This window comes from Natrix helvetica (genome assembly GCF_964273705.1).
Source record: "Natrix helvetica genome assembly, chromosome: 5".
Lineage (NCBI taxonomy): Eukaryota > Metazoa > Chordata > Lepidosauria > Squamata > Natricidae > Natrix > Natrix helvetica.
In genome coordinates, this window is record NC_138551.1 from 83,822,232 (window position 1) to 83,894,320 (window position 72,089).

At 41.4% G+C, this 72,089-nt stretch overlaps 1 long non-coding RNA gene across 1 annotated transcript; it reads right to left on the minus strand.

Moving 5' to 3' along the window:
* Positions 1–20,819: 20,819 nt before the first annotated feature.
* Positions 20,820–33,902, minus strand: LOC309393552. Its single transcript, XR_014175608.1, has 4 exons — positions 33,705–33,902; positions 31,127–31,300; positions 23,117–23,252; positions 20,820–20,941 (listed from the first exon to the last, which is right to left on the minus strand). It is a non-coding gene; the product is annotated as an uncharacterized lncRNA (long non-coding RNA).
* Between the last annotated feature and the right edge of the window lie 38,187 nt (positions 33,903–72,089).

The window sequence follows — 72,089 nt, forward strand, 5'->3', positions numbered from 1 at the left end:
CAACCCTGTAAAGGTTTTTCTGATACCTGAATTAGGTTCCTCTAGCAGATGCCATTTCTTAGCTGCCTGGAATGCTTCCCATTCAATTAGTCATTTCCCAAGACAAAGCATCACACCTAAAATAGGCAATTTAACTATGGGAAGCTGCCAAAAACATGAAACTATAAAGATGGAGAGAACAGTTTGAGCCTAAAACTATCCCTGAGATAGTGAAACATAAAAGTGGAAACTCCTTCTACATTTCTCTCCACAGCCCTATGTTTAAAAGTATTGAGGGAGCTGCAATTCTTCCTGACTTGCAGATAATCATATGACTGCAGACACATTAGGCATGGGATGATGGACAATGCTGACAGTCCACTGAGAACATTGAATTGCCCCTATCATTAAAAATTGCATCTTCAGGCTTAGCTGCCTGTCAGCCAGGACTCCACTACAAAGATTGAATGCCTAAAGGAGGCAATAGCCCAGCTTCTTTCCAAGAGTTTTAGAAGATTTTGGAGAGTGGCATAAACAGAGCATCCAGGGTGGTCTGACTTTGTGCAAACCATTTGGTGCATTATGCATGTCATTTCTTCCCCGAAACCTGGGATGGCGTCTTCTCAGGGACAATGCTCAGGTGTGAAACCAGGGATGTCTGCAAGGGAGATAAAGGGAGCAAACGAGGACTCATCAATTATATGACATTATCATGCAAATGCCGTGATAGGTGTACTTGAGGCCATCATGTCATCAGAGTTGGTTATGGAGCATATTCCCTAGTCTTTGAACAATACATCTTTTTGTAATGTTATATTTCTATGATTGTGCAATCTAATTTTTTTTGCTTTGTGTGCAGGGCTAATGGTATGATTTCTTTTCTTGTTTTCTTGTTGACTTGCACAATTAACTCTGATTCAGAACCAGAAGAAAAATTCTTTAAATAAGCAGACTATCAGGTGCCAAAGACCAGGTCCGCATGAAAAAGTTCAGTTAAACTGATTTATTTAGTTCTTCTGAAGTCTGAAACTCTTCTTAAAAATACTCTAATAAGAATAATTCTGGTTTTAGATCTATTTGTTGTGTTAGCATCTCTTCTATCCACCCTTTTATCTTTGCCCAACATCTTTTTGCCAATGGACAGGTCCACCACATATGATCGTAGGATCCCTGTGTCTCTTTACATTTTCAGCACTCTTGTGACATATTTTGAGACATTGTCTGGACTACCATAAGGGTAACATATACAGATATACTGGAGCTGTATTTCAAACAGAATAACCCTCTCTTTGGGCTTTACCTAAAAATACCCATTTTTAGCCCTTTATATTTGGGTTAAACCACAAATCTAGTACATTGCGTATTTGTCTTGCATTATATAAATACAGCATATTTGTCAGGCTAACTTTAAACACAAAGTTAGAACTTGTTCAGAAAAGTGCTGAACTTTTAAAAGTAACATACATAACAGCTGACAGATTAAACTACAATGAGTTGGGAAACCAGAATCTCTCTGTTTTCTTTAAAACCTTAAATGCATTCCTCATCCCTCTCTTATGTCTGCCCAACATCAAGCTTAGCTGTAGATTCTTTCCTTTTTGAAACTCAGCTTCACATTCAGTTATATCTAAATAATAATACGTAGAGACCCAACCAAGAGTTTTTGTGATGACACAGCCAGAGAACTGGTATGAGTCCCTTTATTAACACCAACTGTGCCCCCAATGTCCCTTTCAACTCTCTGGCTTGGAGAAAAGCTCTTCCAGAAATCCGTAACAGCTTTTGGCTGAAAATACTGCAGTCCAAACATTGTAAACAGAAAACTTCCAAGTATAAATCCAACAAGGCAAGATAAGGTAATTAATCCGGCAGGGCAAGCAAGTTAAGGAGTTCCAGAAGTGAAGTAGTACGGCAGCAAATCAAACCAGTTGGAGGATGGCAGGAACTCAGATAAGCAGTTAACACCAGATGAACTCAGCATTTGTTCCTGACAACTGCCATTCCCATTTGCCTCTCCTTTAAACTCCATCCCCAGGTGCGCCTTGTGAAGGGAATCAGGGGCCTTTCCTCCCTTTTAAGCCACACAACCCATGTTGCTCTTTTCCCCATTCTTTCCTGCATGCCCCAGGATGAGGAGGGGGTGGGACTTGGTCTTCATCTGAACCCCCTCTCCCCTGCTATGCCCAGCCTGACCTTCCCCAGTTTCCTCCACAGCTAACGGAGCCACTCTCCTGCTCTCTGTCAACTGTTCCTCTTCCCCCTGGATTCAGACTCCAGTGGGGGCATGACATTTTGATTTCTGATATTCAACTTGGTTTTTTGCAGGCAATAACAGTGTCATGTACACTGAAGAACTACCTGATGCCAAACACAGAAGGCAGCTTTCTTTTACACCAATAAGACAATAATATCTTCCATCATACTTGAAGCCAACAAGCTACATTAAATGGGCTGTTACATCTGTTATGTAGTTCTTTCCTCTAGCCATCTTCCACAATGCCTATGAAGATTCTCAATCATCTAGTGGGACAATAGAATCATGGATTAATTAATCTTTCAGAAGGGATACTGGAACTTCTAGAGGAAGATGCTTCATTTGGGCCATGTAATCTCTTCTACCCTGGAAGATCTTGGTTTTAAAGATCCACTCTTAGCCATTTTTTAAATATATTTTGGCCCCAGGTGAATTGTATGAGTGTGAAAAATGAGTCTCCTCGCACTGACAGCAACCTAAAAGTTTTCTCCAGGCTATCTCCAAAGCTCTCCCTGTTAGAATTTTTAAAATGGTAAGAGAATATTCATTATCCCTTCTGTATAAACACTGTTCATAATTTCAAAATTGATGTTCCAGAGGTACTGTATATAATTTCCATCTTGCCTGAGCATTTCTGTAACTTCACTGAGACCTTTTGTCCCAATCTGGCTCCAATGAATAATATATACAGTATCTATGGTTTAGAGATGGTGGAAAGGGGGTCTGTTCTTTCTGATTCCAGCTTTTCTGTTTCTAGTAATATCCTTCTGTCTTTTGCCTCTGGAGGCAGTTGCCTAAAAGTCATTTAAAATATGTCCCCTAAAAAGCACTGGGAACTAATAAAGCAAGTGCAACCTTGCAGAGTAGAGATATTTTGCATTCCTAGGAAATGACAATCCTTCTCTGCTTCTTCAGTTGGAAAATTAAGCTGAGAACTACAAGCCTAGGAGTGGGGAAATTTAAATATTTATGCAACAGTGTAAGAAGGAACTGTCTTAAATATGCCTGCAATATTGGGAAGAGAAGAAAACAATAGTGAAAAGAAGAACAAAGCTTTAAACAAAGTTTTTTAAAAAAGGAAGTTTGGGAGGAGGAGGAGGAGGAGGAGGAGGAGGAGGAGGAGGAGGAGGAGGAGGAGGAGGAGGAATTATTATATATATTACAAAGGGAAGAAAAGAGAGAATGCAAATTATTTAAATTGCCCTGGGCATTTTTTGAAAAAAGGAAAACTAGCTTTTTCCAATTGTAACAGGGAATTTGAGACACATTTACTAGCGCTATCCAAGTCCTCAAAATGGAATAGCTCAAGTTTAATCCTAACAGATGTGGTGAGCTTCATTCCCCCGTCCTCTGAAAGTTATGTCTATAACTTATTTTAAAATCAAATTAACTTTTATTATTACAGCCAAAGGCCAGAGAAATAAAATTCTTAACCATAGCAAGGGAGGCTTCCAAGTGGAGAAAATGGCTGACTAATTCATCTGTGAGGAGCTGGAGCAAGGCTGAATGAAGAACCATAACCAAACAATGAGTGCAGACTGGCAGGGCTTCTCTGGATAAGGAGAAATGGAAGAGATTGTGCGTATGTGCTTTGGAAGGCACCTCGCTGCCTTCCAAGGCACAGGAAACTGTGCAGGTAACTTGAAAGTAAAAGTGCCAAAGGCAAGGAAGAGACATGGTGCTCATAGCTTCAGGGAACTGTAATGGACACCAAAAACTCCATATTTGCCTTATAAGTATGTAAAAGTTACAGAGATCTTCAGAGCAGCAAAGCAATTAGACTGCTCGGTAAGTATTCCTACAATCTATAGGGAAATGAATGGAAATGGAAATAAATAAACCCAAAAATTTAAAAATAATCTAGGGTAAAGAAAATAAAACTTGCTAAAAGTTTGGACTATGAAAATGTTAAATGGACAAAGAGTTTTTCCTGACAGTGAGTACAATTAATAAATGGAACAACTTGCCTCCAGAAGTTGTGAAATGTGAATGCTCCAACACTGGAAGTTTTTAAGAAGATGTTGGATAACCATTTGTCTGAAGTGGTGTAGGGTTTCCTGACTAAGCAGGACGTTGGATTAGAAGACCTTCAATGTCTCTTCCAACTCTGTTATTCTACTCTATTCAGTATGTGGCAAATGGGACTAATGCATTAGGAACATAGAGAAAGGAAAAAGAGGAGGAAATGAAGACAGGCTATCTTTTGGTTATTGCTTTCACCTGTTGGAAATGTTTCAAGAAATACACCTATGCATTCTATCAAGAAGATGACATGACATTAAGTTATACAGCAATACTTCAAAATCAACTTAATTCTGTTCAAACAATCATCTATTAGAAGATTGGTTACAAGAAAAAAGTACAAAATAGATTTATTTGATCAAGGGTAAAACACAAGTGGTCCTTGACTTCCAACTGGAATGGAGCACAAATTTCTGTCCTATGTCATAATGGTTGTAAGTAGAGGCACCTGCACAAATGACCTCATTTTATGACATTTTTTGCAATGGCCGTTAACCAAATGCAATGACCACAGTAAACACTGTGGTCATTAAGTGAACCCAATTCTCTGCAAACATCATAAATTGCAGTCACGTGACTAGGAGACACTGCAAATGGTCATAAATCTGGATTGGTTATTAAACACCCAAAATGCAATCACAGGACCACGAAGTAAGTGACAGCCTCAGAACTTTGAATCCAGGTTGTACATATCTTTTGGGAGGTTCATTTTAACTGCAAATGGTTGCCAAGCAACTGGTCATATGTCAAGGACTACCTGTAGTTCACAGTTTTATAAAAGATTGAAACCCCTTGGTAAACTTTTTGCTGAAAATGGTTTAAACAACGTGAGTGATTTTTGCTTTTTGCTAATTAAAAGGGGTTGAATATGGGAAGAGGGAAACATGAAATTTGAAAGGGAAGATGAGGGGAAATAAGATTGTTTGTAGCGGCTCTAAAAATAGCAAGGCATTTCTTTTTTCTAATATAGGTTTATTTTTTGTTTCCTTCACTCCTCTTTTTCTTATCTGGTTTGGTTCTGCAACCCAGAAAGACAGAAACAGACTTCAGAGGATAATTAGAACTGCAGAAAAGACAATTACTACCAACCTGCCTTCCTTTGAGGACCTGTACACTGCATGAGTCAAAAAGAGGGCTGTGAAAATATTTACAGACCCCTCGCATCCTGGACATAAATTGTTTCAACTCCTACCCTCAAAAAGACGCTATAGAGCACTGCACACCAAGACAACTAGACACAAGAACCGTTTTTTGCCCCAAACGCCATCACTCTGCTAAACAAATGATTCCTTCACCACTGTCAAACTGTTCACTAAGACTGCATTACTATTAGTCTTCTCATCGTTCCTATCACCCATCTCCTCCCACTTATGACTGCATGACTGTAACTTTGTTGTTTGTATCCCTACATTTATATTGATATTGTTTCCCGAGGGCATATTTGTACCCTATGAGTATCATTAAGTGTTGTACCTTATGATTCTAGACGAATGTATCTTGTCTTTTTATATACACTGAGAGCATATGCACAAAAGAAAAATTTCTTGTGTGTCCAATCGTACTTGGCCAATAAAGAATTCTATTATATTCTATCTTTTCTCTTAATTTTCTATTTTTCATGTTATCTTTATTCACGTAGAAAACCTTTAATAAAATGCACATGCATAAAGCCTAATAAACAATCATATAAAACAAAAAAATCAGATGTTAGAGAATACCCCAATACGACCAGGCATAAGCACATCAATTTTCACTGACACTCTCAAACCACTCCAAGTCTGACAAGATAAAAGTTAAATTGGAATCGGCTAATAATCAAATGGCCATTCGCGAAAGTGTCCTACGTATATGTTACCTTGTTTCTATGTATTTATTTAGCATGAATGCTTTTATGCTGCTCCGATCATATTGACTCTAATGACTCTAATCTCATGCCAGACTCTACATGCTATCACACACAATTTTGCACTATTATATGTGATGGAGTCATTTTGGTCTGATAGCAATAGAGAATCGGAAAATTGCTCGGACTAACCTGGAAATTGCAACAGAAAAGATGTGATATACTTTGTGCAATAATCTTTTTCAAAGGTACAGCGGAGTAAAATATGGCCAGCATTTTCTTTCATTCCTAGTCTACAGGGGCAGGTACAGTACATTCACTAGGTAGAGTATTTTAGAAACCCATCAAATCTTATTTCTCTAAGGTTCTCCTAGGTTTGGGGAGTAGAAGAGATGTAAAATAGTTGCAGACTATCCTGGGAGGAATGTAAACCATTTTCTACCTTCCTTTCCTTGTGAGCCTGTTACCTATTGATGAGCCATCATCCTGATTTGCATCCTTAATGAGGTTGTTTGGACCTGCTGATAACTCAAAAGAAAACTATTACAAAAAAAGTACAGAAATACGGATCGAAAATGAGTACAGAATGCATGTGACCAACCTGTGGGGAATAATTTATTCTTCAACCAGTTGTTGGCTATTGTCAGACCAAACGTTTGTTTTTATACCCTCTGAAGTTCAACCTTTAGTCTTAAGGCTGCATTTGAGTAATTGTGGAATTGCTTTACTAAATGTCGTTTACACCAATTCAAATAATTTGTCATTGGGGATTTATTTGAAAGACGGTAGTCCTGCATGCAGTGGTTACATTACAGAGTATTGGTCCTCGACAGAGAGAATTGTGTGTGTTGCCATCGCATGTTGAGGGCACTGGCGTTTATGAAAGATGCAATTGTTGTGGCCCACCAGCGGCCAGCAGAGCTGGAAAGGAACATGGGCCAGTCCTGGAGACCTGGGAAGGCTCGTACAAGGGCTCTGCATCGGAGGCAGAGATGAGGTCAAGGCCATCTGGCAGTTCTCAACTGTCTTTGGAGCTAGAGATCAATGAGGCAGAGGAAGAGCTGGAGCCTGTTTCCAGTGTGTGCATGCACAGAACTGCCAGAAGAAAAGAACAGCTAAAAAATCAGGGTTGACATGGGAGAAAAGCCACAGGTGGATGGTGAATGGCCCCTCCCATAGGAAATAAAAGAGGAACGAAAGGGGAGTGGGCTTTTGCAGGAAACAATTTGTTCGTTCATTCCTTAATTCATTTCAGGAGTGTGAAGATCTGTCTGTGAATCTCAAAGACTCTGTGCCAAGTCTTTCCTTGCACAGCACTGCATTTGGCAAATATTTACATGGCAGCTTTCCAAACTAGATAAGGTCTGTGGTCATAACTTCACCTTTGAAAGACTGTTTACCAGGCCTTTGCTGAATGTGAATGAGAGGAATTCACATACATTTAATAAAAGGGGTTTTGTCAGGACCAGGAATCTGCTTTGGGGAAACCTAGGACAGAATAGTAATATATTGTACCTGATCGTTTAAGAAGCAAGTTGAGTTTGTCCTCTCTTAGCTGGAAGGTATGATTTTATCTTCTGATCTGATTAAAACCAGCTCTGATCTATTATACGCATATAAAATGTGAAAAGCTTTGTTGCTTTCAATGAACTTTTTATATGTTTTTTAACTCCAGGGTTAGCAAAAAATGATGTTCACATAATGAGTATATATATATGTATTTGTGTTACAACCCCTGGTATGACTAAATATGGGAGGAAGGTCACTACTCCCTCTTTCTGTCCTTCGGCTCATCACAGAAGACCATGCAGGCTGAAAACCATATTTTTATTTTTAATGTTGTCTTTTTTTTTATATTTGTATTATATTTGTACTGATAAATAAATAAAGGGAAACTAGTATGGCTAGCTGATGAGAGCTAATTAGCTCGAAATAGATCTATCCTAGTCTCCCTTTATTTATTTATCAGTACAAATATAACACACACACACACACACACACACACACACACACACACACACACACACACACACACACACACATATATATATATATATATATATATATATATATATATATATATATATATATATATATATATATATGTTTTACATACATACATACATACATACATACATACATACATACATACATACATACAGTATGTGCTTTGGAAGGTGGCTTCCTGCAAGAAGCCTGCAGGTAACTTGAAAGTAAAAGTGCCAAAACCCAACGAAGAGAGAGGGTGTTCATAGCCTCAGCAGACAGCAGTGCTCATAGCCTCAGGGACCTGCAATGGACGCTAAACTCCACTTTCTTTTTTAAAAAAACAATTTTTATTTGTTTTTGAACAAGGACAAATAAACATTAAAAAAAAAAACATCTTCCATTACAAATTGTAGAAACTGTGTCAGTTGGTTACAGTATTTCCATGCATCTCTTCCATAGTCATCACCTGCTTTTCACATCAAATTGCATATTTTAAATTCATCTATATTCATGTATATCACAATTATTATATCTCAACCTTAATTTGACTATAATTGTTTTTAGGTCCTTTTATATATAATATTCAAAATCTAGAATAGGATTATATGATAACATTCCATTAAATAATCCTAAAATCATGAATCACAATACATAATTACAACATTTTCTAGATAAAGCTTTTAAACCTCCTCTCATGATCTCCTTATATTGTTTATATAAAATTTCACATTATCAAACTATTATATTTATATGTATTAGCATTATTAATCATTATTTAACTATAGCTATTGTCGCTTCATTTTATACATACTAGTAGTAAACTAAATTTAGCTTAATTTTTATTATACCTTTTCATTGCATCAACCTGTATCCCTCCAGCAATAGTACGGTCTTAAATCTCTTGCCATTTGTAGCATTAATGTTCTAGTTACTTTATTAATAAATCTTTTATAAACCTCCCTTGGCAACATGCTGTTCCTTCCGTATCTCAAAAAACCTTGAAACCCAACATCTGCTCTTTCCATCAGCTTATCTTTGGTTATCGCTAGTGCTTCAATCAAGATTTCTCTCCTTATCTCTATCAATTTTTCTCTCTTTTCTTCTTCTGTGCTTTGAAGTCCTAGGTAGAGTTCCAATCCATCCACCTCCCCTTTCCATATTCCACTCTTGCCATTGCCAACCACACTCACTTTATTGTCAGTATCCACAGTTTTCTTATCTCTTTGCTCATCTTTTGAACTCTGTCCTCCCTTTGGTAAACATCCTCAGTTTCTCCATCAGATTTTTCTGTTTTGTATTCCATATTCTCCAATCTCTTTTCAATTCTCTCTGTCACAAATAATAGATTTTGAATTTCAAACATAATCATTTCCAATGTTACAGTTTCTTTTTCCTGCTGAGCCATTCTTTCAATTTTACAGATACTGCCACTATAGGGTTCAAGCTATTTTAATAAACTTCAAACAGGTTCCTTTAGGTTCATTCATTTATTATCTTTCAAGTCAAAATGTTGTCTTCCCTCCAATAGCTAGTGATAGAACTTCCAAAACGCACCTGTATAAACAACTTGCGTTCTTTCTACTATCACTGTCAGTAAACAAGCTGAAAGAACCTTGAATCTCAAGTGATCCAAGAGAAAGAAGAAAAAACAATGTATCCAGCCTCCAGCCTTTAAGTGGCAGTGTAACTGCTTTTCCTCCTGTTGTTACAACCTTCTTTATAATCCTTCTTATTTTCTTCTTTATATTCCAAGCTTAAGAAAGAAAAAACAACCTTAAATGGAGATAAAAAACAATCTAATCAACCAAATCAAGCATTATTTAAAAAGAAGGAGAATTGTAATCCATAGATATAAGCAAAAGTGAAAAAAGAAGAAGAAATAATTAATCCATTCAGTTTAAAAAATAGGGAGCCCCTGCAAAAGTTCCATCCGTGAAAAAAAAAAGAAATTAGAAATTGGATAACACACTAAGTTCAATGTAGATCAATCTCACTGCCTACAGTCTTGTCTTCAATCTTAACTTTACTTAATTTTTTGTCTTGGGTAGTGTCTTCCTCTAATAATAAAATTTCCTCACCAATTCGACACACTTTCTCTTTCCGCTTTCTTCCCGTTCCGGAGCTGTCCCAACTTCAGCAGATTCATTAGCTGCATTTCTGTAGCTGGAAAAAAAAGCTATTCTTGGATCTTTCAGGGACTTTGCGGTGTCCCTGAGATCAGCAAGAGGTGCCATTCTCAATCACCATCTCTGCAGTATGGTTTAGATCCAAATGGACCATCCAGTGGCAGGAATTTGACCGCGATATCAGAACACCAAGATCGCACGTCGTGACGTTATACCATCGTGACGTCAGCTCTCTTCCCCCTAAACTCCACTTTCTAAACCACATTTGCATTATAAATATGGAAGAGATCTTTGGAGCAGCAAAACAATTAGATTGCTTGGTAAGTGTCCCTATAATCTATAGGGGCATGAATGGAAATGGAAATAAGTAAGCACAAGGATTTATAAATAATCTACCATAAAAAAGAAAAGTAAAGATGCGTATGCCAGTGGACCATATAATAATGCAGGCATTATATAATCCAGCATTTTTTTTAGTACAGGACCATGAGGTAAACTTCAGTAGTGATTCAGTGCCTTCCTAATTCACTGAACTATAAGAGGGAAGAGGAACTACAACACAAGCAAATTTTCAAAATCCAGTTGTTGCAGTACAGCCAATCTCAATAAAAGTAGTTTTAGCATCCCTGTGGAGTTCATTGGTCTGGCATGGTCTACCTAGTGGAGCTGACAATAACAATCTTTAAAATATAATAATAGTTCTTTACATCCTGGCTTTATATTGCTGGCATCTATAGGTGGGGCATGTTTAATGCAATGGAGATAAATCACCTTGATAATTAGTGATAAATGTTATGGAGATTAGAAAGGAGACTCTTTTGGATGGTCTTAACGTGGCAATTCAAACTATCCTCCAACCCATATATTCAAAAGTGTACAGTTCAGAAATTCAAAACTTTGCAAGCTTGGAAAAATATTGCTTTCCCAATAGAAAGAAAAAAGAAGTGCAGTAGAAATGACATCTCCTTCTCACAAAATAAACTCAGATTCTATGCAATGATGTGATACGCTGTCACAAAAGCTTACAGTATCTTCACAAACATGATTCATAAGGTCAGACTATCGTTATTCAAAAGCTGCAGGTATAACAATGCAAAGTAGCCAGTTCTCCATTCAGTCCTACACTGTGCATAATAACTTTGTTACAGTGATACAACATGCATGTCTGCCTACCTTCTTTGAAAGAAAATGAATACTGAAAGACAAGATTAATACATCAAGACATTTTTAGAAATAGCAAATGAAATCCAGCAGCTGTAAATATATACCAACGATATATGAAAAGAGCACAACATTGTATGGTAACTTAATCTTTTGACTAATTTAAATAGCCACATGGCACTTGTGTAAAAAGCTTTTGCTTTTCTCTTAAAACAAGACACTCATCTCTCCTTGTTTGCACGCATAAAAAATTCTGTTTCTCAGACACTCAACAAATTAGAAATTAAAATTAGGGGGGGAGGGGTTGTGTTGTTCTTACCGACAATCATATTAACATTACCCAGCAAATCCCATAAATGATGCAAATTTATCACTTCTTTTGCTCCACGAGATATAACTAGTTTTAGATTTTTAGTGACAGAAAAATAGGTTATACCTGAACATTAAGAAAAATTTCTTGATAGCAAGAGTAGCTCAGGAATGGAAGTCATCAAGCTTAAACAAGATAACTAGTATATGATGGAAAGCAGAGGTGGTATTCGGCAGGTTCTGACCAGTTCTGGAGAACCGGTAGCAGAAATTCTGAGTAGTTCGAACAACTGGTAAATACCACCTCTGACTGCCCCTGCCCCATCTATTCTCTGCCTCCCGAGTCCCAGTTGATTGGGAGGAAATGGGGATTTTGCAGTAACCTTCCCCTGGAGTGGGGAGGGAATGGAGATTTTACAGTATCCTCCCCCTGCCATGCCCACCAAGCCACACCCACCAAGCCACGTCATGCCCATCAAGCCACACCCACAGAACTGCTGGTAAAAAAATGTGAATCCCACTACTGGTGGAAAGACTCTAGCTTGAAAAGCCTAAATCAAGAGTCAGGTTGAAGAAGAAGCAGAAAGTCAAGGAGAGTTACAGTAGTAGGATCCAATCTGGGACACACATTCCAGTGAGACAGAAGTTCCCCTGAGGATGGGCTCTAGTACAAGTCTGAAAGCTCAGAAGATTAAACTTCTGGTCCTGGTGACCAACCCAGATTGGATCATGCAACGTTTTCCTGGAACAGGTACATTTGCTTTCATTCATTAGTGTTACACTAGCTCCATATCAATATCTTTGCTTCCTTTATAACAATGTTTATAGTGAGAGTAACCTCATTGTCCATCTTGAATGATATCATTGGTGACAGTCTACTATAGGATACCAACATCTCAACCTTATGATGCCCACACAGGATAAGTTTCCATCAACTATAAAGATACTAGATGGTCTTACAGTACTTCTTTCAACCCTAGATCAGAGGTGGTATTCAGCAGGTTCTGACCAGTTCCGGAGAACCAGTAGCAGAAATTTTGAGTATTTCAGAGAACTGGTAAATACCACCTCTGACCGGCCCTGCCGCCATCTATTCTCTGCCTTCCAAATCCTAGCTGATCGGGAGGAAATGGAGACTTTACAGAATTCTTCCCCTGAAATGGGAAGGGAATGGAGATTTTACAGTATCTTTCCCCTGGCACGCCCACCAAGCAATGCCAACAGAACCAGCAGTAAAAAAAAATGAATCCCACCACTGCCCTAGATTCAGTGATTATGCTCATAGTAAGATCCTTAACCTTAATTTCCCACTTTGTACGATGGTTTTTGATACAGAACGATGATGGAGTCTAAGATCTGGAATCAATATCCACAAATCTCTTGTACTTTCCTAAATGCATTTTTAATGGAGATCAGCTGTCTGAGTCATTCCTAAGACTCATATCTGTGCAATAATTGATCAGTGGCACAATAGTTCAATCATTAGATACTTTGGTTAGCTACATCTAACCAAGTGAAAATTGATAAGGACACAAAAAAGCATGAGCTGAAATTGTAGCACTTCAACCTCTTCTTTTATGTTGTAGCTTTTGCAGGCCTGTGCAATTTATGGGTCTTCAGAATGAAGATTTGAGTTTATGGAAAGTTATAAAACATTAAGCTTTCCTCTGTTATCTTATGCATGCTTACACAAATGCAGTATGTTCCAGTTCACTTAATGGGTTATGGGAAGGTGTTTTTTTTTTGTAAGCATGTATGTTGCCTCATACAATAATACATCTATTTTAAGAGAACATAATGCCCTTATCTGGTTGAGCAATGTCCTAGAGAGGGCTATCTAATGCCTGCAGTGAATTCTTTTCAGCACTTGTGTCAGGCCTGTAATTATATTCTTTTTTGGATCTTTGGCCTGCCACACTTTCTTATAATTTTCTATGCTGTTTCAATAGTGTAGTAGTTGGGAGGGGGGAATAGAAAGGAGTAGGATTGTAGAATGGATTGTTGACATTCTTTTGTAGAAGCCAAGGTCATCTTTTGTCTCAGCACCTCGACACCTGGCCGGAAGAAGATGGGTGTACATGCCAGCGTGGAAGATGATGATTGGAACTTGTGATGGATTTGTGGGTGTGGGGAGAGATCATGAACTTTCAACTGGTTGAACTTAGAGAATGTACTTCCAGAGTTGAAATTTTCCATAGCCGTGCTAAATTGCCTGCGGAATAAATTGGACCTTAAAGGATGTTTTGCCTTGGACAATGATTTATTTCTGCATGGTATTTAGAACCCTAACAACTTGTTTCATCTAAGGCAGGGGTGTCCAAACTTGGGAACTTTAAGACTTGTGGACTTCAACTCCCAGAATTCTGGGAGTTGAAGTCCACAAGTCTTATAGTTCCCAAGTTTGGACACCCCTGATCTAAGGCTAGCCATTCAATTCCATATCACAATAAAATATCACATCATTTATTTATGTGTTTGTTTGTTTGTCGATAATAAGTATGAACATAAACATGAACAAAGGAAGTAGATCAGTGGTGAAATTCAGTTTTTTTTACTACCAGTTCTGTGGGCATGGCTTGGTGGGCGCGGCAGGGGAAGGATACTGCAAAATCTCCATTCACACCCCATACCAGGGGGAAGGATATTACAAAATCTCCATTCCCACCCCACTCTTGGGCCAGCCAGAGGTCGTATTTGCCAGTTCTCCAAACTACTCAAAATTTTTGCTACCGGTTCTCCAGAACCTGTCAGAACAGAACCTGCTGAATTTCACCCCTGAAGTAGATGCAGATAAATGGGGACAGTAAGACAGGGACGGTAGGCACGGTGGTGTGTTTATGCACCCCCCTCTTTAAGGACCTCTTAGGAATGAGATGAGGTCCACGCTAGACAGTTTAAGGTTGAAGCTGTGAGGGTTTGAGGATGTAACAACCGAGTCAGGTAGAGCATTCCAGGCATTGACCACTCTGTTGCTGAAGTCGTATTTTCTGCAATCAAGTTTGGAGCGGTTTACCTTGAGTTTGTATTGATTGTTTGCCTGTTTATAAACACTGGCAATATATTTAGACATTATATTTAGACATTGACATATTGGCTTCTTTAATCTAGTATAGTATTGCCTAATAGTACTAACATTAAATTTAGTACTGATTCCTTAGTATCTCAGGTAGAGAATTTTTGTCTAACCCCTACATCTAGATGCTTTAAAAGCACCAATGATAGTCTCTAAAATTTTGATATTGAAAATGTATACCACCAAAAGTATATGTTTCATACCATATTTTATTTTAAATGCCAATTTCACGTCAGACAAAATCTTACAAAGGAGTGATGTGCTGTTTTTATGTCAGATAATACCGGAGCAGAAAGAGTTGTCTTAAAGTGACATATTAATGGAATAAATTAAAGGAAGTATAGAAATAATGGGTCTATCTGAAAAATAAATCAAGCATTTTCCAACTCTGAAGGTTGTCAGTAGCAGATTTTTTTAAAAAAAAAAAATACTGCAATCTTCAAATTGCCCCACAGGTCTCCAAGCACAAAGAGATCAGACCCTTAAAAATGCATTTAAGTTCATTCAAAGCTCTATAAAAAGCAGTTGTCTTCAAGTAAAACTCTAAGGTTGGATGGGTTTGCTGGCCATTTTTTAAATTAAATATTGATTTACTTGTTACAATTGTACTTGACATCTTTTTTCATGCTCCGATGAAAAGAAGAGTCATAAGGACAATAGTCTACTGTGGTTTTTTTCCCCCCAGTTCTGCATCGAACGAAAGTTCAGATAACTTTGTAATGGGGTCAATTGAACAAAGAATATGATTTCCCTTCCCCACTTCACCAGTATAGGACCACTGTCCTTATTAGCTATCTCCCAGACAAAGGTGGAAAATGGGAAACCTACATCTGTTGAATTTTTGAAGATCTGCATCTGGGAAAGCATGGGGATGTTGCCAAGAAAAACAATAACAAGCACTTTACAACCCTAGTGACAGTCTTGTATTATTGGGTCCAATGATTATAACATTCTTGTTATCAGTCCTTGTGCCTTAGTGATGAGTGATTACCGTTGTACCTACTGGAACCAATTTTATAGCATGCAGGCAAGTCAGTGCTGGAATAAAATAGAAAGAAAATTATACATGACATCTGTAAACCTGATGCATAAAGTACATCTTGATGTGCCAATTTTTATTTGTTGGTTGTTATGTTCGGCCTATAAACAACAAAGTGTTATAGATTGGAGTGATTGCTCCAACTAGGACTTGGCATAATACAAATGGTTTTAAGAATACTGCTAGTTCTCTTTGTCCATTTTCCGCAGAGGGGTTCAACTGCTTCAATCATCTAGTATCAATCATCGTAGCAAATGTCATCACAGATCATTACTTCTGATTGCATCCGTGTTTGGTTCCTATTTGCCTTCAGTGGTAAATATAAACCAACGTCCTACAGCAATTCATCATATGATGACTGCTATTGAGCTGTTTAAGTTAACTGACAACATCTTTTTCAGGTGAATAATGCAGAAAGATAGGTCATCCTTTATTAGGGCTGCCAAATCATAAACTTGCAAATATCACAACAACTGACAACAGTGGATGGAGGAGGTTGGTAGTTTTCAAAACTCTTTTGCCTTTGCATCCCTCTGCGGTCATCTGATGTAGCTTTGGGGAATCCCATCCTGTTTTGCAGCAAAGGGAGGATGGAGATTAACATAGAGCACCATTTGGGAGCCCACTGTAGAATTCTAATTGCAATCAGTTTTAACCAATAGGGCAGAGGTGTGAGGAATTCTGGGAACTGTAGTTAACAGCATAATAACAACTATAGGTTCTCCATGTTTGGAATAGAGGAAGTAAAAATAGCACTTAGCAATAGCAATAGCACTTAGACTATTATACCGCTTTACAGTGCTTTACCCCTCTGTAAGAGGTTTACAGAGTCAGCACCTTGTCCTCAATAATCTGGGTCTTCATTTTACTGACCTTGAAAGAATGAGTCAACCTTGAGCCTGATGAGATTTGAACTGCCAAATTGTAGGCAGCCAGCAGGCAGCCGAAGTAGCCTGCAATACTGCATTCTAACCACTGCCCCACTGTGGCTCAAAATCAAATACTTTGACTAATTCATTATGCTCTGTTTTCTTGGTCCCTAAAAGTCTTCAAAATGGTATGGATAGCTTATAATCAGTGACGTGCAGTCAGGTGAGGCAGGTGAGGCACAGCCTCACCACTCTCATCATGAAAAAAAAAGTAAAAGGAAAAAGCTGAGCTAGTTGCTGCCTCACCGTGGATGACTCTGCTTAACCTCACTGGTGCTCTCCCTCCCCAAGTGTAGTGACTTCCTCCCCAGGCCCCCATTCATTTCTCTCTCTCACACATACAGCTGGATAAAACTATATAAAAATCTAGCCCAGCTTCACTGATTACAAGTTTGAAAAGGCAACGTGGCTCCACCTGCAATCAACTCTGCTTAACCTCACTGGTGCTCTCCCTCCCCAAGTGTAGTGACTTCCTCCCCAGGCCCCCATTCATTTCTCTCTCACACACACACAGCTGGATAAAACTATATAAAAATCTAGCCCAGCTTCACTGATTACAAGTTTGAAAAGGCAAGTGGCTCCACCTGCAATCAACTCTGCTTAACCTCACTGGTGCTCTCCCTCCCCAAGTGTAGTGACTTCCTCCCCAGGCCCCCATTCATTTCTCTCTCTCACACACACAGCTGGATAAAACTATATAAAAATCTAGCCCAGCTTCACTGATTACAAGTATGAAAAGGCAAGTGGCTCCACCTGCAATCAAACTACACTTGGGGAGGGAGAGCACAAGCGAGCACTGAGGAGACCACAGGAGGAGGCAGGAAGCCAGGCAAAGAGCCATGCTGTAGTACACACACTTCCCCCCAGCCTCTTTCTTTTGGAAGGCTCAGCTCCCCTCTGGCTTCTCTGCCTCTCCTCTCACCCCAGCCTGCCAGCAGGAGGTGGTGGGTGGGCTTTATTGTGTTCCAGGCATTTCCCACCCAGACAGCAGGCTGCATTTGCAATGGTGGAGGTGTTTGGGAAAGGCAGCAGGGGAATGGGGGGGGGATGGCAGAGGAGCTGCTTTCAAGCCACTGGAAAAGATATCCAATCCAACTTTTGTGTGTGTGTGTGTGTTTGTTTGAGAGTGAGTGAGAGAGGGAAGGGGTAGGAGAGATAGTCCAATCCAACTTGTGTGTGTGTGTGTGTGTGTGTTTGAGAGAGGGGGAGGAAGGGAGAGAGGGAGGAAGGAGGGGAAGGAGAAGAAAAAGAAAAAGAAAGAAGGAGCAAAGGAGAAAAACAAATGCTGTCACTTTAAATTGGAACTGAGCATGCCTGGCTGTGGAATTCTGGGAGTTGAAGTCCACAAGTCTAAAAATATTTGAAACCCAGCACTGTGTCAGTGCCTCACCAGTCATAAACCTCACCGCACGTCACTGCTTATAATCTATCTTTCCTTAACAAATTTTCTCACACTGTATTCTTACAACCCTTTCTTGGCTATTTTTCTTCACATTTTAAAACTATCTTCTATAACAATGTGGATGTGCTTCTTCTGTTTTCCTATAATTAAAAAAAAGGTCTTTCTACTGTACTGATATTCTGATAATACAAAAGAAACATTCACAGGAAATGAAATTTTTCTTAGCCTTTTCCAAATGCCTTCCATTTTGCACATCCTGATGAAACATTGAAAAACGCTGCCATAAAATTTTATGGGTAGTTTTGGTCTCTATGTATTCTCCATCTTATCTTTGTGATTGTGGATATAGACTGACAAACTGAGATAAGCTGACCATAGTTACATCTGTGAATGGCAGGTGTCTCTCATGTTTGTTTGTTTGTTTGTTTGTCAACAAGTACAAGGAAACAAGTATGTAAACACATGAAAAAATGGCACAAATAAATGGATAAAAATAAGCAAAACATAGCCATAAACACATAGAAAGAGTACATATACATGGGGGTAGTAGGACAGGGACGGTAGGCAAGCTGGTGCGCTATGCACGCCCCACTAGGGACCTCTTAAGAAAGGCATAAGGTCCATGGTAGGCAGCTTAAGGTAAAAGGTATGGGGTTAGAGGAACTAACAACAGGATCAGGTAGGGTGTGCCACACATTTACTGCTCTATTGTTTTTCCTGCAATCAAGATTAGAACAGATTACAATTAGTTTGTATCTATTGATAGCCCTTGTGTTATTGCAGTTGAAGTAAAAGTAGTCATTAACAGTTAGACCGTTATGGCAGATTACCTTGTGCACTAAGCTCAGGTCGGAACATAGATGGTGTAACTCAAGGTTATCCAGGCCTAAAATTTCAAGCCTGGAGGAATGCGGAATTTTCTTACAAGCAGAGGAGTTGAGTACCCCTCTTGTAAAATATCTCTGGACCCTCTCTCATGTTTTAATGTGCGAAATGCAGTGGGGGTTCCAGGCAGGTGAGCAGTATTCAAGGATAAGTCTGGCAAAGATTTTGTATGCCCTAGTTAGCAGCATAGCATTATCAGAGAGAAAACTACGTAAAGGTTGACAACTCTGAAAGCCTTTTTGGCAATGTTGTAACAGTGAGCTCTGGGGCTTAAGTCTTTTGAAATGAGTACTCCTAGGTCAGTGGTGGGTGCCGGATCCCGGTGCAACCGGTATGGTGCAACGGGGCCGGGTGTCCACCACGTTAACGTATGTAGCGCGTGCATACACACAGGCAGAGCGCGCATGCATACCACCTGCGATGCTCCAGCTGCTTGGTGGAGCAATACGCAGGCACCTTACACTCTGTGCGCATGAGCGGAAGCCCCCAAAACCTCAAATACCAGTAAGGAGCGTGGGCTGGTGGGCCCTCCAGAGCACCGTACCGGAACGGTACCTGGTGCTCTTGGCAGGCACCGGTACACCCGTACCAGGACATACCAATCATAACACACCACTGTCCTAGATCTTGGACAGAGTTAATGTTATTAACTAAGCCTAGGAGGAAGGATTATGAAGAAGACAACCTCCTGAAGAGCAGTTACTTGGAGGACAGAGAAGAATCATTCTTTTGCCTAACAGTCAAGAATAGAAAACAAATGAACTGTTTGCATTATCAAGGAGTCAATCTGTGTTGAGACTAAGGGAAAGCAAAGGAGTTTTTCACTTTCCACAAGGAATCTTGAAAGTTATAGAAATTAAATTCTATAACACCCTGTCGGGAAACAAGAATCTATTGGGGTATTCAGGATGTTATGAAGTAAATGTGTAAAAAGTTAACATTCTGCCTCAAATTGACCTTAGCTCCTAGATATTACATAGAGATGTCCACATTATTTTTCTGTTTTTTAACTTTCTAAACCAGTCTACACTTCTGGGATGTTTTATTTATCTCCCATTTAAGTATGAATCAGAACTAACTCTCTTTAGCTTTTAAAAGATTGGTCAAAGTAAGTCGGTTGTGACATGCTAAGAATATATGTGCATTAATACCATAAACCTTCATTAACATTATTCCAAGAAAATATCCTCTGATAGTCAATAAAATCTCAAATGAGTACAGGTGCTTAACAGTAGTTTTAAAAAATCTATATTGCTTTTGCTCAGGTTCCTGAAATATTTTATATTGGTTCATTAAAAATACAAAACATCTACCCAGAATTCAACATAGGATTGTGGGTATTTTGGGTCCCAGTGTCAATGAGATGGGGGTAACATTGCCGCTTAGATTTTAATGCTCTCCATGGGTTACAGAAGTTCTCCAATATCAGCACTTGGTAAAAGTATAAGAAAGGACTTGGAGGCAGCACCTAGACTCATCCTCATTTTTAGAAATCATAAGTACCCTCTGTCAGTCTTCCAGATCATGTATTACTTTGTTGTGTCATTTTACAGGACCAGGAATAATAGTACAGTTCAGCTTTCTTTGCAGACAGAAATTAAAAGCTCTAATTTGCATTCTGCCTGAAAGTGACATGTTAGGTTTGTCTTTGGGACGATGTTCCTACTCTTATTCCCAATCCTCAAAGTTATAAAATATATTTATTAAAATCTGTCTAATACACCTTTCATGCCCAAGTTTGGGGGATTGTTTAAAAGGAGTTGCTTCTTTTCCTTCTCCTTCTCCTGCTCCTCCTCCTGCTGCTGTTGCTGCTACTGCTCCTTCTTCTACTCCTTCTCCTGCTCCTGCTCTTGCTGCTCCTCCTTCTACTCCTTCTCCTGCTCCTTCTCCAGCTCCTGCTGCTCCTCCTCCTGCTCCTTCCTAGATCAAACTTTAAATTGTGACAATAAAGCCACTTTCTCAGCTTTGTCATTGGCCAAAAATAAGTCATTATGAGTACATGTTCCTTCAGGTAGTAGCTGACATACAAGAATGTGGGCCAGGCTTTGTGTCTCTCCACATTCACATAGAACAGAGCTGTCAAACTCCCAGCCCATGGGCTGGATGTGTCACATGCTGGCTACGCCCCTGCCCAGTTTATCAAAGCAAGGAAATTCCCGATACGTCATATGACACCGCTGTGATGACGTGAGTTTGACACTTCTGACATAGAATGTTGTCTGCTAAGAGCTTTCACCTGAGAACATTGGTTTTAAATTTAGGCACTCCAACTCTCATTCTATTCAGCAACCTCCAAGTAGTATAAGGGAGGTCAAATCCTTTAGCCATATCCTCCTTTAAAGTTATCCCTTGATCGATGGTCTCCTTCCTCTATCTTTTAATTCAATTTTGAGTCACTATCCAAAAAGCAGTAGCCATAAAAATGAAAGATATTTAATTCCCACTGGTATTAATTAGGAACTTGAATTAGATAATTTAATGGGTCCTAAGGCTACATAACCTTCTCCAGGTTGTTGTGTGTATTTTAAAAAAATCAATTAATTTTTAGTGAAATAAGACTTGCTCAGACTTAAGTATTCATCACTTCATTTCTCATTACATGATGATTCACAGGTGAGACTGTGAAAGCAACTCTTGAAAATCATTCAAGACAATGCTTATACTGCCCATGGAAATCAATTGGTAGAATCCAGTTAGTCTTACCCAGCAGACACTTATGGAAGACAATAGAACGAGATTTCACCCATTCAAATCTTAACCTGAGGAATAAGTAAAGTGTCTGAGTTGTTGCGAAACAACCAAGACATAAACAAATATTCTATAGATAGCAATCCTTGCTGATCACACTGTAAAACCCAATATAAAAATGCAAGGCTACAAAACAATGTACTAAAGTGTAAAAAAAATCCAAAATTGCAAATCAATGACATACTAGTGAAAACAATAGCTGTCTGCATTTAGTGTAAACCAGAGGTAACCTGATAATTGTAATAGACAAGCAATTTCATAGATAAAAATTTAATGTAAAACAGAACTTCTTAAGAAACAATCTTTTCACTGGGGCCATATAGCTTGCAACATTTTTCTTAAACAGAATGCCAATATCTGGTTCTATTTTTCAGATTGTGTGTGTGTGTGTGTGTGTGTACACACCAGTGGTGGGTTGCAGGCAGTATGCCACGGTACCGGCGTACTGGAGCCTGCCCGGAGCACTGGGTACTGTTCCGATATGGTGCTCCGGAGGGTCCACCTGTCCGACCTCGCTCATTACTTGTCTTTAAAATCTTTGGCACTTACGGGCATGTGCACAGCACGTACAGCGCCTGTGCGATGCTCCACAGAGCAGCTGAAGCATTGCAGAGGCTTGGGGAGGTGTCGCTAGACAGTAAGGTGCATACGCGCGCTGTGTGCATGTCAGTTTTGCAAGGTCTTAGTTAAAACAATGTAATCCAGGAAGTGGTGGGATTCTATTTTTTTTATTACCAGTTCTGTGGGTGTGGCTTGGTGAGTGTGGCTTGACTTGGTGGGGGTGGCTTAGTGGGGGTGGCAGGGGAAGGATACTATAAAATCTTCCTTCCCTCCCGATCAGTTGGGACTCAGGAGGCAGAGAATAGAAGGGGGTGGGGCCAATCCGAGGTGGTATTTACCAGTTCTCTGAACTACTCAAAATTTTTGCTACCAGTTCTCCAGAATTTGTCAGAACCTGCTGAATACCACTTCTGAATCCAGGGTGTCAAACTGGCAGCCTGTGGGCCAAATATGTCACAGGCAGGCAATGCCCACTTCATCTTTGCAAAGGGAAAAAAATGTCTTGAAATGTCACATGACAGCAACATTATGCCATGAGTTTGAACCCATCTCTCTCTCCCGCGCTCTCTCCTCCTCCCCCCTTCTTCTCTCATAGACACATCTTTGTTTCCTCCACTTTCTCTGCACTCATCTTGCCAGGAAAAGTGTGTTCTTCCTTTGCCTAGGAGAGATATTTCAAGGGCTTTTTCACTTGCCCCCCTCTCCCAGCATAGAGACTCTTATGAAGGAGTGGTCAGACTCAGCCCTCTTTCCTTGGGCAGATGTAGCCTATCACCCGGGGGTGAAAACAACTTACCTTCACTACCATTTCACAAATGTGAGCTCACACATCACCTCCGTGCATGCACAGGACCTTCCGCACATGTGTAGAGCATCAAAAATAGGACATGATGGCATCCAGGCTGGAGGGTGGAACTTGCTACCAAGCACACCTGCAAAGGTAAGTAGAACAGCAAGAGGATGAATCTGCTCTCCCGTGCAATTTAGATTAGCTAGAAAGCAGGAAATCCGACAATTCTAGCTAATATAAATCGTGCATCACAGCTGATCGTCGGAAATAATGGTTCACTCGAACTGGTAGCATTTTTTTATTACCAGTTCAGGTGAACCAGTCGGAAATGGTAGCATTTCACTCCCTGCTTTCACCCCTGGCCAAGTATCAGCCCCTTTTCCTGCCTGGAAGCATGATACAATCTCACAAGCAGCATCTTTCATGGACAGCAATAGTAGACAGGAGTTACTGGAGAACAACATTGTTTGGCATAACAGATCTTGGGTTGCCGACTTCATGGGCTTTCCAACTGGGTTCCAGTATTGTAAGGAGCCCACTGGATTGGGAAGATGCTGACACTAGGCCACTGATCTTCCTCACGCACTTCCCAAAACCAAGCCGACACAACTACATGCCTTAGAGGTCTTGCTGCCTATCATCTTCAGCACTGAGGACTACAAAAGATTCATTGGAGTGCCACATGTGGGCTCTAGATTTGGGACCTTTACTGTAGACATTATGGAAGAATATTTCACTAGTTGTCAGGGTTCCAAGTAATAAATCCATAGCAAGCAAGACTCCAAGGCAGGTAGATTCCTCAAAGGATACTTGTATTGGAAATATCATATTGGTGAAAACCGACTCTGAAAACTCCCACAGTCTTCAACTAATTAAAAGAAAAATATTTTCTACTTTCTCAAAACTATCAGTCACATGGCCCAATCACTGTGTGGTTTGGCAACCAGGTAGCACCACTTTACCTTCCTCCGACCAGGTGTGAGAATGTCCTTGGATCCCAAGAGAAAGTATTTTGTTTTGGCTACAAAATCCCCTCTATCTCAAGTCTCCCTTCCCTATCCCTCAGATACAGGTGGCAACACTGAAGCGATCAAAATGGCTTCGGTCAAGCCAGCTTCAGGGTTGACACTAGTCTTGTGACAGAAAGAAACCTTGATTTGTGAAAACAAAGCAGCTGACCTCATGAACATCCCCTGACAACCAATTCTGATTTAAAAAATGGCCCATGTTTTAGAAAGATCTCTGAACTGCAAAGTGGAAAGCCTTCTATAGCTATCAAAAGTACCTTCCTACATCTGTTTCTTCTGCTAACTTATCTCACCATGAGAGCAATCAGTACTGAGCAGACATCATCTCGCCTGATGTAACTTTTCAGAGAACATAAGAGAAAAACTAGAACCTCTGCTGAATATTATCTATTGATTAACTTTCCTTTAAAAATATTCAGAAAAAAGCATGGCTTTGTTTCTTTTTCTTTTTTAAAGTTACATCCTATAAATTAAATAGCAAAATAAGCCCGGGAAATAATGAGCATGTTATCTGAATAAAATACAGCTCTACTTATTGGTCCTGTTTAAAAAAATTAGATCTGTGCGCGTAATAAAAGTGGTTCTCTTCTGAGTTACGGAATCCAGTATCTTCTAAATCCTCTAAATACACTCTGGAAGATAATAGGTTTCCTATTTCCCATTGAGAAAGCTCTATATCACCTCTCTATATTTTACCCTTTAGAATTATATAATTGCTATTATACTTGCATTATATGAATACAATATCATTTTCATCAGATAATGAATTGAACAAGATATATATTGATCTGCACACACAACTTTAATAAAAGACTAACAATTTACACAATGCAATTTCTCTACTGATTGTATTGCTGCGGCTTATTATTGGCTAGGGGCTGAGATTTATGCCAGCTAGTAGAACTAGCATGAAATGCTTTCATTTTATAGGCATTTATCTCCACCCTTAATTGAGATAAGAGGATAAGCATCCCTTACCAAATGAGATTCCAAAAAAAAGTATTTAAGACGACTTTCCCTGATCCATTATGGAATTATCTAAGGTTGGCATTATTAATAAAACAATACAATACAAAGGTATCTTAAGCTCCTATCCACTGGATTATAATAAATCCTATGCTTTGGGTTGATATTTGTATTCAGCTGTGTTCCACTGGTGCTAGAGATTTTACCTTACATCCCTGCTGCTTTAGAGGGACAGAAGAGTTTTAACAAAGATGGTTAAAAGTATTAGGAGTATTTAATCTATCAATCTATTCATACACTACTAAAACTCATATCATGACTTTTACCTAAGCAAACTGGCACGTCACAGGACAACTATTTTTTGTTCCAAGGTACCTCAAACTTACAGAATGTGCCTAAAATCTAGGACCCATAACTCCCGGGGGGATAAAATTTGGGAAATATGTGCCTACCTAAATGCTACTGGCTGCTGCTGGGCGGCTGCTGTGATCATGTGACTCTAATTTTCAACATTCCATTACAGTTTCCCAGCCAGTCTCACAATCCCTTGCTCTCTGTCCCCCCTCCCCTGCTCCCCCAGCAGCAACAATGGGCTCATCATGAGGTTGTTGAAGAAGCCATTTTTATTTGAATAAAGAAAGGCTTAAATATTTGTTATTGCTTTATGTGCCTCTTCAAATATACATGTGTATCTATATTGCATGTTTGTTCAGGCTGTCAAGGTACAAAGTGCTCCATCTTTCTATACAGGTAGTTCTCAACTTGCAACAGTTCATTTAGTGACTGTTCAAAGTTACGGCATTGAAAAAAGTGACTTACGACCATTTTTCACACTTACAATCTTTGTAGCATCCCCATGATCATGTGATCAAAATTCAGATGCTTGGCAACTGGTTCCTACTTATGACCATTGCAGTGTTCCAGGGTCAGGTGATCTCTTTTGCAACCTTTTGACAAGCAAAATCAATGGGGAAGCCAGATTCACTTAACAACCGTGTTACTAACTTGTCAATTGCAGTGATTCACTTAACAACTGTGGCAAGAAATAGCAATAGCACTTAGAATTATATATCACATCACAGTGTTTTTACAGCCCTCTCTAAGCAGTTTACAAAGTCAGCATATCGCCCCCATATGGGTCCTTATTTGACCAATCTCAGAATGATGGAAGGCTCAGTCAACCTTGAGCCTGGTGAGATTCAAACTGCCAAAATGCTGGCAGCCGGTGATCAGCAGAAGTAGCCTGTAGTACTGCACTCTAACCACTGCACCACCATGGCTCTTCTAAATACAATACTAAATACAGTACTAAATACAATATACCTTTCATTTGGTATGACCAGCTTTTGGTTCTACCCACATTTTGGCTTGTAGAAGCTAACATGCCATTCAAGAACCAGTGGCTCTAAAGGAGCCGTCTTCTCTGCAGTAGGAAAGAAATGTAGAGCACCTGATCTTACTTCTCACATAATTAGGTGGGTTAATATCTCTCTCTCTCTCTCTCTCTCTCTCTCTCTCTCTCTCTCTCTCTCTCTCTCTCTCTCTCTCTCTCTCTCTCTCTCTCTCTCTCTCTCTCTCTCATATCAGAGTCATCTTACATTGTTTGTTGCAGTTTCCCCATTTTTTCTTAGTTTTAATTAACAGCCAGATAAATCCTAGAAATGGGAGGAAATGCTTTTGGTCATTTATAAGTAAAATAAATTAGAACTGGTACATTTCTAGTATCAACAATTCTACAATGATAATTGCACCCCTAATCTCCTTTTGTGCTGCTACTGCTAGATATTACAAAGGTGGTAGGACTTACATACTTTGTACTAAAGGTATTGTTATTTAAAGTAGCTGGATTCCAAAGAATCATTAATCATTTTCTCTCATTAAAAATTCTTTCTTTAACCTAACACAACCACAGCCATTCATCACGACATTCCTGTGTGATTTCCGAGTCCTGTGAGTAACATAGAAGAGGTAAAACTTGTGAAAGTCATCCATGTGTGTTGATCTATACCAGTGTTCATCTATAGAAGAAGAATGCCAATAGAACCAGTTTGGGGGCGTGGCAGGCTGAGTTACTACCTACTTGGCCGAACTGATAGGAACCCACGTCTGCTCTAGTTATCATCCAATCTTCACTCAACGGTGTGTTCATAAATTAGTGTATTAATTATTTTTACCTCTTTAACTTATTGGGATTCATTTCTTAACATGTCAGGTCGTTTTCCTAACTGAGACCAGTAAATGAAGGAGTATAGTTGCCCCGGTCTTTCCCATTTGATCTTAACAAAGGATATTATCTCTTTGTGTAGTCTGTTATTTTCTTTTTAAGAACTCTATCTAGCCAGAAATTGAGCTCACCCAAGTCCATTATGCTGCCAGTACTCAGCTGCCAAATACCTTCATTGTTATGATTTAGAAGAAGCATCTGGAACTTGGCAGGATATCTGCATAGCTTCAACTGGCACTAGGATTTCTGCCCATGGTGGCAAGCACTGCTTTATTCTTCTGTCTGCTACTCTCTTCTACAATTTGGAGAGCTAGAGTAGCTTTTCTGAAGCAAGCAGCTCCCACTTAGCTCTCTTTTCTTTTGCCCCCAGCCTTCTCTAAGGCTGAGATCTCCCAAATCACCAGCTGCTACTAATTCTACCTCCAGTTCATCAGATCACAGTTGCTGCTTCCTTCCCGGCCATCCTTGTAGGAAGCAAAGAGGTTGTTGTTGTTGCTGCTGCTGCTGCTGCTGCTGCTGTTGAGAATTTTGCTGATTTTATCTGTGGTGCCTTTGATGTAAGGGAGGAGGGCGATGCTGTTGTCCTGTTCTGTGTCTCGGTTTTTGGAGTCTCCCTTTGGATTAGGTTGGTAATTGTTTTTCTTTGGAATCCGTTGGAGATTAATATGTTTGGGAGAGTGTGTAATTCAGTTTTCAAGTGGTCTTTGTCGGCTAGGCGTTTGGTTCTGGAGATGAGGGTCTTGGCTACAGAGTTGATCTGTGCAGGGTGGTGATGGGATTGTGCGTTTAAGTAGCAGTTGGTGTGGGGGTTTTTCCAGTAGATGGTGTGTCCTAGGGAGCCATTGAGTTTTTTTGTAGATTAGGACATCCAGAAAGGGAAGTTGGTGAATGAATAAACATAAAGTTGGTGAATGAATAAACATGAATAAATGTGATGGTACCTCCCACCTACCAGACATCTGGAAACCAGCCCTAATCAACAAGTGACCCCCACACACCACCCAGGCCATTACAACACGAAACAACAATGGACACACAGCCAGCACCAATCTACCAATCATGATACAACCACACAACCAATCATTCCACTTACTGAAACAACGCCAGCACTCCACCAACATTTATAGAAAGATGGCAGCTCTGACCATGCTTTAAACCCAAAACCCAGCCTGAAGACGGCAAGTGAGAAACATTGCCAAGACAATCTCAATCTTACATGGGAAAAGACCTGAATACAACAAGACCAGCAAATCAGGGAACTTAGTGGAACAGAGATACTGATTAGTATTTGACTAAATATCCATTGAAGGCTCTTCATCTGAATTAGGATGCTGTCCTTAATAATGCTATACATTTCAGTATTTTCATTTAATAAGCAACATAGGTTGCTAGTGCATAGCTTCAGAACAGAGATATGGATTTTAGAATACTCTGAGGCACATACAAGTTATACCTTTAAGCTGTTCCTAACTTATGTTCATCCCAGCTTGAAATATAAGGATTTCTATTTGGAGCTGAGATAAAATCCTTCTACCTTCAGCATCTGGAAAAATTATGAACTGCGGTGTAGCTGTAATTATTAAAAACAAAATACTGGGAAAAGTAGGTAGATCAGAGAAAGAAAAATAGTTATATTTTAAAAGTTCCTGCTTACTTTTAAACCAGCAATCTTCTGTTTGCAAGGTAAGCATTATAAGCCAGGGGTGTCAAACTCAAGGCCCAGGGGCTGGATCTGGCCTATGGGGCCACTCTGGAAACAGCAAAGGACCACCCCATGGTGCCTCTACCAGGGTGACCCTCCTGAGCTCCATTTTCACTGGCAGAGGATTGCAGGAGGCCATCGCAGCCGAAAACGGAGCTCAGGAGCCCATTTTCACTGGCAGAGTACTCAGGCCACCACAGGAACCCCCAACATGAGTGATGTTGAGCTGGCCCTGCCCATCCTGGCCACACCCACCCCAGCCCCTTGAAGTCAAACACAACCCTGATGCGGCCCTCAATGAAATTGAGTTTGATACCCCTGTTATAAACTCATTACTATTAGATTAATGGGCTGTCATATCAAAAACAAATCCAAATAGATTATCTAGTTAAAGGAGGTATTTTTTCACTGGGATTTAGGGGATATATCAAATCAAATCAAACCTTTATTGTTAATACACAACATGTGTACAATGAAATTGAATGAGCCTCCCTTGGTGCACACACAAACCGAAAACACAGAATATATCTCAGTAATTCAATAAATAAAAGAAAAAGAAATCCCTAAACCCAAATAAGTAATAATAAGCACACATTCCCATATACATACATGTATATAACATTATATTGCAGCAGTATAAACATATTGCACATTGCGCTGGCCCTGCAAGTCTATCATATTAAACCTGATTGTGGTATGTTGCATTCAGGAGACTGACAGCTCATGGATAAAAGTGGTTCTTCAACCTGTTCATACAACTGGCTATGCTTCTATATCTCCCGCCCGATGGTAGGAGGCTAAAGAAGTGCTGTGAATCATCCCTGAGGATTTTCCTCACTCTGCTAAGGCAGCGGGTCCTGGCAATTTCATCCAATAGGATCAGGGAGCAGCCCATGGTTTTTTGTGCTGTGTACATCACCCTCTATAATGCCTTTCTGTCCATAGCTGTCAAGCCAGCATACCATACCATAACACAATATGTGAGGACGCTTTCTATCATAGTCCGGTAAAAGGAAGTCATCAGTCGTTGTTCCACCTGATTTTTCCACAAGACCCTAAAGAAGTAGAGTCTCTGTTGAGCCTTCCTGATCACCTGAGATGTGTTATTTTTCCAGGTGACATCTTCTTGAATTTGAAAGAGGAGACCCTCTCCACCCAGCCCCCTTGATGTTGAGTGGGACAAGTTCTTCTCTCTCCTTCTGGAAGTCCAGCACAATCTCCTTTGTCTTGCTGGTGTTTAGATGCAAGTTGTTTTCTGAGCATTTCTCTGTATGCTGATTCATCTCCTCCTGTAATAAGACCGAGTACAGTGGTATCATATACAAATCTGATCTATCCTAGAATGTCATGCATATAAATATTAATCCATTCTATTAAACTTTCTAAAAATATTTTAAGAAATTGTTTATTTTGTTATGTTTCCTTAAACTTTTTTATACTTTTTCTAACAAATCCATTTTTTGCAACATTCCTGTACTTGTATGCTAGTCTCATTGTTCTGCATCTTATTATTGGCAAGTTTCTCCAATATATATTTTTTCTTAAGCAACTCTACAAAATTTAATTCTTCCTTTTTATGCAATTGTATTCAGAATTGTTCAAGCAAATATTTTAAAGGGTAATTTTTGGATTCTATGTCTTTAATGCTATGACAGAATCCAGTTTGGCAGATCTTGTGGTTTAGCCTAAAAACAAACCCATATTTTTTTAGATCAGTGTTAGGACTGAAATATTAGCACTCAAATGATGAAAGAATGCATATGTCTTCATAAATGTGATTGTATTTACAATGGCAATCATGTCTAAGATAACATAGGATGTTTGTGTTATTTTCTAGTTGGGTTTTTTTAGTTCATTTCTGTAATTCCAATTTTAAGCTTGTTATATTTAATAACAAAGGTATATTCATGAAATGGGGAATGGAATTATTTTAGCTGGAAAATTGGGAGGTGTCACTCCTTTTCACAGTATATTTCGATTGTATTTTTTAATAAAATCAAACTATTGGTAAAGGGTTTTCATATTATGCCTCATTTTATTAGAATTTAAAACATACAGATTAAATGAAAGCTTTCTTCAAAAATTCTGAAACTTACCTGCTCAGCTAAATAAATTTTCTGACACTGCACTTGGGATAATTTTAATAGAGTCTTTGATCCCTGGGTGAACAGATATAACAGTCAAATAAATCCAAGATTTTCAACACCTTCAAAGGTATAAAATGTTCATAGCAGAGTATGGTTTTAGGGACATCTGGTGGTTATTCAGTCCTGAGGAGAAAAATCAGCAGTGTCTCTATTCAGCATCAATTTTTGCTTTTGGCATAAATGTCTACTAAAAATAAAAGATGATTGTGTGTCGTGTTATCTATATAACTGGGCCAATTTACCAGAAGTAGTGACCTTGTTTTATGAACATTTTACAGGTGAAGGAAAGCAGCCTAAAAAAATAAAAGAATTTAATTATGTTTCAAGGGAACATACAACAGCAAAGAGGGGAAAATATCCAAGAGGAAATAAACTTTCCATCATCTTGATTATAAGAGGAAAATAGTATAATTTCAATGCAGCATTGCAGAGTTCAAAACAGTTTATATATATTTGTTATCTGAATAAGTTCTGAATAGCAGTCCTGATTTATTTTGCCTATTCTAAAAACAGACTATATAGACCTACCAGGCTAAGAAAACAGAGGTTTCCCAAGGTACCAAACAATTGATTTAATGTGTAAGTCAAGATTTGATCTGGGATATTCTGATCATGGTAGGTTTTCTTTCTTAGTAGCTGCTTGCACTCTTCTTTTCTTTGTTACTTTAAATTGCTTGTAATTTTATCCTTTGGCATTTTAATGTAGACAATTCTCTGTATATTAATTCAAGCACTGTGGCTTTCTTCTGATGAATCAATTATTAAGTAGGATTCTTAAACCATATGCAATTTACTCATTTTTATTGGCCTATAAAAATATTTCTATACCAGTGGTTTTATTTGTTGTATTTAATCTGTTGTACAAGGGGTTTCTTTTTTCTTTAGCAGAAGAAATATTGCATTTATGCCATTGTTTAAATGTTATTGTGTGTGAATGTTGGAGGGCAGGCAATGTTTGTTTTAACTCTCAGTTGTTGTTTTCCTTTATGGACATTGAACTACATCAATTATTAGGAAGTAAGATTTGTAAATTCAATGGGGCTTCCGAATTTCCTCTATATTGGGTTTCCCTCAGTCCAGCAAGCATTAATGCATCTATTCACATATTCTAATATACAAATCCAAAGAGAAATAATCCAATATATGTATATTTCTAGCCACCTATTATAACTGATTCAGCAGGATTCATCAACTTCTCTTTATATACATATAACTCATGAGACATATATACAACACAAGAGTGGTTCTTCCAATGTGATAGAGAGGAGAGATTGGTTTCAGTTCACAGCTTAGCACAGACTCAGAGCTACATAGCTATGCCACGCCCAGGCTACAAAGTGTTTCAGCTCCCATTGGCTGACCTTGTTGCTATGCCCTACTCCAGTTCATGAATACACTCTGACATATTTTTAGTCACCTATTCCCCTGATCACAAAGATCAAACCTAATATCATCCTTTTAAAAAGTCACCATTTTCCAAGCTTATTTAAAGCATCCAATAAAAGATATCTAAGTGTATTAGATATGGGCTGTCAACGGAGGACCATAGGATGACAACAAAAAGGAACCCTTTTGGAATCACCCAGTAGTCAGGTGACGTTTTGCAGCTCAGATGTAGTCAACCTACTGGTATTTACAGTTTTCCTAATCTCTTTTTCTGTAATGAGACTCTTAATGATTAGGTTGGTGGCTCTATTCTTAATTTCTCCATAACAACTCTGTGCACAGCTTAGAGTATTCAGATCACAAAACAGATCCTTCAGATCTCTGCTTATGTTTGAAGTGTTCCTGCTAGATTCACAAAAAAATGCTGTCAGTCATGCAGAAGAGCTGTAAGAACTGTCTTCCATCTGGGGCATCCGCAGCTTTGATCAAATTATCTTATCAAAGTGAATTCCCAAACTGAAGTGGATACCAGCACCAAAGCAACAAAGGGAATCAGGTGACTTTGAAATACATTTTGTAGATTTGACAACTTTCATTTTTGTTGTTGCTTTCACAATATCCCAAAGGTGCTTTTTTCAGGAGGCAACTGGACTTTCTTTTTTTTTTTCCCCTTTGAACACATTTCACTTCTCAACCAAGAAGCTTCTTCTGCTCTGACGGGACAGTAGGGAATGGAATCAGAGGTGGTATTCAGCCAGCTCTGACAGGTTCTGGAGAACTGGTAGCAGAAATTTTGAGAGTGGGGAGGGAATGGGGATTTTGTAGTATCCTTCCCCTGCCACGCCCACAAAGCCACGCCCACAGAACTGGTAGTAAAAAAAAAAGAATCCCACCACTGAATGGAATCCAGTTGCCTTGTGAAAACAGCACCTTTGGGACAACCATTACCTGGATCACTATCTCTGCAGACTTTCACAATATCAAACATTGTTGCAACTTTACTTCCATATGTCAGGAATTAAGAAGGGGCTTCAGTGGTGTGACGGGCTCTCCAAAATAGATATGAGTAGCTGGCCAATGAGTGTTATCACCTCATAAATCTCTTGTGCCTTTCAGAGCTCTTTTAGAATAGAAGACTCACATTGCTGTAGACTTCATTAACTTCATCTCTTATCTTCTTCAATGTGGCCAGCCAGAAATTTTGTTCCTGTGCTTTCTTTTGCTAATGTTCTGGTCCAGCCTTAGCTGTCAGCCCTCAGGCTGCCATCCAGGGGGACCCTATCCATCACCATGTCCACCATGCAATGCTGCCATTTTGATGTTGCCTCTCTGATGCCGATTGAGCCTGTAGCTGCATGTGGCTCTTCTACTCGGGTGCAACTGCCTACTCTGATGTAACTCTTCTACTCGGGTGCAACTGCCTACTATGATGTAACTCTTTGCTCAGACTCGGCTAACCAGGAAGGAGGCTATGAGACACTGAATGGGGGTGTGGCTGGAGGTGTGGGTCATGGTGATTGGTGATGGTGGGTGGGTGCCGTCTGGGTGGAGTTGTGGGTGGAGCTGGGTGGGGTAATGGTATATGTATGGGTGATGGTGGTAACTTGGCTAGAACTGACTTGGATTTGATTATCTTTGTATCATTGTCATTTAGTGCTGATTATCACGTAGTTTGTTAGATAGAGATAAAAGTTTTTCACCAAACAAACTGAATCTCTGTTTGTATGCAACATGAACACCAGAACGTGACATTAGCAGAACCAAGAAACAGACTCCTTGTCCTAGAAAAAAAAAACCCTCTTTATTTAACTATTGTGAACTCATGGCATTCACACACAGAAAAGTCCACACAATAACCCTTTGAAGGGTTAATTGCAATAACAGACCTTATCAGTTCCTGGATAATTGCCAGGCCTCCAGTCTCAAAGCTGTAAATTAATTCCTGGAAAGAAGCCTTTGAGGCACAACCACATTAAGCAAATCTTCCGAAAGAAATCCAAACTGTTGTCTCCTGCAACTACCACTCCTCTTTTGCTTCTATTTATTTCCCAGCTAGGGAGGGGCCATTGAGCATCCATGTGCGCCTTTCTTCCAAAGTCGCCCCTGTTCCTCAGTTGTTCTCCTCTCCTGACAGCTCTGTGCATATGCAAATCTGGAACAGGCCCCAGCTGTTCTTCTTCCCCACTTATCTCTGACTCCCAAGGCAGCTGGGAAACGTTGGATGGCCTTGGCTCTATCTCTGCTTCCAATGCACAACATCCATCAGAGCTTTCCCCAGACTCCAGGACTGGCCCATGTTCCTCTCCAACCTCCTCCTCATCCAAGTCTGCCGCCAGCTGGCAGGCCATAACAGTTAATGCATTCCCATCCCTCCCCTGCAAACACAAAAGGGTTTTCACACTTTGCTTTTGGCACCCTGAATATGGGTTCAAGGGTAAGCAGACTGGGACCCATTCTTGGGTCCAAACTTAGATTCGGCCTAATGGAGGCACATTTAAATCTCTCAGAAATAGGTTTATGTCTGTCAGGTTAACATTTACACCTCTAAACATATCTTGCTGTAGAATAGTTTGTAACAAGAAGAGAACAGTTTATAGTGAGAGTACAAAGCTCATTTGTTCTGTCCCTGTATTACGTCAAGTCTGCCATCGCAGGAAAGCAGTTGAAAAGAGCTTAGAATTTTGATGCTTTATGGAATGCATGCTTAAGTTGCAGTTGGAACCTTTCTGCCAGCTTCTCTGTTTGATCATTAATAAATGTTTTGGGTGTTGCTAAGCTGTCCTGTCTCTATTCCCAGCCTCTCTGCCTTAAACGAAGAATGGGAGGAATATTTTAAAGTTACGTTGCAGTAAAAACCTTGCAAATCACAACCACAAATCACATCATGCCCTCTTTGAATTCTAGATTTCCAGTTTGAATCAAATCGGGATAGGTTCATGGGGCCTACTGGTGCTAATTATCATGTTTCCAATTTTGCTTGGAGACTGGTTACAAAATTCTGCTACCAACTGCTACCTGCTCTTTATCCTGCTGTTTTCTCATAGGAAGCCATTTCTTTGTCACAACAACATAGGGATGCAATGCTCTTAAGAATGGATTCTGCTTTATAGAACAGAAGCAAATCATTGCCTTTAAAGTTCAAACAATATTTTGATGATCCAGAGTGCATATAAATGATATCGTTGCCCCTGAAGCAAGTTTGCAGGTGAGATACCTCAATTAAAAGCTGCTTTGTTTTTTAAAGTGCAGACATGTTGTTTGTCTCTTTCCAGTATTCAGAAGTATTTTAACAAATTTATATTTAGCTACCGTAGGTTTTCAGGAAATGGTAGATGTTTTTATTCCTTAATTCCAACTGTGTTGAATTGGATTCACTCCCATTGAAAAAGAATAAAAAGGCATTTTTTTACATCTTTCGGGCATACTGCAATCAGCTTTTCTAGAAGCAGTCAGGTTTACCTGTTGCTTATAAATCTTTCGGTGAATTATCATTGCTTTCCTACTTACAGATTCTGGTCTGAATAAATCCATTATTAATCATAATATTCTGTAAGCAATCTGCTGAGAGTCTGTTTACAGGGTTAGACGGTGTGTAATAAAAACACATTCCCACATGCTTTTCTGCATCAAGACATCTAAAAGTCATTTGTAATGGCTTTGGAATGGTTTCAATATCAGTGTTCATATTCCGAGAGGCGTATGATTTAAATCTGCCTATTTGTATGCAATGACTAGAGTTACAGACAAATGTGCTTTTCTTAGGGACCAGAAATCACCTGATTTTGCACATCTCATGAAACAAGTTTGCATCTGCAGTTAGAACTTGTGTAGATGTATACAACAATCTGAGTCACTTAACTTTCTGCCTGACTTCCTTGAGCTGTAAGCGGTAGAAGGATAGGATGGATTCATGGGAAACAAAGATTAGTTCAGTTACCAAGACCCTTAGAGTATATAGTCGTGATGGTGAACCCATCGCATACATGATGGAAGTGGCACGCAGAGCCATTTATCCGGGCACACCAGCCGTTGCCTGTTGCTCTTCCAGGTTCCAACACATACATGTGTGCTGGCCAGCTGCTCTTTGCGCACACATGCACATCAGAAACCAGAAGACCAGGTGATTGGTGCACATGTGGACACCGGAAATTAGAAGCTCAGCTTCCCAGTGTGCATTTGTGTGCCGGGGAGCTGTTCTTCTGGTTTCTAGTACTCTCCCATGTGTGTGCTCCTGTTTCAGGACTCAGTGCCGAAAAGATTCACCAACACTGGTATATAGTCTCTCCTTTGCCTGTGTGTCCTGAGTACAACTGGCAAAACAGCTCAGTAACATCTGTAATTGAAGAAGCTGAGAACACAACCTTAATCACAGCAGTTGAACCATAGATAATGGCCATTCCTTCAAGAGAGGGTTGGTCTCCACAACAACAAAGATAGGACTATTAGGGCAATTCCTTCTCATACAGGGAATACATACATCTGTCGCTGATAGAATGTGCAGAACAGAAATGTGTGTTGCATCAGGACTATTATTGTCACTAGGGTGGTACTTGTTATTGGTCCCTAGCATTGTAAATATGAGTTTTGTGTTCAGGGTGATAAGTGGAAGCAGTGACGTGCAGTGAGGTGTATGGCTGGTGAGGCTGGTGACGGCATCAGGAAGGTGGGGAATGGGATCACGTGTACAGGAGGCTGAGGCTGCCTCAGACTCCTGCACACATGGTCCCATTCCCCGCCTTCCTGAGTCAACATGAAGGGGACCGTGGAGCGCGAGCTAGAGGAGCACGCTCCGCGGTCCCCTTCATGTTGACTCAGGAAGGCAGGGAATCGGACCACGTGTGCAGGAGTCTGAGGCAGCCTCAGCCTCCTGTACACGTGATCCCATTCCCCGCCTTCCTGATGCCGTCACCAGCCTCACCAGCCATACACCTCACTGCACGTCACTGCTTCCACTTATCACCCTGAACACTGCTTCCACTTATCACCCTGATCTACGGATCCGGAGAGATTTGGGGTTGGGGGTGGAGAATGCTAGATGGGACACAATCAAACTTGATTCAAAGGCTTTCGCTCCTGAGATCGGTGCGCTGCCAGGCGGCAGAGATCATAGTAATAGCATTTTGGATGGCAGCGCAGCGCACCGATCTCAGGAGCGAAAGCCTTTGAATCAAGTTTGATTGTGTCCCATCTAGCGTTCTCCACCCCCAACCCCAAATCTCTCTGGATCTGCTTATTGCTATTGCTGCTATTGCGCCCAGCTACTGTATCTCTTTGCTGCATGACAGATCCAGGTGGATTGGGGGTGGGTGGGTGGAGAACGCTAGATTGGGAAGTTAAAAGTTTTAGATGAGCCACCGGCTGGAGGTCTGGGACCATGCAAGAAGCCCGCTCAGGCAGGGAAGGAGGGAAGGAGGGGAGGAGGGAGTGAGGATAGACAAGTAAGAGGGAAAGAGGAAAGAAAGCAAGAGGGCAGAAGGGAGGTGGAAGGAAGGAAAGAAAAGCAGACACACTGGAGGGAAAGAGGAAAGAAGGCAAGCAGGCAGGAAGGAGGCAGAAGGAAGGAGGGAAGGATGGAACTGGAAGGGAGGCAGGGAAGGAGGGAGGGAGAAAGGAAGGATAGGAGGATAGGGAAAGAGGAAAGAAGGCAGGCAGGCAGAAGGGAAGGAGGTGCAAGGAAGGAAGGAAGCATAGATAAGCAGGAGGGAAAGAAGGCAGGCAGGCAGGAGGAAAGAGGAAGGAGGGAACTGGAAGGGAGGCAGGAAGGAAGGGAAGGAGGAAGGGAGGGTGGAAGGAAGGATAGACAAGTAAGAGGGAAAGAGGAAAGAAAGCATCTGAATGTACTAAACACGAGTCTTCAGGGAAAAGATGGATACATTGTGAAAACTCAGCTGTCAGTTGATCTTAATGTTATGAAATGAAAAGTATGCCATTTGCAATTAACTTGGCATAAAATAATTCATTTGCATTTAATTGTTATTGTTCAAAGAATGTTTGGAAAAATGTTCGGCCCTCCAGCATGTTCACTTCATCCAATCTGGCCCTCTTTGAAAAAAGTTTGGACACCCCTGTGTTACATGGTTGACATAAAATTGTTCTTAAACTGCTGTTAACTTTATACAGTTGATATAAAATATTTTACTATAGTATTTGGTTCAGAATCTTTTTTTTCTAGATTTTCCTCCTTTAAAATTGGGTGCGTCTTATATTCCGGAGCGTCTTATAGGGCGAAAAATACGGTAAATGGTGAAAGTGTTACTGAGAACAGAGTTAGCATATTATGATGTGGCCTCAGCTCCTTTTTCTGTCTGTCCTCTGCCATCTGTTCACTTGTTAAGGCTGATTAATCATTCCCATTAAAATAGAAAAAACTCACCATTTCATTGTAATAGTCTTCCGAACAAATGATTAGAAGATTTTTTTAAAAGACATAAAAATACTTAATTTATCCACTTGAAAATCCCCTTGAAGGTATACATATGAATCAAAATGTAAAAAATAACAGAAAGGAAATATTTTTGTGTGAAATTGATACCACTGTCAATATGTATATTCTGAGTGATAATTGTAACTGAAATCTATTTTGTACCAAATTTTGTTGAATTATTCAGTTAATTTATATGGTGCCGTTTACATTAACACTAAAACATTTACATTAAAACCATACAATCATCAGCTGGAAAAAAATGTAAAACATAGGAATGCAGCATGTTGGGGATACAATATTTTTTCAATGTGGTTATAGAATTTCCATAGTAAATCTTTGATCATCATACTTGGAGCTACTTCCAAATAAAATAGTATTAAGACGAAGAGATGTGCCCCAGTCCTAGTTTTGTGCATTCATATTGGATCAAATTAATTCAAAATGTCAAAGGGAGCTTGATTGGTTTTAATGGGCTATAATATCTATCTTGATCTAAGAACAGGAAAACCAGAACACTTATTCATGATTTTACTGAAAGTACATCAGAAATAGCTGCTATTCTTACCAGTATTTCCCATACTTTCTCTTATGATGTTTCCATTCCCAGCTGTCGGTTTCACATTTTGTTACCACTGGTTTGGCCCCCGCACACAGGCCCCTTCTGCACATGCGCTGCCCTTCCATGCATGAGCTTTGCTCACGCGCACGCCTTCCGCACAATTGCCTAGCTTGTGCCTAAAATGTGCCTAAATAGGATGGCATAGAGCTGGGGTGGGGTTGTGGGGGGGCACAATTTCTACTACTGGTTCGCGTGAACCAGTCCGAACCTGCTGAATACCACCTCTGGCCATTCCTGTTCCTATACTGAGTTAGAAATGAGCAGATTCTTTAAATCTACTGTATATCTATATTTATATTTATCTAGCTATCTAGTTATTTCACTAGAGCTAAAGAGACCACTTCATCTTACAGAGTGATGTGAAACCAATGGACTTCCAGGAACCATGCCACGATAAAGATTTTTGTTGGGCCATGTGACAGAGCTTTGGGAACAACCTCAAGTTCCTGGAATCCTTCTGGATCCAATAATCACTTGGGGGAGGACCAATCAAATCCATCCTTTCTTCCTGCATAGTGGTGTTAGCTACAGAGAACTGCTAAACCAGGAGGGCAGAAACTTAGGAGAAGTGACCCATCCATGACAAGGGATGCACGTTAGCATTCTCTAACTTCAGGTCATATTGCCATTGCCATGAAACAAATACCAAATCTAGTGAATGATCTCTTCCCCGTGACTAGAGACCCCAATAATCATCAAATCTGTTACACCCTGAGGAATCTCTAAAATTACTTTTGGAACTAGCACACGGACCATGTGCTTCAATTCTCCATTGTAATCATCTAATTGTATTAGTATTTCATGCTATGTGTTTGAACTAATCTTCTCAAGTGAAAGTTTCCTGAAAATGCCATTAAATAATTTGAACATACACACATGCACATACAAATTTATTGGATCAATGATCAAAACAATAAAACAGCTGGACAGCAAAATTATATTACAATAACATAGCATATTAAAACCAATTTAAAACCATATGTAAAATTCTAAGGACATGGCATGTAACATAACTTACCCTGGGCGTATATATTCTTCATTACTGCAGGTATAATTTTGTAATATTTTTTTGCACGCTTTAATAGCTGTAACACAAAATCGTGATGTTAGGCTTATTGGCTGACACAAGAAAAAAAATATCTAATCTCCCTGGCATATGTTACAACAAGGAAAGATGACAGATTGATAGCTACCTTGATTATACGAGCAGTACAACAAAACCTGTTGAGTTGTTTCTATCCAATTTTAATTGCAGGGACCAGTTCTCATGGAAAAAGGAATTTTGACTAATCTAAAATATATCTTCATGGAGGAAACCTATCTACAGGATGTGATTGCTAAGAGTCAATAACAATTGGATGCCACACTACTCATGAATCACTATTAATAACTGTTGTAGGTAAAATATCCTGTCTGTCTCCCAAAAAGGCCCATGCAAAGCAGGGGATTATAAGTGTTGTGGCCCACCAGCGGCCAGAGAAGCTGGTGGCAGACTCGAACAGTGAGGAGGTTGGGGAGGAACATGGGCCAGTCCTGGAGTCTAGGAAAGGCCTGATGAGGGCTCTGTGTCAGAGGCAGAGATGGGACCAGGGCCTTCAAACAGTTATCCACTGCCTTAGGAGTTGGAGATAAGTGGAGCTCAAGAACAGATGCTGTTCCCGATGTGTGCATGCGCAGAGCTGTCAGGAGAAGGGAACAATTAAGGAACAGAGGTCAATTCTGGAGTAAAGGCACAAAAGGAGGCTGAATGGCCCCTCCCAAAAGGAATAAATAGGAGCAAAGGGGGAATGGAGTTTGCAGGAGACAATTAGTTCGTATTATTATATAATCAGATAAGATTTGCTTATTTGAGAAACTCCTTGCCAGGTAGTTCCTTGTACAGTGTTGCGTCTGGAAGCTATTGGTTTGGCAACTATCCAAGGACTGATAAAGTCTCTGGTTGCAATTTACCCTTGAAAGACTGTTTGCCAGGACTTTGCTGGATGTGAATGAGAGGAATTCACCTTAGCCAAATAAAAAGGTATTTGGGGTGGGGGACGGACAAAGAGTCTGTGATTTGGTGAAGCCTAGATCAGAACAGAATAAGGTTGATTCAATATTTGCTTGGTTCCTGTCTAAGGTATCCTAAGTGTCCACTGATATGACATTAAATTAAATTAAATTCATTCTGTTGTTCAATGTCAAGTAATCAAGTCTTAATCGCTTGAAAGGCCTGTTTATATTCGAAGAGCAACTTGAACAAAGTCCTGATTTCAAAGGCAGAAGAATGATAGGCCACTGAAATAAAAAATCTGCACGTCCAAGGACTTTAAGAACCTCTGAATCCAATGGGAAATTCACTGAGAAGTATTTTGTAAGGCTGAAGTTAGGGTTATTAAAGCCCTGTGCTAAATTCATCATTTGGGTTGAAATAAATAAATAAATAAAGCTCCATGATTCACAGAAGAATCTGCCATTACATTTCATTTAGTCAATTCAGATGCCAAAAACAGTAGGAGGTATACTTTTTTCCATATGATATAGACTTTGTTTTAACAGAATTTTGAAAGATTTAAGAGCAATTGGAAGAGTCCTGTTGTATTAGTCCAAGGACCCATCAAGACGAACTGTCAGGGTTCCAAGTAACATCCCCAATGAAAGAAGACGCAGAGGCTTGAAGTTCCTCAAAGTTCCATTTTATAAGAGATGTCATATTGGCACATCTGGTAAAGCCCAAATCTGAAAGCTTCCAGGTTTCCCCCACCCAAATAAAAGTCTAAGTCCCTGCCCAGCCCCCACATGTCCATCACATGGCCCAATCAGGCACCATCCCAACTAGAGATGCCTCCCAGTCACACCACTCCAGGTACAGGGCAAGGTGTCCTTGACTCTCTGAGAAAGGAATGTTATTATGACTATATAGCTCCCATACTCCATATAACACACACACCTTCTCATTTTCTCACAGCATAAAATGTGGCAGGCCTGAAGACCCAATGCTAAAGATGGCTTCCAGGCCTGACACTAAAATTATTTTCCCATAACAGTGAAATAGATGCTTTTTAAAAAAAAAAAAAAAAAGTCCATCAGCTGCCTATGGATATAACTTCTAATTCCCAGTTGCGTTCTCCAGCAGTTCTTAAGAGGCAGAGGGGAGACAGAGAGATATAGAGATGATATAGAGATAAGAGAGAGAGAGCGAAGATATATAGATATAGATATGTAGATCTATAGATGAGAGATGAGAGAAAGAGAGAGAGAGGGATTCTGCCTCTGTCCTAAAAGGGGTTATCTTGGGGCAGCCACCAAATTTTAATCTTCCACAAATTTGACTAACCCCATTATATTGGCACTCACCAATAAAGCCAGTAAAAGTGAGTCCAATACTTGAGCTATGTTTTTTTTAAAGAAAAAAGGGGTTTTCTATTTTTATTTCTTATACGTACACTCACAAATATACAGTCTCATAACTCATTAATGATATGTGTTATCTTTTAACGTTTATAACATTTTTTCCTCCTCAAGTTAAAAATATAATCGAGGTTGCTTTTCTGCCATCCCGTACACCCATCTTATTTTATAACAATCCTCCTTCTTCTTCCTTCCCCTTTTCTTCTTCCCTCCCTTCTTCTCTCCTTCTCTACTTTCTTCTTTCCTCCTCTCCTTTCCCTTCTCTACTTCCCCCTTCTCTCCCCCACTCCTCCCCTCTTCTTCTCTTTCCTACTCTCACTCCTACTCTTACTTCCCCTCCATTTCTTCTTCTCTTTTTCCCTTTCTTCTTTCCTTCTCCTTTCTCCTCTCCTCTTCCTACCTTTCTCTCTACTCCTCTCTCCATTCCCTCTTTTCATTGTTATATTTACATATTTTCCTCTTTAATCCGGTGTGTTTTTGGGATGGCGTCTTCAACTATGATCTAAAGAAGATATTTGTTCAGCCATACCTGAAATTCCTATTAGTTTCATCAAATTTCCACAGATGTGCCGCAGGGTTGGGTTTGGGCCAGGTTTACTGCTGGTTCGCTCGTGGATGCGCAGTTCAATTAAACTCGTTCTGCGCTTGCGCAGAACTTTAAAAAGATGGTGTTGTAGACGAGAGAACCAGTTTGGGGGCATGGCAGGCCTGGGTTACTCCTGGTTCCAGCAACCTACGCCACCATACCACTACCGGTTCGGCCCAATTTGGCCAAACTGGTAGGAACCCACCTCTGATGTGCCAGTATAACAAGCAAATGAGACATGTCACCCTGTCTTATTTTTTCAACTATGCATAATTATAAAGCTCAAGTACATGTCCTTTTTTACACTCCGTTTAAGCTAACCCGTTGTATGTAGCTCCTTAATAATTTTATATATCCAGCTCCTTAATAATCCAACTCCCTAATGTTATCTATCATTTTTCTTGGAGTCTACTTTCTTATTGGTAAACCTTTCCACAACGTACATCAACTTTCAAGTCCATTATTGGGGGGGGGGGACCCTCTAAATGCAAAAGTGGGGAAAAGTTTTAACTTCATCCATTTATTCATGAATTTATTATTATGGTTCCCTAATTGCATACAAACTCATTAAACAATTTCCAGTCTGTGGTAGTTTGAAGATAATGTCACAGTTGTGAGAAAGGCATCACAGTTGTTATTGGCAAAGTGTGTGTGTGTGTGTAAACTACACTGCATTCAGAGCAGTTTAGGATTACCGCTTTGTGGAAATAGGTGATATCTAAAAAGAAAGGTCAAAACCTAAATTTTTCAGCCACTGCTGAGAGATTATTATCGACAGCAATACTATAATAAAAGGAGCCCGTTTATAAAAAATAAAATCAGAGAATGAAAGGTTGGGGGGAAATTATAAAAGAAAATTGTGATTTTCATACTCAGAGATCAAATTATGCCTTAATGTAGGCATACAATATGAATGTCAAGCTGTATTGCACTCAAATAATAGGTTTTAATTTCTTGCAAGATGAGTACTGCTAAATCCCGTTTCCTGCTGGGAGGATGATATAACAGGCAGTTCTTTCCTGCACATACTATCAATTACAGATGTATGTATTTCCTTTATGAGAAGAAAATTGCCATCTGTGCAGAAAGCTATTCTATGACCTGTACCCTCTTACACAAGGGGGAAAATTCAGCTCCAAATCACAAAACATTAGGAATGGTGTTACTTGCTATCTATTAGAACAGGGATGTCATACTTGATTTCATTGAGGGCAGCATCAGGGTTGTGTTTGACCTCGGGGGCTGGGGTGGGCATGGCCAGGATGGGCATTGCCAGCTTGACTTGACTTGTGTTGGGGGCGCCTGTGGTGGCATGAGCTCCCTACCAGCAAAAAAGTAGTTCCTGAGCCCTGTTTTCAGCTGTGACAGCTTCCTGCCACTCTTTGCCAGCGGGAGAGTGCATACCATTTCAGACAAATGATTGTCTGGTGTCTTCTTAAAAGCCTCCAGTGATAATCTCTGAAGACAAGCCGTTCCAATGGTTGATTGTTCTCACCATTAGGAAATTCCTCCTTAGTTCTAGGTGGCTTCTCTCAGTGCAGGAATTCTGAGTACTGAATATTATTCAATGGATATTTATTATTATTATTATTATTATTATTATTATTATTATTATTATTATTATTATTATTATTATTATTATTATTATTATTATTATTATTATTATTCAGTACTGGCTGGTGAAAGCAATTAGATCTCTTGTGGAAGGAGAAACATACTTCTCTTTTTGTGAATTATTTTGACTGGGGAAATAAGTGATATGTAAAATTATGGAAACCGTGTTTGTGCATGTGCAGTGTTGACTTCCTGAATTAATTTCTGCATTTTTAAGGAAGATTTCAGACATGGTTTGCCATTGCTTCAATCCTCGGGTTGAGAGAGTACGGCTGGTCCAAGATCCCCCAGCTGGCTTCATCCCTACTGTGGGACTAGAACTTAAGGTTTCCTCCGGATGCCTTAACCACGGCACCAAACTGGCAACTGTACATGCTTCTTAATATATAGACTTATCTGGTATAGCAATATGTAAATGCTCAATTTTAAATTGGCAATAATTTCTCTTTTTATGGGCAGGTGATTCTTTAATCTTCCTCCCACATTCCATGAGACTAATTTCATCTAAAATTAGCCCATTAGTAGATGGCCCAATAAATCCAATGAGATAGATTAATATCTGGTCAACAGATAAACGAGGGCTGTCACAATGCAGAGCCATTTCAATAAATAAGGAAACAAAGAATATTATTTACTGAATTCCATGCTTTTTTTTTCCAAAATAGACAATCACCTGTGCCGACCATCAAAATGGAGAAACGGTAGGAAGGAAGGAAATCCTTGGCTTATATTTTCCCCTCAGGGACACCTCCTACAGCAGGGACGTCAAACTCAAGGCCTGCGGATGGTATCCAGCCCACAAGGTGCTTAGATCTGGCCCACAGGGCTGCCCTGGAAACAGCAAAGGACTGGCCCATGGTGCCTCTGCCAGAGAAAATAGAGCTTGGAAGGGTCCTGCACAGCCCTCCCGAGCTTCGTTTTCAGCTGTGACTGCCTCCTGCAACCCTCTGCTAGTGAAAATGGAGCTTGGGAGGGCCGTGAGCACGTGGAACACCACAAGGGCCTCTGATACGAGTGACACAGAACTTGCCACACCCACCCTGGCCATGCCCACCTGCCCCCCCTCCACGAGGTCAAATCCCTGATGCAGCCCTCAATGAAATCGAGTTTGACACCCCTGTCCTACAGCAATTTTCTTCCCCTGTTTTCAAAAACATATAGGCCTCTGGATATTTTCTCCTTGAAAACCCTTTCATTGTTAACTGATCTGAGCTTTGAGGAGGAAAAGCCCAGTGTACAAACCCTGCAGATTCCTGACGAACCCAACAGCCAATATGGTCCAAAAGTAGAGCGTGATGGGAGTTAGAAGTTAGCAATAAGCTCCTCGTTCCATTTTAAACAATTGAAACACTGTGACTTTCCCCTGAAGAGCTCAAGAGATTAAAAAACAAAAATCGACATGTCAGTTTCATCTGTAACAATAAAGATCAGGCTGTCTAGTAATTATTTATTATTTAGTTGAACCTAGCTGGAAGATGCAGGTTTGAGAAAGGTGTGTGATGAAGCATTAAGATATTTAAACAGGAACAAGAAGGGAAAGTAGCTTGTTCAAAGTGCAATAAAGCCTTTGTGAGTCCAAGTGCAATTCCTAAAAGGAATAGTTTTACCTTACAGAAGCCCATAATATTATTAGAGAAGCAGAGCAGGATCAAAGAGCAGGTCCCTATGTAAAGGAGATCTTTCTCTAGTTGTCAACTGCCACCTTCTGCTTCCTTCTGCTTTGCTGCTATGCAGTGGCAGACTGCCATGAAATGGGAGAGGGGGGAGTGATGGATGCTTGGGGAAATGAAAGTAGAAACTGTGCCAACTTGATTCGCTGCTCCAAGGTCATCCAGTTAAGGAGGAGGGTGACGCATACCAAGCTAGGCTCAGACCAGCCATTATTTATTTATTTGTTTGTTTGTCAAACAACAAGTAGAGGTATGAACATAAGCATGAACAAAGGAAGTAAATACAGGTAAATGGGGAGAGTAAGACAGGGATGGTAGACACGCTAGTGCATTTATGCATGCCCCCTTTACGGACCTCTTAAGAATGAGGTGAGGTCCACAGTAGACAGTTTGAGATTGAAGCTGTGAGGGTTTGAGGCTGAAACAACTGAGCATTCCAGGCATTGACCACTCTGTTGCTGAAGTTGTATTTTCTGCAATCGAGTTTGGAGCTATTTATCTTGAGTTTGTATCGACTGTTTGCCCGTGTATTATTGTGGTTGAAGCTGAAGATGTTGTTCACAGGCAAGATGTTATAGCAAGCAATTTCGTGTACTATGCTTAGATCGAACCGCAGGCGGTGCAGTTCCAGATTGTCCAAGCCCAACATTTCAAGCCTGGTGGCATAGGGAATTCTATTGTGAGTAGAGGAGTGGAGTACTCTTCTTGTGAAATACCTCTGGACCAGCTCAATCATGTAAATGTCTGATATACAGTGTGGGTTCCAGGCAGATGAGCTGTATTGAGGAATTGGTCTTCCATTATGAAAACTTTATTGGTTATAGGGGTTGGACTGTCAGGGGAAAAACACCCTGATGAAAAATGAGGTTTATGGACCGGGCTGATTCCCAGCAGCATATCATTAAGATGTCAAGAAAAGAAAAGAAAAGTCTTTGAGAAGTATATTCTAATTAATAAACAAACTTTAATACGAAAATAATAAAAGTAAATAAAACAGAAAGTTAACTAAATGTTACATTTTGAAAATAAATGTTCCGTCTGCCAGCATGCTTGGCAGTCGGACAAAGATCAAAAAGAAAGTTCTGGAATGTGTGAAGACATGCGCAATAAATCACTTTCAGATAACTTTTTTTATGACCTGCGCAATAAAGCTTTCTCAGTTTAACTCTTCAGTGTCAGTTTCAGTCAGTTCCTGTCTAGCAAACTTTTTAACATCGTGACATGGACAGTAAAGGGCAGTTGGAAGGGAGTAGAAATTAGTGATTTTGGTGCACGATTCTCAGTTCTGACTATGCATTAATGCAATACACTTGACTAATAATAAAATTGTGTGGCTGTTGATGAAAATAGGATCACCAACATGAGCACCAACATCCGATGATGGCACAAGAATAATAATAATAAAATTATACCTTTCTCAATCAATGGATCTCTTTAGAGTTTTAAGTTGTGGCAGGTCTGAGGGTTAGCCAGAACTGCATTCTTTAATCCACCCAGAGGATTAAGCTGCCATGGGGATTTTGCAAACTTTAGAAGCATGGCTAGCTTCAATGAAGGCCAAGCAGAGCTGGAAGGCTGGGAAGACTTCACAACAGGACCAGTGGGGAGGACAACTGTGAAAGACCTGACCTGGGAGAGGAGCCAATGGCTCCACCAACCCAGAGGAGGAACCGATAGAGCCAAGGAACATTTGGCAGGTGTGACAGTAGTCTTATGCTTATGTATTTGAGAATAATGGAACAGATGGGAGAGCCATTGGAAGATTTTGCCTCCCACCAGAGGTGGTATTCAGCCGGTTATCTCTGGTTCTGGTGAAGCGGAAGTGGTGGCTGTGGGAGGCTCTACCCACCCTCCCCAACTTAATGCGTGAGTACTGTGGGTGCACAGAAGGCAGTGCACATGCACAGACATGGTGCATGCGAGAGAAGGAAGTATGGATGCCTGCGCGCTCACATTTGCAAACCAGTAGGGAAGGTAAGTGAATCCCACCACTGCCTCCCACCCACCTCATGCCAGGATGTTGGGGAAATAGTCTTCCACTCTACAATGAACAATTCTTATATATTCCTATAATGTATCCATGACAATGTGCAAAAATTCATATCTCTGTCAAAGACAATATTATCCGTGGTGGGATTCAATTTTTTTACTACCGGTTCTGTGGGTGTGGCTTGGTGGGAGTGGCAGGAGAAGGATATTGTAAAATCTCCATTCCCTCCCCACTCCAGGAGGATACTGCAAAATCTCCATTCCCTCCCAATCAACTGGGACTTGGGAGGCAGAGAATAGATGGCTGTGGGGTCAGTCAGATGTGGTATTTACCGGTTCTCTGAACTACTCAAAATTTCCTCTACCAGTTCTTCAGAACTGGTCAGAACCTGCTGAATACTACCTCTGGTTCAAGTTAATTGGAATAATTATTACAATGATGCTATCTTTATAGATGTAAATTATTTGTAATTGGTTTAATAAATGCAGTAAATAAGAGATCTTAAAGATCAATATTCAGTTGAAGCCAGAACTTTTCATTGTAGGATTAATGGATCAATGGTTAGAAAAAGATTATTTGTTTAAAATAATTGCCACGAAAGATTGTTTTAATATATGATCAAGCTGTGAGATTAACTGTACACACAGAGATGGAAAGATTCAATACTACCCCTATGCAGGAATGGTTGGTGAAGTTGACAGATTTTGCTGAAATGAATAAATTAACTTCTTTGATTAGACAAAATACATTATCTACATTTATCGCTGACAAGAAGCCTCTTATGGACTTTTTATATAATGATTGGGGGGGGCGAGGAAATGATGATCTTGTGACTTATGGTTTTGATGCTTAGACAAGACAAATTATAGAAAGATGAGTAATGTAACTTCAGAGAGAGAGGTCAAAATATATTTGTACTTATAACTTCTGTGAAAAATACCAAAAGCCACTTCTTTATATATATTTTTTGTTTTTTTAAAAAAATTCTCTTTAACTTTTCTCTTTTTCTTGTATCTTTTTTTTTCCCCTGGAATTTTTTTTCTTTTCCTTACTTTGTACTAATTTGTGCTAGCTTTTATCTCCTGGTTTAAAAGTTTTCATAAGAATTACTCATAACAATGATATAAAAAATTCAAATTGCAATGGCTTTATGGGGAACAATAATACATTATAACGAACATTGCCTCACAATTAATATATCTATTTAGAAGTCTCCCTTTGTTATAATCTTTAAAATATTTTAAGCAGACTGATAAATTATTTATAAAAGTTTTTAAAGGCTAGCAACAGGGCTTAGATTTTCTTCAATGTGCAATTTAAACATGATTTTTGTAGTAAGATATAGATAGATAGATAGATAGATAGATAGATAGATAGATAGATAGATAGATAGATAGATAGATAGATAGATAGATAGATAGATAGATAGAAAGATAGATAGATAGATAGATAGATAGATAGATCTATAGATAGATAGATAGATAGATAGATAGATAGATAGATAGATAGATAGATGATAGATAGATAGATAGATAGATAGATAGATAGATAGATAGATAGATAGATAGATAGATAGATAGATAGATAGGGAACACTGTGGCTCAGTAGCTAAGATGCTGAGCTTGTTGATCAGAAAGGTCGGCAGTTCGGCAGTTCGAATTCCTAGCACCATGTAGTGGAGTGAGGAGGGTAACAGTGTTTCGTGCACCTTTGGCATTTAGTCATGCCGGTCACATGACCACAGAGATGTCTTCGGACAGCGCTGGCTTTGAAACTGAGATGAGCACCACCTCCTACAGTTGGGAACAACTAGCACATACGTACGAGGGGAACCTTTACCTTCATACATACATACATACATACATACATACATACATACATACATACATACATAGATATAGATATATGTAGAGAGAGAGAGAAAGAGAGAGGGAGATTTTATGAATTTTTTTTACTTAGTTCCTTTTTTCTTTTCTAATTAAAAAAGCAATAAAAAATAAAACATTACAAGAAATAATCACATGTATACTCGATAGAGGCAAGGAATAAAGAAAATTAATAAACACAAAAAGAGATATGCAATAAAATATATAACTACAGTGCATATTTGATTAACTCCAAATAAAAATAGAAACCCTAGCTTACTTCTAGTCAGAAGCTGGTAAGAGACCTGATGCAGTGACATAAAAATTAATTGGAAAATGCACAACATGAAGGGGTTTTTTTCTACAACTAAGGTTGCAACCTTTGCAGAGAAAATAGAAAAGTTTTTGTTTTCATAGTTAGACTTCAATGACATTATGGACACAGCATTGTGTGGTCCAACCAAGCACATAGTACAGCAGACATAAGAAACTGTTTAGTGTACATTTTTCTAAAGTAAAATATGCATCTTACCTTATAAGGACTTCATCTACATCTGAATATAGTTATTTGACACCTGCCTCACAACCAGCCATCTGTTTGTAATTTCAGTCTTTGTTCTTCTAAAGTAAATACATGTGTCAGAGTCACCTTGGACAACGAGTTGGGCAGCAAATAAATTTAATAATAGTCTCGAAAGTGTTTTTTTCAAAAGGCAATTGGACTGTTTTTTGAGGAAGAAGATGTTTCACTTCTCCTCCAAGAAGCCTCATCATTTGTGACTGGATGTTGTGGGAGGTGGGTGGGGGAGATGGAAGGATCCTGTCAAATCCTGCCAGAATCTATCCTTATGCTCCCCATCCAGTCTCAACTGTCAGTACCTATCCTTCCATCTCCCCACCATCCAGTCACAACTGATGAAGCTTCTTGGATAAGAAGTGAAACCTCTTCTTCCTCAAAAAAATAGTCTAGTGGCCTTTTAAAAAAGCACCTTTGAGATAACTATGACCTGCATGACTGAGAATCTCCATAGACATTTAGCCATGAATTTAATAATATTTTTATTTAAAAAAAATTTATCTGGAGAACATTGTTAATGAGCTGTGGTGGCACAGTGATTGCAGTTTGACTCTGCTCACTGCCAGGACTTCAATCCTGACTAGCTCAGGGTTGAATCAGCCTTCCACCCTTCCAAGGTCAGTAAAATGGGGACCCAGATTTTGGAGGCTAGAGTGCAGCACTGCAGGCTACTTCAGCAAACTGCCAGCTGCCTGCAATTTGGCAGTTCAAATCTCACCAGGCTCAAGGTTGACTCAGCCTTCTATTCTCTGAGGTGGGTAAAATGAGGACCCAGATTGTTGGGGGCAAGAGGCTGACTCTGTAAACCTCTTAGAGAGGGCTGTAAAGCATCATGGCACATTATATAAGTCTAAGTGTCCTTTGCGTGACTACCAGGCCAAATAAATTATTTGGAGACTGAGTATTGGAACCTGTAATACTCATGAGTTTTCAATTCCTGTGGGTGCAAAGTTAGAGCTCCACATTCAACAAAAGACAAGACAAGGCACCTGGCAAAGTTGAAGGTTTTTTAAAAAACGCAACAAAGTATGAAACAAGGCAAGCAAAGTTGTAGGACAGCATCAAACTGGATACAACAACTAGACCAGCGATGGCAAACCTTTTTTGGCTCGCGTGCCACAAATGGGGGGAGCGCAGGGGAGTTGTGTGTGGGCGTGCCACACCCATAATGCAATGCGCGACCACCCCCCAGTGCTCATGTGCGCACAACAGGCGCTCGCCCCCATTTTTACATGCTTTTTTCGCCCTCCCCAGGCTCCAAAGGCTTTATAGGAGCCGGGGGGAGGGCGAAAAGAGCCTCCCCCGCTCCCACCGGAGGCCCTCCGGAGGCTTCAGGGACCATCCGGAGGCTTCCCTGAAGCCTTCAGACCACTTAAAATGACCCTCCAAGCAAACCGGAAATGACTTCCGGTTTGCTCGGAGGGTCGTTTTGAGCACTCTGAAGGTGACAGGGAAGCTTCCGGATGGTCCCTGAAGCCTTCGGAACGCTTAAAACTACCCTCGCGTGCCCTGACAAATGGCTCCGCATGCCACCTGTGGCACGCGTGCCATAGGTTCGCCATCACTGAACTAGACTATGTGATGACTGAGTGCACTGCTTCATAAGGGAAGGCTACAGTCGAAGCAAATATAATGATATTCATCAGAATATGGATAATCATTCAGAATTCTGCGTTTCCAACAACAGTTGGTGTGGAACTATAGATGAGCAACACTACCTAATTTTTAAAGCAACAGTTACACTGTCAAATTTAGGAAAGTGAAAGCTTGAAAGGATAAGGCACTCCAATGTGTAAATTAGCCCAGATTAATTTGTGAACTGGAGATAATCCTCAAATCATTCAGCTTTAACTAAGTCACTGGAGAATGCCCAAGTAGATATGCTGAATACTTTCAGCAGCTTTTGTATTTGCACTTTATTAATGTCATCCGTAACATTCAAAACTATGTTTTCTTTAAGCAATGAGTTAATGTTTAAAACTAACTAAAAGTCTACATCTTTTCTGAAAAAGACTGCTCCCCGCAACCCACCTCCAACAAGTTAGCCATTTTGTTTTTGCAATTTTATACTCTGCACAAGTGTAAATTATAATTACCTTTTTCCTATGACCTTTAAAAATATCCACCAAATGTTACATGTGCTGTAGGATAATTAGCAAAACTTTGTTATGTACAAGTATTGCTATCCCCAAACACATTTTAATGTTGTTAGGTTTGAAAACTTTTTTATTTCCACTTCTTTATCCCTTTTTCGGAGTCTTATTATATTCTTTTTCTCAAGTAGCATGGATACCTTCGTTAATAAATAGTAAAACAAATTTAGTTAATCATCACAAGCTAAAGTACTGAACTAGTAGACCTATGGTTATTTTTAAATGTACAAAACTTCAGTTGTCATAATATTTTGCAATGGTAAGTGCTGTAGGCAAATGGTCTCGAAGACTTCCTTCCCCTGTTTGTTTTCATTTTCCAAATATTCCAGAACTAGTGTCCTGCCAAAATAGTCTGATTAGAAATGGAACTACCAGGCGTTTAAGAGACAACCCTGCAATTTGGAAAAAAGTTCAGAGAAGAGCAGCAGCTAAGATGGCCAAAGACCTGAAGAAAAAACTGTATGAAGAACGGCTGCAGGTTTTGGGTTTGGCTAGTCTAAAGAAAAGAAGAATTAGGGGTGACATGATAGCAGTATTCCAATATTTGAGGGGCTGCCACAAAGAAGAGGGGGTCTAATTATTCTCCAAAGCACCAGAGGGCAGGACAAGAAATAATGGTTGGAAACTAATCAAGAAAGAAAACCTGGAATTAAGGAGAAACTACCTAACAGTGAGGACAATTAACCAGTAGAACAACTTGCCTTCAGAAATCATGGGTGCTCCATCGCTGGAAGTTTTTAGAAGAGACTGGACAGTCACTTGTCTGAGATGGTATAGGTTCTCCTGCTTGAGCAGGGAACTGGACTAGAAGACCTCCAAGATCCCTTCTAGCTTTATTCTATTCTAAATTCTAAAATTCCAATTTGATCATTTATATGCTCCCCATTAATTCAAGCATAAATGGCTAAACTGACTGAATAACTGAACAACAGAGTTGGAAGGGACCTTGGAGATCTTCTAGAACAACCCCCCACACAAACACACACACTGATCCTATAACATAGCCTATTGAATTATAGGCTTGATTTCAGGATCTCAAATCAGGGTCTTAGCTGAATTTTTGCATAAACTATGTATGAAAGAACATCTAGTGACCAATGGTAATTTTGATTCATTTATTGATTGTTTCAATTTACATGGCCAACCATCTCAAGTTCATCATAGCATTTATTTATTTATTTATTTATTTATTTATTTATTTATTTATTTATTTATTTATTTATTTATTTATTTATTTATTTATTTATTTATTTATTGGTTTGTCAAACATGTACAAGACAGATGGTATAAGTATAAACATGGACATGAACAAAGGAAATGGGTACAAATAAATGGAAACAGTAGAACAGGGATGGTAGGCATGCTGGTGTGCTTATGCACGCCCCCTTTCAGTTTCAGTTTCAGTTTATTAAATTTATAAACCGCCCCCTCTCCCCGAGGGGACTCGGGGCGGTGTACAGACAGAAATAAAATATACAATAAACAACAAAAATACAAAACCCCAGACAAACAAATTTAGCACGAAGTCTGTACAATAGTCATAAATTAACTAATGATTAAAACCAATTAAAACCAATTAAAATACCCCAGAATTTAAAAATTTAAAATACCGGCCAGGAAGGTCGGGATTAGATCATGATTGTAATTGCGATTGGGCCAGGCCAGCTAATTGGAACAGGTGGGTCTTGAGTTTCTTACGGAAGGAGCGGAGATCAGCAGTAATTCTAATATCGGGGGGGAGGTCGTTCCAGAGGGTTGGACCCATCACAGAGAAGGCCCTACTCCTGGGCACCGCCCGCCGGCATTGCTTAGCGGATGGTACCCGGAGGAGTCCCTCTCTGTGAGAGCGAATTGGTCGCAGGGATGTGTGGGGTAGAATGCGATCCCGCAAATAGCTAGGTCCTGAGCCATGGAGCGCTTTAAAGGTGATAATCAACACCTTGAAACGCACCCGAAAAGCCACAGGAAGCCAGTGCAGCTCGCGCAGGAGCGGTGTTATATGGGAGTACCTAGTACTCCTCATAATTGTCCGCGCGGCTGCATTCTGGACCAGCTGCAGCCTTCGGGTGCATACGGACCTTTTACGAATGGGGTGAGCTCCACGGTAGACAGTTTAAGGTTGAAGCTTTGGGGTTTTGAAGATGTAACAACTGAGTCAGGTAGAGCATTCCAGGGGTTGACCACTCTCTTGCTGAAGTTGTATTTTCTGCAATCGAGGTTGGAGTGATTTATCTTGAGTTTGTATCGACTGTTTGCCCGTGCATTATTGTGGTTGAAGCTGAAGAAGTTGTTGACAGGCAAGATGTTATAGCAGGCAATTTTGTGTACCATGCTTAGGTCTGACCGCAAATGGTGCATTCCAGATTGTCCAAGCCCAAAAGTTCGAGCCTGTTGGCATAAGGGATTGTATTGTGAGCAGAAAAGCTAACAATAGCTTTTGCTACCAACCTGAGATTTGAAAGACAAGGTCATAGCAGGGCATCGAACAAAAACACATACTTTTATGCCGATCATTTTAGTCTATATAATCATACCTCTCCTTTTCCTGTACAAGTATTGGCAATATATTTAAAGCACTGAACAGTCTTTTCCATCTAATTAAAAGGAACTGGTGTTTGCTTTCTCTATGTCTTTACTAAGATATATTTTTTTCATCTTCTCTGACATTTCCTATGCTAGTTGACATTTCATCTGAATGTATTTTATTTCTTTTTCTTATTCTAGCTTACTTTTATTAGCTTTTTTTTAAATCTACACTTGTCAGCTTGGAGGTTTGGTACACAAGCCGAATGACAATATGCTTCTTTGCACAACAGTCTTGTAATTAAATATTTTGTTATGGTGGGAGTGTGGGGCCCTTCTCTGCATTGTTTGTTCCTTCACAGTTTTATCCTGATTTGAAAAGGTTAAATTCTGGAGCTTACCCCTTCTTTTTTTTTCAATCCAGACTGATTCTATTCCTTAATTCAAAATCCTGATCCTCATGCCAAGACAGGGATGGGCTGCTGGGGGTTCTTAGGGGTTTGGAAGAACCTCTAGATAAGATTCTGTACAGTTCGGAAAACCGCCAAATTCCACTCTTGGCTGGCCCCACCCATCCCAACCCACCCCTCTTAGGAATCCCCACACGGCCCATTTTGGATGCAGGTAAGTGCAGGGCATGCACGGAGGTCCGGAGAGGGCAAAAAGTGGGCCTACTGGAAGTTTGGAAGGTGGGAAACGAGCCTGTTTCTGGCCTCCAGAGGGACTCCGGAGCCTCGGGAGGCCATTTTTACCCTCCTGGAGGCCCGAGAAAAGCCTCCAGAGCCCGGGGAGAGCAAAAATCCCTCCCCTGCTGTGGTGCAGGAGGCCGACTAGGCCAAACCCAACATGGCCACACCCACCCAGCAACTGGGCAGAGAACCCTTTGCTAAAATTTTTGAAGCCCACTCCTGTGCCAAGACTATAATTGACCTGTTTAGCAATTTTGTTCTTTTTTACATGGGTGTAGGAAGGCAAAATGGTCATCAAAACATTAAATCACATGTAGCAACAGAAATCACATTTTAATTTAATTATTTAAATGAGTGGCCTAGTGGCCTAGTGATGAAGATGCCTACCTCCCGCTCAGAAGGTTGAGAATTCAATCCTGGGAATCGGGAGATGTTTCTTTTGCAGGATGCAAAGACAAATGTTGGCTGATAATGCCACATGGCATCAGGAAGGGCAGTCAGCCAGTAAAAATATTCAGATACATCCAGTTGCCCCAGCTCTACCCAGTATTCAGGGATCACAGGGTCATAAAAAGGGGGATTTTTAATTACTTAAATCATTTGTATCCCACCTTTTATTTATTTTAAAAATAACTCGGCGGTGAATATATCACGTTCCTCCTGCTATTTTCTGTACAAAAACAACCCTGTGAGGTGGATTGGACTGAGAGTGAATGACTGGCCCGAGGTCATCCTTTCATGCCTAAGGTAGGGCTTGAAATGATAGTCGTCTTATTTCTAGCCTCGTCCCTTGACCATTAGACAAAACTGGTTCTCCAGTTTGAATTTATATTTCCTGACTTAGCTGAACACTTTGTATTCTTCACAGATAGGAGCCCCATTTTTTTTTCTTTTTTTGGTCCAGCTCAGATTCTCCAACTTTCTTTCTTATCTTCTACCTTTCCTTTCTTTCTTGTGACTGCCAACACAATTCTAGGCTATATAAACAGAGGGATAGAATCAAGATCACGTGAAGTGTTAATACTACTTTATAATGCCTTGGTAAGGCCACACTTGGAATACTACATTCAGTTTTGGTCACCATGTGTAAAAAAGATGTTGAGACTCTAGAAAGAGTGCAAAGAAGAGCAACAAAGATAATTAGGGGACTGGAGGCTAAAACGTATGAAGAACAGCTGCAGGAATTTGGTATGTCTAATTTAATGAAAATAAGGACTAAGGGAGACATGATAGCAATGTTCCAATATTTCAGGGGCTGCTACAAAGAAAAGGAAAGAAGCAACTTAGAGCTAAGGAGAAATTTCCTGACAGTGAGAACAATTAATCAATGGAACAACTTGCCTCCAGTAATTGTGAATGCTCCAACACTGGAAGTTTTTAAGAAGATGTTGAATAACCATTTGTCTGAAGGTAGTGTAGGGTTTCCTGCCTGAGCAGTGGGTTGGACTAGACGACTTCCAAAGTCACTTCCAATTCTATTCATGCTGCTATGGAACCTTTCTGTTCCATCCATATGCAAAAGGGAGCAAAAAAAGGACTCTCTTTTTCTGTTATGCTCTTGCTCTTCCCTCTCTTCATTTGAGGCCTTCTCCTCCCTCCCCCCTTTCTCCAGTGCTCCAAACTCATGCAAACTTTCACTACAACATGATTGAAAAAGTTTTTTTTTCCTCCTGCGGGTTGTTCTGGCTGCTGCTTTTGGAGTGGAACTCCGTTCTTTCAGGGGGATTGCAAAACTATTGCAGGGCTTGTAATTCAGTTGATACCTTTCATGTTCAAGCAGTTCCCCTAAAAAACATTTAGCTTTACAAGTTAATATTAGTCCAAGCATGTCAAGATCTTTTTTTAAGTGTATATTGAAAAAGGGAAAAAATGTACACCACTTTGAAAAAATAAACGTTTGTATATTATATAAATGGGACGCAGTGACTCAGTGGCTAAGACGCTGAGCTTGTCAATCAGAAAGGTCAGCAGTTCAGCGGTTCAAATCCCTAGCGCCATGTAACAGAGTGAGCTCCCATTACTTGTCCCAGATTCTGCTAACCTAGCAGTTCAAAAGTATGTAAAAATGCAAGTAGAAAAATAGGAACCACCTTTGGTGGGAAGGTAACAACGTTCCATGCGCCTTTGGCATTTAGTCATGCCAGCCACATGACCACGGAGATATTGTTTGACAACGCTGGCTCTTCGGCTTTGAAATGGAGATGAGCATCACCCTCTAGAGTCTGGAATGCCTAGCACATATGTGCAAGGGGAACTTTTACCTTTACCTTTATATTATATAGACTCTGATTAGAAGAGGTCTTCTGAGATGATAGCAATCTCTCCCAATTTTGTATTACAATCAAATGATGCTTACTCTTTTTGTCTGAATGATCACCTCTGTAAGAGGTCAAGGTCAGATAACTGTCTGGTTGTACCCCTATATGCCCATCTGTGGATGCTGAGACAGACAAACAGATGCACAATGTAGAGAAGAACGTCGAAAATGATTATAGGGCTGGAGGCTAAAACATATGATGAATGATTGCAGAAACTAGGGGTGTCTAATCTAATGAAGAGAAGGACTAGAAGGGACATGATAGCAATCTTCCAATATTTGAGTGGCTGCCACAAAAAAGAGGGGGGCAACCTATTCGCCAAACCCCCTGATAGCAAGACAAGAAGCAATGAATGGAAATGAATCAAGGAGAGATCCAGTGTAGAAATAAGAAATTTTCTGACAGTGAGAACAATTAATCAGTGAAACAGCTTCCCTCCAGAACTTGTTGGTGCTCCATCACTGGAAGATTTTAAGAAGAAATTGGACAGCCATTTGTCTGGAATGCTATAGGGTCTCCTGTTTGAGCAAGGGGTTGGACTAGAAAATCCCCAAGGCCCTTTCCAACTCTGTTATTCTTTTATTCTGCTGTATTTGTTGATCCATTCCTTTTCATCTATAGGGGCAGAAGCATTGCTTGGATATGTCTTATAGACATATAAGATATCTAGGTGCCTTATATGTCTATTGTGACAAGGCAAAGTTTGTCAGATTGTGGGATGCTTCTGCATGTTGGGACTACAATTCCCAGCTGGCATTGCAAATGTAATCTTGGTCTTTTTCAATATGCATATAAATAAGTATTGTGAATAAAGTTGCACCAAACATCACATGTCTGCTCAATGGGAGCAATAATTTCCTCATAAGTCTTTTGATTACTCAGAAATGTGCCATATATCAGCTTTTTTATGCTCAGTCTACTTCATGTAGTATCCATTTGGTAACATCTGCATTCCTTCTAAAAGCCAGGCTACATATGAGATTCATACATACAAATTCAAATTATATGTGTTTCTTACGGTTTTTCTCAAATATAGAATTATTTCCATTGGCTTAGGGTATTCCAACATATACCTTCGATTGCATTCTATGTGAATTTCAATTACAAATCCTTTTCTTTTGGAGCTCATTTCAAACCTGCACCTCATTTAATAATAATAATAATAATAATAATAATAATAATAATAATAATAATAATAATAATAATAATAATAATAATAATAATAATAATAATAATAATAATAATAATAATAATAATAATAATAATAATAATAAATATTTATTTCTTAGCCGCACCCTCTCCCGAAGGACTCGGGGCGGCGTACAACAAAACATAGGAAATAAATATATCGACATACATATAACAAAACATATACCAAGACATATACACGACATATACAAGGAGGAGGTGAAGTGATAGATAAAAACAAGTAAAAACACAATGTTTAAAAACCCCTAAATAAATTGAATGCAATTAAAATACCCCAAATAAAAAAAACCGTCAGGAGCGATATAGTTGGATCAAAGTTGAGCCAGGCCAGAAACTTGAAAAAGGTGGGTCTTGAGCTTTACACGAAAGGAGTGGAGGTCAGAGGTATTCCTAATATCCGGAGGGAGGTCATTCCACAGGGCTGGGCCCGCCACAGAGAAGGCTCTACTCCTAGGCGCCGCCCCTCGACACTGTCTGGTGGACGGCACCTGGAGGAGGCCCTCTCTGTGCGAGCGGATTGGTCGCAGGGATGTATGGGGCAGAATACGATCCCGCAAGTAACTAGGTCCTGAGCCATGGAGCGCTTTAAAGATTGTTATCAAAACCTTGAAACGCACCCGATAGACCACAGGAAGCCAGTGCAGCTCGCGCAGGAACGGTGTCACATGTGAGTACCTAGTACTCCCCATAATTACCCGCGCGGCTGCATTCTGGAACAACTGTAGCCTCCGGGTGCATTTCAAGGGAAGCCCCATGTAGAGAGCGTTACAGTAGTCCAAGCGAGACGTCACCAGCGCATGAGTGACTGTGCGTAAGGCGTCCCGGTCCAGTAGGGGGCGCAATTGGCGCACCAGGCGAACCTGGTGGAACGCCCCCCTTGCCACGGCTGTCACATGGTCATCCATGGACAGCCGGGCATCCAGGAGGATGCCCAAATTGCGCGCCCGCTCCACGGGGGCAAGTTGAATGCCCCCGATGGCCAATGATGGAATTAATTGGCTGAACCGGGGAGCCGGTACCCACAGCCACTCCGTCTTGGAGGGGTTGAGTTTGAGTCGGTTGTCATCCATCCAGATCCATACGGCTTCCACACACCGGGACATCACTTCGATGGCCTCGTTGGGGTGGTTCGGGGTGGAAAAGTACAGCTGAGTATCATCAGCGTACAGATGGTATCCCACCCCGAAACCACGGATGATCTCACCCAGCAGCTTCATATATGTGTTGAACAGGAGTGGCGAGAGGACCGACCCCTGTGGCACCCCACAAGTAAGGGGGTGTAGGGTCGACCTCTCCTTCCCTGCCAACACACGCTGCGTCCAGCCAGAAAGGTAGGAGCCGAACCACCGCAAAATGGTGCCCCGGACCCCCAACCCCTCCAGCCGGCGCAGCAGGATACCATGGTCGATGGTATCAAAAGCCACCGAGAGGTCTAATAGGACCAGGATAGAGGAACAACCTCTATCTCTGGCCCTCCAGAGATCATCCACCAACGCGACCAAGGCTGTCTCCGTGCTGTGACCGGGGCGGAAGCCGGACTGGTGCGGGTCTAGATAATCATTTTCCTCCAGATGCCGTGGAAACTGGTAGGACACCACACTCTCTACAACCTTCGCCAAAAAGGGAAGGTTGGAGACAGGACGATAATTGGCCAGCTCCAAAGGATCCAGGGAAGGCTTCTTGAGCAAGGGTCTCACCACCGCCTCTTTCAAGGCAGCCGGGAGAGACCCCTCGCTCAGCGAAGCGTTCACTAGGTCCAGGAGCCAGTCTCGTGTAACCTCCCAGGATGCCAGTACAAGCCAGGAGGGGCACGGGTCCAATAAACATGTGGTGGGTCGCAGTCGTCCACGCATTCTGTCCAAATCCTCGATGGCAACCAAGTCAAACTCCTCCCAGGTCGATTCCTCAAGACTCGCCACGGACGTCTCCATTGGACCACTAACAGGGGCCCAATCCTTCCGGATTTGAGCGATTTTATCCTGCAGATATTTCCCAAATTCCTCTGCTCTGCCCTGTAGAGGGGCCTCCCGCGGCCTCTGAAACAAGAGGGAGCGGGACACCCGAAACAGGGCGGCAGGGCGGTTCTCTGCGGATGCAATGAGAGTGGCACAATATTGGCGTTTGGCCACTCTCAATGCCACAAGGTACGTCCTTAAATGGGCTCGTGCCTGTGTTCGATCAAGTTCGGAACGAGAGGATCTCCAACGACTCTCTAGACGTCTCTTGCGGCATTTCATCACCCTCAGCTCCTCGGTAAACCAAGGGGCCAGGGTGGATTGTTGCCGCCGGAGAGGCCGCAAAGGCGCCACCCGGTTCAAGGCCCCGGTAGTCGCATTATTCCACGCAACCACCAGGTCCTCTACCCGGGGGCAGGTCAAGGTTACAGGAGGTGGCCCAAGCTCCGTCTGGAACCTATCTGGTTCCATCAGGCGCCTGGGGCGGAACCATCTAGTGCTTTCCGGTTCCGCCTCCCCGCAGCGGGAGGTAGCACCAGGGAAGTCAAGACGAAGGAGTGAGTGATCTGACCATGACAGGGGAGTGATGGTTAAGTCCCCTCCTCCCAGATCACTCAACCACTGGCCAGAGACAAAAACGAGGTCCAGAGTGTGTCCTCCCTCGTGTGTCGGGCCCTGAATCATTTGAGTCAGGTCCATGGCTGTCATGGAAGCCATGAACTCTCGAACCCCCTCTGATGCTTCTCCCATCGATGGCAGGTTAAAATCCCCCATCACTTAGCAGTTTAGCAGTTTAGCAGTTTCGTGTGGCTGCAAAACTTTTCAAATGATTTTTAAAGGAATAAATAGCCCTTTGGTGTTCATTTTTCTTTTGATTTCACTGGAAACTGATTGAGAAGCCATCATGTTCCCTCAACATGCTGGTAGATTAGTCGCCTACTGACACTAGATGCAATCTTTTTTGTTGTTAGTCGCGCAGTCATGTCTGACCCATCGTGACCCCATGGACAACGTTCCTCCAGCCCTTCCTGTCCTCTACCACCCTCCAGAGTCCATTTAAGCTCATGCCTTCTGCTTCAGTGACTCCATCCAGCCACCTCATTCTCTGCCGTCCCCTTCTTCTTTTGCCCTCAATCTTTCCCAGCATGAGGATCTTCTCCAGTGGGTACTTCCTTCTCATTAGGTGGCCAAAGTATTTAAGTTTCCTCTTCAGGATTTGGCCTTCTAAAGAGCAGTCAGGGTTGATCTCCTCTAGGACTGACCGGTTTGATGGCCTTGCAGTCCAAGGGACTCGCAGGAGTCTTCTCCAGCGCCATAGTTCAAAGGGCTCAATTCTTTATCGTAAAGCTGCAATCTACCATAATGCAATTAGCAGGTCAGAAGAGAGCATGGCCTATTTGTGTAAATGGTCTGTTCTTGTGCTACTATGAAATGTGTCCATCAGGGTGACCCTGAACCTCAAGTGGAGATGTTCAAGTGGCTTTCAACTAAGTGGCTATCATCCAAAGCAATTTCACTGTTCTTTTTTCCCTGCCAAAGTCCTACCTCTTTTTCCTTAAAGTATTACAGTCATTACTCTTCTAACATCAAAACAGATGTCCTTGTTTCAGTCTGCTTGTACACTATCTACAAAAAAAAATCAGTTACCAAGACCTTTCTGTTAAAGGTCACTTTTATCTCAAGATTTAGAGGAAGATGCTTATAATAGAATCTATTTAGCTCATGTTTAACTTTCTGGATAATGTAAGAAGTCATTACCTTCACTGAAATGGGAACTTTGACTTATATTCACATTCAGTAGAATGGTTAATGCTCTTTATTTATCCTTACACACAATTTTCTCCTGCTACATAAAATTAAAATGTAAAGAATTGAGAACTGGCTATGTGCCAGAGGCTCTTTGATCTAGGCTAACCTTTTTTTCTAACATTAGATGTCACAGAGCAACTCTGCTGCTGATATACAGTTTCATTAAAGAAGTTTGAGGATTCCTTAAATCTGAAAATTCTTCAAGCCTTGTGGATTCTTACATTTTTAATTTTAGTAAACTGCCACAATTCCGTCTTTCCTCAGAGGATCTTATATAATCAGAAGGACAACTATGAAACATGTTCCAATTTCCATCTTCTTCTCCATGCTGGTTTTTGTGTAATGTGAACACATGCTCTGTTTCAATACAAGGTAATGATTTAACATCATAAGAGTAAATAGAAAATAAAAGGAATGGAAATTTGGTAAGTATCATATATGATACAAAATAGTTATATGTTAAAGTGTAAATTAGCTTTAATTTGTTCAACTTTGTCAGAGTTTGTTGCAGCAATCACAACCAGAAAGCACACACAGGTAACTGATTCAGCAGGATTCATTAACTTCTCTTTATATATAATATAACACATGAAGTAAATATACAATACCAAAAGCAGGTTTTCCAACGTGGTAGTAAATACAAGCAAACATAGGCAGAGGAGAGAACAGTTTCAGTTTCAGTTCCAGTTCAGAGCAGCAGACTAGTTTAGAGCTCAGCACAGACTCAGAGCTGTTAGTACAGAAGTTAACCTAAGCCACGCCCAGGCTCCTTGTTGTCTCATTGTTGCTCACACAGCAAATACTATTTCCAAACAGCCCTCATTGGCTGACCCAGTTGACATGCCTCTTCATTGGCTGATCTTGTTGCCATGTCTCTTCCAGTCATGAACTCACAATACACTGAGAAACATATATAAAGAAATAACAAAGTCAGTATTCAGTTATTAATCTCTCAAGGTCCCACCTTATTTAAAAGTACACATTTAAACAAAATCAACACTTACTACTTTAACAGTAGAAAAATATCTGCTTTAAGGATAAGCAATAGTCATTATATGATTATTCTAAGTCAGTTGTGCTCTGCTTCCTTATAAATCTTGGGGAGATAATAAAATTGCACCAAAATCCCATCACATTTAGGTGGTCAGGATCTACAGACCCAGGGCCTGAGGCTGTTGTTATGCAATGCGAGGTCCATTGTCAATAAGGCCCCCCTCATCCACGATCTAATTTTGGAGGGGGAGCCGGACCTCGCAGGGATAACTGAGACCTGGTTGGGCCACGAGGGAGGTTTACCCCTCGTGGAAATGTGCCCGCCAGGTTATCGAGCATTTCACCAGCCTCGGGCCCAGGGAAGGGGCGGTGGGGTAGCAGTGATTATCCGGGAAGACTTGGAGCCGAGAGAGTTCACTGTGCCGCAGACATCCGGGTGTGAGTCCCTTGTCGTGAGATGGGGCCCAGGGAGGCAGTTGGGCCTGCTGATAGTATACCTGGCTCCTCGCTATACATCAGCGGCCCTGCCTGAACTCCTCGAGCTGATCGCATCGGTGGCGGTTGAGACCCCCAAACTTTTAGTGATGAGGGATTTCAACCTGCCATCGGTGGGAGAAGCGTCTGAGGGGGTTCGGGAGTTCATGGCTTCCATGACAGCCATGGACCTGACCCAATTAATTCAGGGCCCTACTCACGAGGGGGGCCACACGCTGGACCTTGTCTTTGTCTCTGGCCAGTGGATGAGTGATCTGGGAGTAGGGGATTCAACTATTATTCCCCTGTCATGGTCAGACCACTCACTTCTCCGACTTGACTTCCCTGGTGCTACTCCCCGCTGCGGGGAGGCGGAACCGGAAGGTATTAGATGGTTCCGCCCCAAGCACCTGATGGAACCAGATAAGTTCCAGAAGGAGCTTGGGCCACCTCCTGTAGACCTGACCCGCCCCCGGGTGGAGGACCTGGTAGACGCATGGAATAGTGCGACTGCCGGGGCCCTAGACCGAGTGGCGCCTTTGCGGCCTCTCCTGCGGCGACGAACCACCCTGGCCCCTTGGTTTACCGAGGAGCTAAGGGTGATGAAATGCCACAAGAGACGCCTAGAGAGTCGTTGGAGGTCCTCCCGTTCTGAACTTGACCGAACACAGGCACGAGCCTACTTGAGGACATACCTTGTGGCATTAAGAGCGGCCAAACGTCAACATTGTGCCGCTCTTATTGCGTCCGCAGATAACCGCCCTGCTGCCCTGTTTCGGGTGACACACTCCCTCTTGTCTGAGAGGCCGCGGGAAGTCCCCTTACAGGGCAGAGCAGAGGAGTTTGGGAAATATCTACAGGACAAAGTCGCTCAAATCCGGATGGGATGGGCCCCTTTCAGTGGTCCAGTGGAGGCGCCCGAGGCGAGTCTTGAGGGACCATTCTGGGAAGAGTTTGACTCGGTTGCCATCGAGGATTTGGACAGGTTGCGTGGATGCCTGCGACCTACCACATGTTTATTGGACTCGTGTCCCTCCTTGCTTGTACTGGCATCCTGGGAGGCTACACGCGACTGGCTCCTGGGCCTGGTGAACGCTTCGTTGGGCGAGGGGTCTCTGCCGGCCGCCTTGAAAGAGGTGGTGGTGAGGCCCCTGCTCAAGAAGCCTTCCCTGGACCCAACGGAGCTAGTTAATTATCGTCCAGTCTCCAACCTTCCCTTTTTAGCGAAGGTTGTAGAGAGTGTGGTGGCTCAACAGTTTCCACGTCACCTGGAGGAGAATGACCCACGCCAGTCCGGCTTCCGACCCGGGCACAGCACGGAGACGGCCTTGGTCGCGTTGGTTGATGATCTCTGGAGGGCCAGAGATAGGGGTTGTTCCTCTATCCTGGTCCTATTAGATCTCTCGGCGGCTTTCGATACCATCGACCATGGTATCCTGTTGCACCGGCTAGAGGGGCTGGGAGTCAGGGGCACCGTTTTACGGTGGTTTGGCTCCTACCTCTCGGGCCGGACGCAACGTGTGTTGGCAGGGGAGCAGAGATCGACCCTGAGCCCCCTTACGTGTGGGGTGCCACAGGGGTCGGTTCTCTCGCCTCTCCTGTTCAACACATACATGAAACCGCTGGGCGAGATCATCCGTGGTTTTGGGGTGGGATATCATCTGTATGCTGATGATACTCAGCTATACATTTCCACCCCGAACCACCCCAACGAGGCCGTTGAAATGATGTCCCGGTGTTTGGAAGCCGTTCGGGTCTGGATGGATGGCAACCGACTAAAACTCAACCCCTCCAAGACGGAGTGGCTGTGGCTTCCGGCCCCCCGGTTCAACCAGTTGCTTCCATCTCTGGCCATCGGGGGCGAGCAACTGACCCCCGTGGAACGGGTGCGCAATTTGGGAGTCCTCCTGGATGCCCGGCTGTCCATGGATGACCATGTAACAGCCGTGGCAAGGGGGGCGTTCCATCAGGTTCGCCTGATGCGCCAATTGCGCCCCTTATTGGACCGGGATGCCCTACGCACAGTCACCCATGCGCTGGTGACGTCTCGCCTGGACTACTGCAATGCTCTCTACATGGGGCTTCCCTTGAGATGCACTCGGAGACTGCAGTTGGTCCAGAATGTGGGCGCGCGGGTGATTATGGGGAGGACTAGATACTCCCCTGTAACATCTCTCCTGCGCGAGCTGCACTGGCTTCCTGTAGTCTATCGAGTGCATTTTAAGGTTTTGATTACGATCTTCAAAGCGCTCCATGGCACAGGACCTAGTTACATGCGGGATCGCATCCTGCCCCACACATCCCTACGACCAATTCGCTCACACAGAGAGGGACTTCTCCGGGTGCCGTCCACTAAACAGTGTCGGGGGGCGACACCCAGGAGCACAGCCTTCTCTGTGATGGGCCCAGTCCTGTGGAATGACCTCCCCCATGACATCAGGATTACTTCCGATCTCCGCTCCTTCCGTGTACAGCTGAAGACCCACCTCTTTCAACTATCTGGCCTGGCTCAACCGTAATTCTATTCTTTTTCCTCCTGACAGTCCTTTTAAATTTTTAAATTGTGTTGTGTTATTATTAATGAGGTATTTTAATGGTTTTTTAACATTCTCTATGTGATGTAATTGTTACCTCCTCCGTGCATGTATGTCCTTGTATACGTATGTATTTGGATGTTTATATGTTTGCACATATGTTTTTATGTCTCATATGTTTTAGTGTACGCCGCCCCGAGTCCTTGGTGGAGAGGGAGCGGCTAATAAATTCAAATTTATTATTATTATTATTATTACAGCACATATTGAAAAAGCCTGCCTCTTACAATAGAACCTTTAAAACTTACTTTGAAGTTCTTTTTGTTCCATTTTGCTGGAATGTGAATCTGAACGTTTCTAAAGTACAAAGGTTTTGGCCTGAATATTAGTTTCAGAAGTGAGGATCAGGTCATCTTGTATGAGAATTTATTACTGCAGTATTTCACTCCGGTTGTAATTTTCACTAGTAAGAGTTCCACTTTGCTACATTTGACATTGCCAATGCAATAAGCTATTCTTGTTGACCATAGTGAAGAATGTTACCACTCAACAAAGACTTGTTGTAATGAGATTTCAATGATTTTGGCTTAGTATGGACCCAGTTGTTATGGTTCGGGGTTATGGTTCACAGTGTGCTATTTATAAACAATATTACTATAGCATGTTAAATGAATAAGTTTAGTAGAATTCATTATTTTACAATATTCAAATATCCTTCAACTCATACACTTTGGACAGTATTCATGGTGTGGCCTGGCAGCAGCCAGCAGAGCTGCCAGCAGAGTCAGACATTGAGGAGGTTGAGGAGGAACAGGGGCCAGTCCTGGGGGCTGAGGAAAGCTCAGATGAAGGCTCTGCATCAGAGGCAGAGAAGGACAACTAAGAAAGCAGGGTTGACAGGAGTAAAGCCACACCTTGGAAGTGATTGGCCCCGTCCATAGGAAACAAAAGAGAAGTGAACAGGAAGTGGGCTTTTGCAGGAAACCATTAGTTCATTGAGTTGTTTCAAGAGTGGAAAGTTCTATTTGTGACTATAAAAGACTCTGTGCCAAGTGTTGCCTTGCCCTGCATTTGGAAACTAGTTATTTGGCAGCTTCCCAAACGAGATAAGGTTCATGTTGATAAATATTCCTCTGAAAGACTGTTTGCTAACCCTTGCTGACTGTGAATAAAAGGAATTCACACTCATGTAAATAAAAGGAGTTTTGTCAGGACCAAGACTCTGCTTCTTGTTTTTTAAGGAAGCCTGAGTCAGAACAATACAAGACAATATTAAACCTAACCAGACTGGGTTCCTGCCAGTTCGCACCTCTTCAGGCGTACCAGTTCCAGAAATTTGCCATACTTTTGCATTCCCATTCTATGGCTGTGTGTCCAGCCCCCATACCAGTATACTCCCCTGCCCTGCAGCCCATTTGCAAGGTGCTTCTCAAAGAGAAGGAAGCAAGAGCATGGCTTCTTCAGAGGACCCGAGGCAAGAGCAGAGTTGAAGTCCTCTCTGAAGCAGCTGGAAAAGGTACATGTGGGTTGGAGGGAGGGGGAGGAATTCAAACTTCATCCTCCCGGTGCTCTGCAGGGCTTTGGGCAAAGGCTGGAGGGAAGGATCCTGGCTCGCTTGTGCTCTCCCTCCCCAAGTGTAGTTTGATTGCAGGTGGAGCCACGTTGCCTTTTCAAACCTGTAATCAGTGAAGCTGGGCTGGATTTTTACATAGCCGATCCAGGGAAAGTGTGTGTGCTACAGCATGGCTCTTTGTCTGGCTTCCTGCTTCCACCTGTGGTCTCCGCAGTGCTCCCTTGTGCTCTCCCTCCCCAAGTGTAATGACTTCCTCCCCAGGCCCTCATCCATTTCTCCCACACACACAGAGAGCTGATAAAACTATATAAAAATCCAGCCCAGCTTCACTGATTACAAGTTTGAAAAGGCAACGTGGCTCTGCCTGCAATCAAACTACACTTGAGGAGGGAGAGCACAAGCGAGCACTGAGGAGACCACAGGAGGAGGCAGGAAGCCAGGCAAAGAGCCATGCTGTAGCACACACACTTCTCCCCAGCCTCTTTCTTTTGGAAGGCTTGGATTGGCTCCCCTCCGGCTTCTCTGCCTCTCCTCTCACCCCAGCCTGCCAGGAGGAGGTAAATGGGTGGGCTTTATTGTGTTCCAGGCATTTCCCACCTAGACAGCAGGCTGCATTTGCAATGGGGGAGATGTTTGGTGAAGGCAGTGGGGGAATGGGGGGGAATGGCAGAGGAGCTGCTTTTAAACCATTGGAAAAGATATCCAATCCAAATTGTGTGTGTATGTGTGTGTGTTTGTTTGTTTGAGAGAGAGAGGGGGGAGGGAGAGGGGGGGAAGGGGGTAGGAGAGATAGTCCAATCCAGCTTCTCTCTGTGTGTGAGAGAGGGGGGAAAGGGAGGGAGGAAGGAGGGGAAGGGAGAAGAAAAACAAAAAGAAAGAAGGAAACTTATTTCGCAAAGGAAAAAAACAAATGCTGTCACTTTAAATCGGAAATGAGCATGCCTGGCTGTGGAATTCTGGGAGTTGAAGTCCACAAGTCTTAATAATTTTAAATTGAAAAGGTGCAGGAAAGAACAAATTGGTTATATGGTTATATCCGTGATGGCGAACCTATGGCACGCATGCCACAAGTGGCACGCAGAGCCATTTGTCAGGGCACGCGAGGTGCTGCCCTGTCAGCTGGCCAGCGCGCATGCGCGCGCTGGCCAGCTGAGTTCACCTTTTTAAAAGCTATTTTTTGCCTTCCCCAGGCTCCAGAGGCTTTATAGGAGCCTGGGGAGGGCGAAAACAGCCTCCCCTGCCCCCCCCCGGAGGCTTCAGGGACCGTCCGAGGCTTCCCTGATGCCTTCGGAGCGCTTAAAACGACCCTCCGAGCAACCCGGAAGTCACTTCCGGTTTGCTCGGAGGGTGGTTTTAAGTGCTCCGAAGGCTTCAGGGAAGCCTCCGGACAGTCCCTGAAGCCTCCGGAGGGCCTCCGGGGGGTCGGGGGAGGCTCTTTTCGCCCTCCCCAGGCTCCTATAAAGCCTCTGGAGCCTGGGGAGGGTGAAAAAAACATGTAAAAATGGGGGGGTCGCACGTTGTGTGCGCATGCGCACTGGGGGGGTCGCACGTTGCATTATGGGTGCGGCACGCCCGCACTCGATCCCCCTGCGCTCCCCCCCACTTGTGGCACGCGAGCCAAAAAAGAAAAACAGCACAGCAATTTAGGGCTAGAAGGCTACTAGGAGGTCATCTAGTCCAAACCCCTGCTGCAGCAGGAAACCTTACATGTATGGATTATTCTGGTGCCTCTAACAGAGAGGAAAATTGCCAGAAAGAAGAAATAGTTTACTAGGACAAGGCTACCATGCAGAGGAAGGCAGAGATAGTCCTTGACTTATGACTACAATTGAGCCCAAAATTTTGGTTGCTAAGCAAAAGCATTGTTAAGTGAGCTTCACTACATTTTACCCAATCCATGACATCTCCTGGTGAGTGACATCAAGTTGGCCACTCCCACCCGGTCACATGACTGCCAAGCCACTCCCACAAAACAGGCCTCACCTACAGAATAGGTTCTAAAAAAAATTTGAAACCCACCACTGAACCTAACTAACCCCCAATTAAAACTGGAGCAGCTGTAAAAAAAAATGATGTCACCACAATTTCTCATTCACAGAAATGTCTTGTAACCAGGGAAGAAGAAGAAGAAGAAGAAGAAGAAGAAGAAGAAGAAGAAGAAGAAGAAGAAGAAGAAGAAGAAGAAGAAGAAGAAGAAGAAGAAGAAGAAGAAGAAGTAGTAGTAGTAGTAGTAGTAGTAGTAGTTTTTTAAAAAGACTCATCTTTCTACCAAGCATTTCACCAAAAGAGCCACACATCTGCTCCTAGCATTTTTTTCCAAAGATTGTTTAAAAACACAACTTTTCTAGTAATACCAATGTATATGCATGCATTTAGGAGAGAAATACAATTTTACTCAGTTAATTTAAAGCCCAGGATGCCAATGCACTACATGAATTTAATCTTCCATCCAGTTTGGATCGTATATTAGCCATTTTCATTATCCAGCTGCCCCTTGTTAACCATACTAAACAGCTGCACATATCTGTAGCTTGGGGCACATGTTGGCGCATTTGATGATT